The following is a 72,089-nucleotide window of genomic DNA, read 5'->3' as shown; positions in this document are numbered from 1 at the left end:
AATCGTGGTTGAGAAATGATATAATGGATGCAGAAATTTTCTCACGGCACTGGAGTGTGTATCGTAGAGATAGGATAGGAAAGGTAGGAGGGGGGGTTTTCATTCTGGTGAAAGAAGAATTTGTAAGCTACGAAAAAGTTAAAGATGAGACACATGAAATTCTAGGTGTAAGGCTCATTTCTAAAGATAATAGGCAACTTGATATATTTGGAGTGTACAGATCGGGAAAGGGTAGCACTGATGCGGATTCGGAATTATTTGATAGGATAGTCAGCTATGTGGGAAACGACATGGAAAGAAATGTGATTGTAGCGGGAGATCTGAATTTGCCAGATGTAAATTGGGAAGGAAATGCGAACGACAGGAAGCACGACCAACAAATGGCAAATAAGTTAATATGGGAAGGACAGCTGATTCAGAAAGTGATGGAACCAACCAGAGGGAAAAATATCCTGGATGTGGTGCTGATAAAACCAGATGAGCTCTATAGGGAAACTGAAGTAATAGATGGTATTAGTGATCATGAAGCTGTTTTTGTGGTAGTTAAAAATAAATGCGATAGAAAGGAAGGTCTTAAAAGTAGGACTGTTAGGCAGTACCATATGGCTGATAAAGCAGGTATGAGGCAGTTTCTAAAAAGTAACTATGATCGGTGGAAAACGATAAATAAAAATGTAAACAGACTCTGGGATGGGTTTAAAGAAATTGTTGAGGAATGCGAAAACAGGTTTGTACCTTTAAGGGTGGTAAGGAATGGTAAAGACCCACCTTATTATAATAGAGAAATAAAGAGACTAAGAAGGAGGTGCAGACTGGAAAGAAATAGAGTTAGAAATGGCTGTGGAAGTAAGGAGAAATTGAAGAAACTTACTAGAAAATTGAATCTAGCAAAGAAGGCAGCTAAGAATAACATGATGGCAAGCATAATTGGCAGTCATACAAATTTTAGTGAAAAATGGAAGGGTATGTATAGGTATTTTAAGGCAGAAACAGGTTCCAAGAAGGACATTCCAGGAATAATTAATGAACAAGGGGAGTGTGTATGTGAAGATCTTCAAAAGGCAGAAGTATTCAGTCAGCAGTATGTAAAGATTGTTGGTTACAAGGATAATGTCGAGATAGAGGAAGAGACTAAGGCCAAAGAAGTAATAAAATTTACATATGATAACAATGACATTTACAATAAGATACAAAAGTTGAAAACTAGAAAAGCGGCTGGAATTGATCAGATTTCTGGGGATATACTAAAGACAATGGGTTGGGATATAGTACCACATCTGAAGTACTTATTTGATTATTGTTTGGTCAAAGGAGCTGTACCAGATGAATGGAGAGTTGCTATAGTAGCCCCTGTGTATAAAGGAAAGGGTGATAGACATAAAGCTGAAAATTACAGGCCAGTAAGTTTGACATGCATTGTAAGTAAGCTTTGGGAAGGCATTCTTTCTGATTATATTAGACATGTTTGTGAAATTAATAACTGGTTCGATAGAAGGCAATTCGGTTTTAGGAAAGGTTATTCCACCGAAGCTCAACTTGTAGGATTCCAGCAAGATATAGCAGATATCTTGGATTCTGGAGGTCAAATGGACTGTATCGCGATTGACATGTCTAAAGCATTTGATAGGGTGGATCATGGGAGACTACTGGCAAAAATGAGTGCAATTGGACTAGACAAAAGAGTGACTGAATGGGTTGCTATATTTCTAGAAAATAGATCTCAGAGAGTTAGAGTAGGTGAAGCTTTGTCTGACCCTGTAATAGTTGAGAGGGGAGTTCCTCAGGGCAGTGTTATCGGACCTTTATGTTTTCTTATATATATAAATGATATGAGTAAAGGAGTGGAATCGGAGGTAAGGCTTTTTGCGGATGATGTTATTCTCTATAGAGTGATAAATAAGTTACAAGATTGTGAGCAACTGCAACGTGACCTCGACAATGTTGTGAGATGGACAGCAGGCAATGGTATGTTGATAAACAGGGTTAAAAGTCAGGTTGTGAGTTTCACAAATAGGAAAAGTCCTCTCAGTTTTAATTACTGCGTTGATGGGGTGAAAGTTCCTTTTGGGGATCATTGTAAGTATCTAGGTGTTAATATAAGGAAAGATCTTCACTGGGGTAATCACATAAATGGGATTGTAAATAAAGGGTACCGATCTCTACACATGGTTATGAGGGTGTTTAGGGGTTGTAGTAAGGATGTAAAGGAGAGTGCATATAAGTCTCTGGTAAGACCCCAACTAGAGTATGGTTCCAGTGTATGGGACCCTCACCAGGATTACCTGATTCAAGAACTGGAAAAAATCCAAAGAAAAGCAGCTCGATTTGTTCTGGGTGATTTCCGACAAAAGAGTAGCGTTACAAAAATGTTGCAATGTTTGGGTTGGGAAGAATTGAGAGAAAGAAGAAGAGCTGCTCGACTAAGTGGTATGTTCCGAGCTGTCAGCGGAGAGATGGCGTGGAATGACATTAGTAGACGAATAGGTTTGAATGGCGTTTATAAAAGTAGGAAAGATCACGATATGAAGATACAGTTGGAATTCAAGAGGACAAACTGGGGAAAATATTCATTTATAGGAAGGGGAGTTAGGGATTGGAATAACTTACCAAGGGAGATGTTCAATAAATTTCCAATTTCTTTGAAATCATTTCGGAAAAGGCTAGGAAAGCAACAGATAGGGAATCTGCCACCTGGGCGACTGCCCTAAATGCAGATCAGTATTGATTGATGCTTTAGACAGGTCAATCGCGATACAGTCCATTTGACCTCCTGAATCCAAGATATCTGCTATATCTTGCTGGAATCCTACAAGCTGAGCTTCAGTGGAATAACCTTTCCTAAAACCAAACTGCCTTCTATCGAACCAGTTATTAATTTTGCTAACATGTCTAATATAATCTGAAAGAATGCCTTCCCAAAGGTTACACGCAACGCATGTCAAACTTACTGGCCTGTAATTTTCAGCTTTATGTCTATCACCCTTTCCTTTATACACAGGGGCTACTATAGCAATTCTCCATTCATTTGGTATAGCTCCTTCAAGCAAACAATAATCAAATAAGTACTTCCGATATGGTACTATATCCCAACCCATTGTCTTTAGTATATCCCCAGAAATCTTATCAATTTTAGTTGTTTTTCTAGTTTTCAACTTTTGTATCTTATTGTAAATGTCATTGTTATCATAGATAAATTTTAATACTTGTTTATCATTAGTCTCCTCCTCTATCTGTACATTATCCTTGTAACCAACAATCTTTACATACTGCTGACTGAATACTTCTGCCTTTTGAAGATCCTCACATACACACTTTCCTTGTTCATTAATTATTCCTGGAATGTCCTTCTTGGAAACTGTTTCTGCCTTAAAATACCTATACATACCCTTCCATTTTTTACTAAAATTTGTATGACTGCCAATTATGCTTGCCATCATGTTATCCTTAGCTGCCTTCTTTGCTAGATTCAATTTCCTAGTAAGTTCCTTCAATTTCTCCTTATTTCCACAGCCATTTCTAACTCTATTTCTTTCCAGTCTGCACCACCTCCTTAATCTCTTTATTTCTCTGTTATAATAAGGTGGGTCCTTACTATTCCTTTCCACCTTAAAGGTACAAACCTGTTTTCACATTCCTCAACGCGAGTTGGCCGTGCGCGTAGAGGCGCGCGGCTGTGAGCTTGCATCCGGGAGATAGTAGGTTCGAATCCCACTATCGGCAGCCCTGAAGATGGTTTTCCGTGGTTTCCCATTTTCACACCAGGCAAATGCTGGGGCTGTACCTTAATTAAGGCCACGGCCACTTCCTTCCAACTCCTAGGCCTTTCCTATCCCATCGTCGCCATAAGACCTATCTGTGTCGGTGTGACGTAAAGCCCCTAGCAAAAAAAAAAAAAAAAAAAACCATTCCTCCACAATTGCTTCAAACCCATCCCAGAGTCTGTTTACATTTTTATTTACCAGTATTCACCGCTCATAGTTACTTTTTAAAAACTGCCTCATGCCTGCTTTATCAGCCATATGGTACTGCCTAATAGTGCTACTTTTAAGACCTTCCTTTCTATCACATTTATTTTGAACTACGACAAAAACAGCTTCATGGTCACTAATACCATCTATTACTTCGGTTTCTCTATAGACCTCATCTGGTTTTACGAGCACCACATCCAGGATATTTTTCCCTCTAGTTGGTTCCATCACTTTCTGAATCAGCTATCCTTCCCATATTAACTTATTTGCCATTTGTTGGTCATGCTTCCTGTCGTTCGCTTTTCCTTCCCAATTGACACCTGGTAAATTCAGATCTCCCGCTACAATCACATTCCTTTCCATGTCATTTCCCACATAGCTGATTATCTTTATCAAATAATTCTGAGTCCGTGTCAGCGCTACCCTTTCCCGGTCTGTACACTCCAAAGATATCAAGTTGCCTATTATCTTTAGAAATGAGCCTTACACCTAAAATTTCATGTTTTTCATCTTTAACTTTTTCGTAGCTTACAAATTTTTCTTTCACCAGAATGAATACTCCCCCACCCACCATTCCTATCCTATCGCTACGATACACACTCCAGTTCCGTGAGAAAATTTCTGCATCCATTATATCATTTCTCAGCCATGATTCAACTCCTATTACAATATCTGGTAAGTATATATCTATTAAATTACTTAATTCTATTCCTTCCTTTACAGTACTTCTACAGTTCAACACTAACACTTTTATGTCATCCCTACTTGATTTCCAGTTCCCTGTTCCCTTATCAGCGCTCCCTAGGCCACCGCGTTTCCCTGAATGTACCTTCCTATAACCCTTCCAAACAAATTTCCTAACTTATGTGTACCACTGCGGTTTAAATGAAGGCCATTTGAGCGCAGATCCCTATCTCCTACCCACCCATTAGGATCTAGAAATTTCACTCCTCCATAGTCTCATTTAAATCCCCAATGATCTTCCAGTCATTATCTCTCCTACACAGTATTCCACTGATAACAATCTCCGCTTCCTTAAACTTCACCCGTGCTGCATTTACCAGATCCCACACATCTCTAACTACGAGGCGTGTTTTTTAAGTAAGTTCCGTTTGAAAATAAGTACACAACGAAAGGTTATTGAAAAAAAAAAAGTAAATTTATTTTTAGAAAGTACATACTTCACTCTATTTTTTGACATAGTTGCCAAGTTTGTTCAAACCCTTATCATACCTTGTAACCATTTTTAAAATACCCTCTTCATAGAAACTTGCCGCCTGCTCCGATAACCAAGAGTTCACTGCCGTTTTCACGTCGTCGTCATCATTGTAATGGTTGCCACTGAGGTGATGTTTGAGGTGGAGGAACAGATGGTAATCACTCGGCGCAAGATCAGGACTGTAGGGTGGGTGGTCTAAAACTTCCCAGCCCAGCCAAAATTGTCCAATAAATCGCGGGTCTGACCTGCAGTGTGAGGTCTTGCATTGTCATGGAGAAGGACAATTCCCTTTGTCAGCATGCCGCGTCTTTTGTTTTGAATCGCTCTGCATAGCTTTCTCAGAGTTTGGCAGTATGCTTCTGCATTGATAGTGGTTCCTCGTTGCATGAAGTCAACCAACAAAACACCATGCCTATCCCAAAACACCGACGCCATGATTTTGCGCTGGGACAGTCTGTTTGGTCTTCACCTTTACAGGCGAGTGTGTGTGTCTCCATTTCATGCTCTGTTGCTTCGATTCGGGCGTGATATTCAAAACTCATTTTTCGTCTCCAGTTACGATCTGACTCAAGAAGCCGTCACCTTCTTCATCGTAACGCGTCAAGAACTTCATCGCACACTCAAACTTTTGTTTTTTTGGTCCTTTGTTAGGAGTTTCGGGACCAAACGGGAGCACAGTTTCCTAAACTTTAGGTGTTCAGAAACAATGTTGTAAAGCACTGATCTCGACACGTCAGGAAATTCGTTTGAGAGACCTGTTATTGTGAAACGCCTGTTCTCCCGAATCTTCGCATCAACTGAAGCCACCAAATCGTCTGTAATCAAAGAAGGGCGACCGGAGCGGTCCTCATCATGGACGTTGTCATGGCCATCTTTGAATTGTCGTACCCAATTATGCACTTTGCTTTCACTCAAAACAGTATCACCGTACACTTCGCAAATCTGTCGATGAATTTCTGCAGCAGACAGGTTCCTTGCTGACAAAAACCGTATCACTGACCGAACCTCACACGCGGCGGGCGAGTTGATAGTCTTAAAGATTTTGAAAGCACAGAACAGAACCGTACAGGGTAGCTACAGAGCTGAAACTGAGCACAGTTGTTCCCGAGGCATGCCGGTACATGACGCACGCGCTCGTTGGGATATGCGCGCGAACTACTAGTGGCTACAACAAAATGGACCTTACTTAAAAAACACACTTCGTATGTTGGTACTTATATCAGCTTGCCTTACGTTGTTAGTACCAACGTGAAACACTTTGTGGATTTGTTTGTTTTATTTCACTAAACATGTTGTTAGAGGAGCAAGCTGTATCTAATAACCTTCTCTGGCTACTGCTTGGGTGATTTTGAAGAGAGTACTTTGTTTTTCATTTAATTTCCTTTCTTCTAGGATACCAACAGCAAGCATCCTATCTGTTCTTAAGAGCCTACTGATCCTGAAACTAGAAATATACTTTGTATGTATTGGACAACATTCATTATTCAATATGACAGCATACTGATGACCACTCAAGAGAGTCAACAGACAACCACTCCCTCCTGCCTTGTTCAGGTACCCATTCCCACACTGAATAAGTTTCTCTATACCTTCTACAGAGAATAACACTGGCTGCTGGGTGAACCACTCTTCCACAACATCATGAACTGCTTGATCGAGGGCCCTCTTCTATGGACAAGATGTGATAGACGCATGGGGAGGGATGTGGGTTATAAGCAGAGGCATGATTTTTCGTATTAAATTATGTATGATTTTGCAAATAAAGGAAAATTTGTTTTGCAAAATATGCCTTGTCCCATCATTTTCAGAAATTATTCATAAAAAGCTTTGTGTGATTTGAGAATTACTTATGTGAAAGGTAGATATAAAGTATAAACTTTACTGATGATCATTCATTATTCCTTTGATGTAATTCTCATTAAGATTAAATGATAAATTATGTGATAACAAATACACCCTCATATGCATTCTTTACTTTGTGAATGAAATACAAATATAACATAATACGTTAAATTGAAGCTCTCTTTCATTAGTCGTCTCTGGTCATTGACAATGAAATTGAATTGGTCTGAGCTAAAAGGCATTATGACAGTTTTTGCAGCTTTTCAGGAGAAGGTACTACAAGATGATATATTTCTGGCAATGGAGAATTGTCTGCCATTTCACAATTATCATAAAATGGATATGTTATAATGATGATGTAATTTCTTTTAGCTCCGAAATTGATGTTTAATAAAAAAATAAATGAATAAAGGTATAATTGAGTATTTATTAGGTATATATAAATGATGTGAGTAAAGAAGTGGAATTAGAGATAAGGCTTTTTGTGGATGGTGTTAATCTAGATAGAGTAATAAATAAGTTACAAGATGGTGAGAAACTGCAAAATGACCTCGATAATGTTGTGAGATGGACAGCAGGAAATGGTATGATGATAAACGGGGTTAAAAGTCAGGTTGTGAGTTTCACAAATAGAAGTCCTCTCAGTTTTAATTACTGCATTGAAGGGGTGAAAGTTCCTTTTGGGGATCTTTGTAAGTAGCTGGATGTTAATATAAGGAAAGATCTTCATTGGGGTAATCACATACATGGGATTGTAAATAGAAGTTACAGATCTCTGCACATAGTTAAGAGGATATTTAGGGGTTGTAATAAGGATGTAAAGGAGAGGGCACATAAGTCTCTGGTAAGACCCCAACTAGAGTATGGTTCCAGTGTATGGGATCCTCACCAGGATTACTTGATTCAAGAACTGGAAAAAATTCAAAGAAAAGCAGCTCGATTTGTTCTGGGTGATTTCCGACTAAAGAGTAACATTACAAAATAGTTGCAAAGTTTGGGCTGGGAAGACTTGGGAGAAAGGAGATGAGCTGCTTGACTAAGTGGTACGTTCTAAGCTGTCAGTGCTGAGATGGCATGGAATGACATTAGTAGACGAATAAGTTTGAGTGGTGTCTTTAAAAGTAGGAGAGATCACAATATGAAGATAAAGTTGGAATTCAAGGGGAGAAACTGGGGCAAATATTCATTTGTAGGAAGGGGAGTTAGGGATTGGAATAACATACCAAGGGAGATGTTCAGTAACTTTACAATTTCTTTGCAATCATTTAAGGATAGGCTAGGAAAACAACAGATAGGGAATCTGCCACCTGGGCGACTGCCCTAAATGCAGATCACTAGGGACTGATTGATAATAATAATAATAATAATATTGGTTTTATGTTTTACAAACTGCATTTTTATGGATTTCGGAGATGCATAGGTGCTAACATTTTGTCCCGCAGGATTTATTTTATGTGCCACTAAATTTACTGACATATGCTGACATGAGGCTCTCATATTTGAGCACCTTCAAATACAATTGAGCTCAGCCAGGATCAAACCTGGGCTCAGAAGGCCGGCGCTCTACTGCCCGAACTACTCATCCCAGCAATTTCAATACCGGTATAAAGATCTCTGTGGATTCACCTTAATTACTGCCACTCAATGCTGTAGGCCATTTTAAAAGTTCATCATAAAAGCTGGTTCCATGTACTTAACTAGTTCCGTAATAGTCTGAAGTTTTTAGAATGTGTTGGTATGCTTCCATCATATGCTTTCAATCAATCAATCAATCAATCAATCAATCAATCAATCAATCAATCAATCAATCAATCAATCAATCAATCTTGGAATATACACATCATTACTACACAAGACGGAAGGCTGGTTCAGCCGTAGCTCCTCCAAGGACACAGTAGGAGTGGATTTTGACAACAACAAGATTATGGGGAGGCTCTTTTATTAACAGCAAAACAGCAATCAGCTTCAAGGTTCCTGAACTAACCAAATTCAAGAGATATTTTGTAAATTTGAAACAAATAGCAGCCACCTCAGAGGGAGTAAATGAAGAGAATACCTAGCAATATTCAGAACAGGGACAAAGGGAAGTTATTTTTTCAAAAACGTTTTATTAGAAGACAAGCGGAATATTTTAGCGATAAAAGTGCTGGAAATATTTTTTACAACATCTGCTCAAATGAATAGAAATAGTTTTTTTTTTTATATAGGCTAACTATAAGTAGATCCATTTCCCTCTCATTTCATTACCCCATTCGACCATCCACATTGTTTTCCGATGAAAGCCTGTTCTGCCTTGGTGCCAGTGATGGCCGTGTGTTGGTTAGAGGAGGCCAGGTGAGTGCCTGCATTCCACCTGTCTGCGGCGTCGACACACATGAACTACACCGGGATTTCTGGTCTGGGGAGCAATTACCTATGAAAGCAAGAGCACTCTCACGGTTACCCCATGCATCCTGACTGCAGGATGCGTACATCCTTCTGGTGATTCGACCTGCTGTGCTGATATTCATGAACAGCATTACCGGGGGGTGATTTCCAACAGGATAATGCATGGCCCCATGCCACTGTTGTAACCCAACGTGCTCTACAGAGTGTCAACACGTTGCCTTGGCCTCCTTGATCCCCGATCTGTCCCCAGTCGAACACGTATGGGACATTATTGAACGACAACTCCGGCATCATCTTCAACCGGCCTTAACCGTCCCTGTATTGACCAACCAAGTGCAACAGGCGTGCAACTCGATCCCATAAGCTGACATCCGTCATCCGGCACCTGTATGACACAATACATGCACGTTTGCATGCCTGCATTCAACAGTCAGGTGATTACACCCGTTATTAATGGACCAGCATGGCACATTTGCAATGGCTTTTCTCGCACGGATTGTGCTCAGGCGGCTAGGACTATGCAATCCATCAGTGATCCCTAACCCATTAGAGGAGAGATCCTCACATGGACTATATGTAAGTAAGGGTACCATCCTGCTTCACAGAATTTTTCATCGAGTGTGCTCATAATGTTTTAAGCAAGCCTCGGACCTATGGGAGTAATGGAGTCTCACTCTCATTTGATGGGCGAGGGACTGCTTGGAAACAACTTGGTGAACGAAATGGTATTTGATTGGGAGCTATCGTTGTTAATGGGGCTTATGGAAGAAAGAAAGTAGAACAGGCTGAGTCAGCAAAGAGAATGCATCTGGATGTGCTAGGAGTAAATGATATTTGGGTAAGGGGAGATAACAAGGAAAAGACAGGATATTATAAAGTGTACTTGATGGGTGTTAAAAAGGAAAGGACGGAGTGTGGGGTAGGACTGTTCATCAAGAATACACCTGCACGCAACATAGTTTCTGTTAGGCACGTAAATGAGCAAATGATGTGGGGATATTTGGCGGTTGGAGGAATTAGGATGGGAATTGTCTCAGTGTATTCACCATGTGAGGGTGCAGATGAGGATGAAGCTAAGAAGGTTTATGAAGCATTGAGTGACATCGTGGTCAGGGTCTGCAGTGCTAATGGGCTATTTCATGGGAGGGTAGGAGCACCCGATCCATAACAGATTATATAATAATCAACTTTGAATTCATTGTGAGGGTATTTGGGGGATTTTTGATGATTCAGACCACTATCTGATATGTAGTGAACTAAGTATCTCTATGCCCAGGATGGAGAAAGTGAAGTCTGTCTGTAGATGGATAAGGGTAGAAAATATCCAGAATGTGGAAATTAGGCAGAATTGTATATATATGATTAGTGAAAAGTTCCACAGTGAACAGTAAGTAGGTTCAGGATATAGAAAGTGAATAGGTGGCATACAGGAATGCTGTAGTAGAAACAGCAAGGTAATATCTAGGAACAACTGTGTGTAAGGATGGGAAAAAGTGAACATCTTGGTGGAATGATAAAGTGAGAGCAGATTGTAAACATAAATGGAAGTTGTATCAGAAATGGCTCCAGACAAGGACTAATGTGGACATGGCATTGTATGTAGAGGGAAGAAACAGAGCGAAACAAATCGTTGTTGAATCCAAGAAGAAGTCATGGGAAGATTTTGGCAATAACTTAGAAAGGCTAGGTCAAGCAGCAGGGAAAGGAAATAGGAAATTAATATTGTTTGGGATAAATCAGGTGAACTCATGAGAGATCCCAGGGAATTGCTGGAGAGGTGGAAGAAATATTTTGAAAATCTTCTCAACATAAAAGGGTATCTTCTTTGTGATGTCGCAAACAACCGAGCTCACGGGGTGGAGGAAAATTATGTTGGTGAAATTACACTTCATGAAGTGGAAAGGATGATAAATAAAGTCCATTGTGATAAAGCGGCAGGAATAGATGAAATTAGACCAGAAATTGTAAAGTATAATGGGAAGGCAGCGATAAAGTAGCTTTATAGAGTAATAAAACTAGCATGGAGTATTAGTAAGGTACCTTCAGATTGGACAAAAGCAGTAATTGCATCTATCTACAAGCAAAGGAAACAGGAAGGATTGCAACAAATATAAAGATATCTCATTAATCAGTATACCAGGCAAAGTGTTCATGGGCATCTTGGAAGGGATGGTGCAATCAGTGGTTGAGAGGAAATTGGATGAAAACCAGTGTGGTTTCAGACCACAGAGGGGCTGTCAGGATCAGAGTTTCAGTATTCTACGAGAGGATTAGACAGTTTTGTTTATTGTTTCGTAGATATTAAAATCAATCAAAGGCATTTATGTTACAAGTTGCTTTATGTCGCACCAACACAGATAGGTCTTATGGCGACGATGGGATAGGAAGGGGCCAGGAGTGGGAAGGAAGCATCCGTGGCCTTAATTAAGGTACAGCCCCAGCATTTGCCTGGTGTGAAAATGGGAAAACATGGAAAATCATCTTCAGGGCTGCCGACAGTGGGATTCGAACCCACTATCTCCCGATTACTGGATACTGGCCGCACTTAAGCGACTGCAGCTATCGAGCTCGGTGCATTTTATGTTGACAGTTGGGCTGCAGTGAGAATTCACAGTAGAATGAGTTCTTGGTTCAAGGTCCTTACAGGGGTCAGACAAGGCTGTATTGTTCATAGCTTACCTGGATCATTGCTGAAAGGTATAAAGTGCCAGGGAGGGATTCAGTTAGGTGAAAATGTAGTAAGCAGTCTAGCCTATGCTGACAACCTGGTCTTAATGGCAGATTGTGCCGAAAGCCTGCAGTCTAATATCTTGGAACTTGAAAATAGGTGCAATGATTATGGTATGAAAATTAGCCTTTCTAAGATTAAATTGATGCCAGTAGGTAAGAAATCCAAGATAATTAAATGTTAGATTGAAAATACAAAGCTGGAACAGGTAGATAATTTCAAGTATTTAGGATGTGTATTCTCCCAGGATGGTAATATAGTAAGTGAGATTGATTCAAGGTGCAGTAAAGCTAATGCAGTGAGCTCGCATTTGCGATCAACAGTATTCTGTAAGAAGGAAGTCAACTCCTGGACTAAACCATATTTACATCGGTCTGTTTTCAGACCAACTTTGCTTTATGGGAGTAAAAATATCTGGGTGGATTCAGGATATCCTATTCATAAGCTAGAAGTAACAGACATGACTGTAGCGAGAATGTTTGCTGGTACAAACAGGAAGGAAAAACGGTAAGAGGGTTCTAGGAATAAGGAAGTAAAGGCTAAGTTAGTAATGAACTTGATGGATGAAATTGTACGCATAAAACAGCTTCAGTGGTGGGGTGAAGTGAGGCAAATTGAGGAGGATAGGTTACCTAGGAGAATAATGGACTCTGTTCTTAAGGGTAAGAGGGGTAGAGGGAGACCAAGACGACGATGGTTAGACTCGGTTTCCAATGATTTAAAGATAAGAGATATAGAACTAAACGAGGCCACAGGACTAGACTGTTTAACATTTTAAAGACAGGGAATTTTTGTGCTATTTTTCTCATAGGCAAAATATTTTTATAGTTTGACTGAATTACATTAATTGGATGAAATAAATCTTTCAGAGTCCAAATAACATGTCAGCTTCATTTGGGGACATCTGCTTGTCAATTCTACACACATCTAGGGCATCAACATTTTGCAAGAAAAGTGTCCCATCATTTTTTAATGAATCACTAAACCCTTCAGTAATCTTAATTAAAACTTGGTTATATGTACTGTAAATATTGGAAGCTGTAGTATTTAAGACTATTCAAGCTAATTATAACTCAACTATGTACTCATATGTGTATTTTATTTACCACTAGTGAGATACCCATGCTTTGCTACGGTTTGAAACTGAAAATTATTATTCAAAGTTTTACATTTGGAGAGTCCACTGTCAGCTAAGCCAGTAAAATTCGCCCTCAGTTCGTTTGTAAGACGGTTTTTGGGCAATGATTATTTATTTTCTGATCTAACACTCATTTGAACACCATACGGAAGAATTTGAATGTTTTAAACCCTATCTTATTTAAAATCTGGGATGTAAAAGCAACCAACCTGTGAAATTTTGAATTTGTACATCAAACAGTAATGAAGGAATGAATACCTTTTTAAGGGATGATTTATTAACATCTTGGATATAGAAGACCAACCTTCATAAAAAAAAAATAAAAAAAAATTAGTGCCTGAAACAGTTTTGAAAGAATGGATATTGTGATTTTGAGAGTCAACCACCATCTAAACCCCTTAGGGGAGAACTATTTTGAAGTATACGATATTTTACACCTAGGATATAAAAGAACACCTTTCTCGTAAAATTACAAGTTTATACGTCAAACGCTTTTGGAGGGATGAATAATTTCATTTACGGAGGTTACCGCATTTAACACCTTAGGGTTGGAACGTTACGAAATATTTCCTATCTCACCCCCAGGATTTGGAATTGGAATTTTGTCTTTGTACGTTAAACCGTTTCGGAGGAAGAAATGAAGATATTTGCTTTTGGACCTTAACCCCCATTAAACTCTCTGAGCGGTTAAATTTGTTTCAAACCTTCTGTTATTTATCACCTGGGATATCATCTGAAATTTTAATTTCATAATTCAAACAGTTTTATATAAATGCATATTTTTGTCACCATTTCCCCCCCCCCCAGTCAAAACCCCCTTAGGGGTGTGTTGTTTTAAGTCCACTTCTTATTTGTATCCTCATAAAAATAATTCAACTCCTTTTACACCCCCTTAAGTTGATTCCAGCCTCCTCCCCCACCACAAAATACATGTGTATTTATTTTTAAAGGAGATTCCAAATACCAATCTTTTCGTCTATAACATCATTTTCTAGATATAAGTCTGTCTGTCTGTCTGTCTGTCTGTCTGTCTGTCTGTCTGTCTGTCTGTCTGTCTGTCTGTCTGTCTGTCTGTCTGTCTGTCTGTCTGGTCATCAGCCCAGAGGCTGGTTGGATCCTCAAATAGCACCCCCAATGGTTATGCGGTTATAAGGAAACCGCAAAAACCAATGAGACCACCAAAATGAGGCATACTAGGCAAGATGAGGAGTGAGGTAGTTTGCCATTGCTTTCCCCAAGATATAAGTATCCTCAAAAAAATAATTCAACTTATTTTTCAATTCATTTATTCCCCCTCCCTAATTGGATTTTCCAAATACAAATTTTCATGTCTGTATCATCCTCAGTTTTTGAGATATATGTATCATCATAAAAAGAATTCAACCCCTTTTAAAGTCCTTTATACAGCCCCCATCCCGTAAGCGTTTTTTTCTGAAACAAGAAATATGTGTTACTTTATTTTTAAAAGAGATTAAAATACCAATTTTCATGTCGGTAAGATGTGTTAAGTTTTTTTTAGATATACTGTAGATATGCTCATTTAAAAATTTACCCCCTTTAACACTTCCCCTTAAATGAATTTTCAGAAAACAAATCGTGCGTTCCTTTATTTTTAAAGGAGATTCCAAATACCAATTTTCACGTCTGTAATATCTTCAGTTTTGGAGATACCAGTATCCTAGTAAAAATAATTCAACTCAGTTTTCAGTCATTTTTTTCCCATCTCCCCTTAAGCAGTTTTTTTTTTCTGAAAAAATACATCTCTCTTTATTTTTAAAGAAGATTCCAAGTACAAATTTTCATGTCTGTAACATCTTCAGTTTTTTTTTTTTTTTGGAGATATAGGTATCCTCTTAAAAATATATTCAACCCCTTTTTCAGTCCTATTTACAACCCCCCTTAAAGGAATTTTCCGAAAGCAAAAATATATGTTTATTTATTTTTAAAGGAGATTCCAAATGCCAATTTCTACATCTGTAATATCTTCAGTTTTGGGATACCAGTATACCCCTTTACAGTCTTTTTTCCCCATCTACCTTCCAAAAAAAATATATCTCTCTTTATTTTTAAAGGAGATTCTAAATACCAATTTTCACGACTGTAATATCTTCAGTTTTGGAGATACCAGCATCCTAATAAAAATAATTCAACCCTTTTTCAGTCATGTGTTTTTCCCAAAAACAGAAAATACATGCTACTTTATTTTTAAAAGAGATTAAATATACCAATTTTCAAGTCTCTAAAAGTTAAGTTTTTGAGATATAGGCCTAACATTGTTTAAAACTTCAAGAAGATTTACATCATCTGGAAAAGTACTGTATCCAAAATGGGTTGAAACTTAATCATGAGAAATGTAAATTTTTTTTTTTGCTAGGGGCTTTACGTCGCACCGACACAGATAGGTCTTATGGCGATGATGGGATAGGAAAGGCCTAGGAGTTGGAAGGAAGCGGCCGTGGCCTTAATTAAGGTACAGCCCCAGCATTTGCCTGGTGTGAAAATGGGAAACCACAGAAAACCATCTTCGGGGCTGCCGATAGTGGGATTCGAACCTACTATCTCCCGGATGCAAGCTCACAGCCGCGTGCCTCTACGCGCATGGCCAACTCGCCCGATGAGAAATGTAAAATAGTATTGTTTTTTAAAAACAAGAAGAAAATATCATTCCAGTACAAATTTAGTAATAACAACATTCTAACTCCTGGTTCACAAGTTAATGACCTTGGTGTTTTATTCAGTTATAACCTATCGTTTAATGAACATATTGAAAATATTTGTAAGAAAGCATTTCAAAGATTGGGTTGCATTACTAGATATTCTAGATAATTTTCAAACTTAGCTACCTATCGATTGCTGTATGTGTCTATTGTACGCCCTATACTAGAATACTGTACACCTGTTTGGAACCCTTCTCATCAGACCTCTATCCATAGATTAGATTCAGTACAACATAAATTTCTTCGCCTATATTCATTTAGAGCAGGATTCTCATATGATAATGTTGATTATACATCCCTACAACAGTCCTTAAATCTGCATAGTCTGTCACAACGCCGTGAATTATTGGATACACTCTTCATTTTTAAATTGCTTCATGTCTTGGTGAATTGTCCACAACTCCTTGCAAAAATTAACATACATGTACCAGACAGACACACAAGGTTCAAGAATACATTGTCTACAAATTGGCATAGAACTAACTACGCATTCAGTGGGCCAAATGAATCTCTAAACAAAGTGGATATTGATATATTTAACTGCTCATTGTCAAAATTTAGAAATCACTTACATAATCTCCAGAATTGACTATTACTTTCCTGTGATTACTTGTAATATAACCTGTGTATATATCTGTACATATTTTTCTACTTATACTCCATTGAACTTTCGTTTTGTTCATTCTTCTCTACTGTTATGTAAAATGGTATTACCATTAATAAAATATTATTATTATTATTATTATATTATTATTATTATTATTATTATTATTATTATTATTATTATTATTATTATTATTATTATTATTATTACATAGATATGCTCATTATCGAATTCATCCCCTTTAACACTTTCCCTAAGTGGATTTTCAGATAACAAATTATGTGTGTTCCTTTACTTTTACAGGAGATTCCAAATACCAATTTTCACGTCTGAAACTAATGTTACGTTTTTGAGATATACCTTAGATATACATATTTTAAATATTCACCCCCTTTTTTCACTCCTTTTCCCCCCTCCTAAGAAGATATTCCAAAAACAAAAGAAATAATGTTCTTCAGTTTTTGAGATATAAGTATCCTCACAAAAGGTATACAACCCCTATTTCACATTTTTCACCCTCCCACCCCACCCTAGGAGGATTTTCCGAAAACAATAAAATACGTGTTTCCTTATTTTCAAAGAATATTCCAAATACCAATTTTCACGTCTTTAAACTGTTAAGTTTTTGAGATATAGATACACTCATTTTAAAAATTCACCCCCTTAGCGACCACCTACATTGTAATATAGGTAAATGTATCCTCAAAATTTCATTTCCTTATGTCCAGTAGTTTTAGTTCAACGATGATGAATCAGTCAGTTGGTCAGTCAGGACATATTATTTTATATATAGAGATGTTTAAATGTATACGTATTTAAAATCCCTGTCATGTTTTGCAAATATTTTGCACTGTGCCCAGAATGAGATCACCAGGCCGAGTGGCTCACACAGTTGAGGTGCTGGCCTTCTGATCCCAACTTGGCAGGTTCAATCCCGGCTCAGTCCAGTGGTATTTGAAGGTGCTCAAATATGTCACCCTCGTGTCAGTAGATTTACTGGCACGTAAAAGAACTCCTGTGGGACTAAATTCTGGCACTCTGGAGTCTCCAAAAACCATAAAAGTTGTTAGAGGGGCAGATATTACAAAAAGGAAATCATGTCCATAAAATCTACAGCACAAGCTGCACTTCTCTACTTAGACTTTGCCCAGGCATTTGATTGAGTTTCACATTTAAATACTTGTGGTCAGTACTTCATACACTGCAAAGTCTGTATCAAGAAGCTACTTCCAAAATACATGTAAAGATGAATAAGTCTACATGACAAGGATGCCTGCTGTCAACTATTTTATTTGCCCTCAGCATCGAACCTTTTATAACTTGTGACTCATCTTCCAGGAATACACCTAGGACAGTAAAACATCAGTGCACAAGTGTATGCAGATGATGTCATAGTTATATTAATCTTACATCTCATATACACATACTGAAAAACATCGTACATACTTATGAACTACACTCTGCTGCCCAGATAAATATAAAAAAATCAGCACTGTTGACATTTATAATACCAATATAATGGTCCGTTATTGGACATTATAAATTTTCCAGCTAACTCATTCTTGGTTGCCTGCGTTTCGCCCTCGTGTGCTAAGTTAGGCTCGTCAGTTGGGACTTAGCACACCACCCAAGACGCAAGGCTAGTGCATAGTGCATAAGTCCCAACTGACGAGCCTAACTTAGCACACGAGGGCGAAACGCAGGCAACCAAGAATGAGTTAACGGACCATTATATTGGTATTATAAATTTACTCATTCAGGACAAATATTTTAGGTTCCCTATGGGAATCAACATCTACATCTGTTGACATTTGCCGCTTGGTCACATGTAATAACACAGATACAGTACTCCCTCTCGACAGGACCAAAATACTAGACATTACCTTTTGTAACATTTTACAAGCCATGGTCATGGATAATTGAGGCAGACAGCTATGAATTCATGCATATAAAGACCAAAATTTTAATGCAGTACAGAAGGTATGGGTTATTAACACCTTCATACACAGTAAATTGCAGTAACTCACTCAAATTCTTTATCATGGGATCTTACTAGTGGAAAGGACAACCTAGAAGGCAACTATACTGAAAAGCCAAGGCAGACTAGGTCTTGTCTTCACTGAATCCAAATGCACTGCCTTATTAGAACATAATTAATATGCAAGACATTACCAAACATTAATTATGCAAAATCAGACTTAAATTTTATCCTAAGTTTTATTAGCACTTTCCCACAAGCCAGTCAACAATGGGTCTTTTAAGATGGGATTATCACCTTCATAGACAGTCTTCCTCAATACAGAAGAAGAAGAAGAAGAAGAAGAAGAAGAAGAAGAAGAAGAAGAAGAAGAAGAAGAAGAAGAAGAAGAAGGAGAAGAAGAAGAAGAAAAGCTGCTCTCGCAATGAGGCCCAGTTATTTCCAAAATGTACAGCAAGTTAATCTGCAACATCTTTTTCTTAGCTGCTTTGGTCAGCACTCCGGTATTACCTTTCGTTGGCTGAAGAGAACTGAAAATCGTGATGATGATGATGATGATGATGCTTGTTGTTTGAAGAGACATAACATCTAAGTCATCAGTCCCTGATGGTATGAAATAAGATGAAATGTAATGACAATTTAAAAGTCCAAAATTCATCCACTGATCAGAATTCAAAACACAATGATGAAGAATAAATGGATGAATATGAATCAGTGGATCAGTGGATCTGACCTGCAATGCCTCACCTTCTCAGAAACTATATTACTGACCAAGGGGCTGCTTCCAAAGTACAATCCTGAATCGATGATTCTTGTTGTCTAAAACTGTTCAAAATTCAGGTCAACGGTCCCTCATCATGGTAGATATCACTAGTAAAGTTGAACCATGTTGTTCCAAATGTAATGGTACTACTCACAAGTATTGTATGTTGCACTGGTGACGCAGACCTAGGGTGTTTCTCACATAATGGCACCATTCGTAGGCAGCACAAACACAGGGTGCACCTCATAGGTGTACTAATCACAGGGACTCGTACCATCCCGTGGTGTTCCTCACATAGTGGATACAAATCACAGGCAACACAGACCAACAGTGTCGCTCATGCAGTAGTTCTAATCATAGGCAACGCCTAGACCCATGGTGTTTCTCACATAATGGTACAAATCACAGACAACGTAAGCCCATGATGTTCCACATATAGTGGTACTAATCACAAGTACTTTAAATCTACAGTGAACCGCTCTCTGCTGCTACTGATCACAAACCTATTGTGTACTTAACAGAGTGGTACTACTCGCAAGTAAAGGCGAACTATGGTGTTCCCCACATGATGGTACTAATCACAAGTAGTTTCACTGTTCTGATTCAAGCATCCCTTTGTTGACCCTTTTAGTCACCTCTCACAACACGTAGGGGATACCGTGGGTGTATTCTTTGTCTGCGTCCTCCACCTACAGGGGTGAACTGAAAATCATGCCGCACTTCAATTCAGATCTGGCGATGGTCAACATCAAGACAATAATGAGAGAATTATACACATACATCATGGCCTAATACACGATCACCTTCTATACAGATTAAGTACCCCTTATGGCAATGGCAATCAAAAGGGGAGTAGCAGCCTTTTGGTAGTTACAAGGGTGGCAGTCTAGATGATTGACTGATACGGCCTTGTAATAATACTCAACATGGCTTAGCTGTGTTGATACTGCTACATGGCTGAAGGCAACGGGAAACTACAGCCGTAACTACCTCCTGAGGACATGCAGCTCTCTCTGTATGAATGGTGTACTGATGATGGCTTCCTCCCGGGTAAAATATTCCGGAGGTAAACTAGCCCCCCCATTCGGATCTCCGGGTGGGGACTACACGAGAGGGGGTGATCATCAGGAAGATGGATACTGACATTCTGCGAGTCGGAGTGTGGAATGTTAGAAGTTTGAATCGTTGTGGTAGGTTAGAGAATCTGAACAGGGAGATGAATAGGTTAAAGTTAGATGTAGTTGGTATAAGTGAAGTACGTTGGCAGGAAGAACAAGAATTTTGGTCAGGCGACTACCGAAATATCAACACAAAATCAAACAGGGGAAATGCAGGAGTTGGTTTAATAATGAATAAGAAAATAGGGCAGCGGGTAAGCTACTACGACCAGCATAGTGAAAGAATTATTTTCGTCAAGATAGACACCAAACCAATGCCCACCACAATAGTGCAGGTCTATATGCCTACTACTTCAGCGGATGATGAAGGAATCGAAAGAATATATGAGGAGATAGAAGATTTAATACAATATGTAAAAGGTGACGAGAATTTAATTGTGATGGGAGACTGGAATGCAGTGGTAGGCCAAGGAAGAGAAGGTAGTACAGTAGGAGAATTTGGATTGGGACAAAGGAACGAAAGTGGAAGTCAGCTGGTTGAATTCTGCACTGATCATAATTTAGTCCTTGCCAATACTTGGTTCAAACACCACAAACGATGGCTGTATACGTGGACGAGACCTGGAGACACTGGAAAGTATCAAATAGACTTCATTATGATTAGGCTGAGATTCAGAAACCAGGTGTTGGATTGCAAAACTTCCCCAGGAGCAGACATGGACTCTGACCACAACTTGTTGGTCATGAAATGCCATCTGAAGCTGAAGAAATTGAAGAAAGGAAAGAATGCAAAAAGATGGGATCTAGACAAGTTGAAAGAAAAGAGTGTGAGGGATTGTTTCAAGGAACATGTTGCACGAGGACTAAATGAAAAGGCTGAAGGAAACACTATAGAGGAAGAGTGGAGAGTCATGAAAAATGAATTCAGTAGGGCTGCTGAAGAAATGTTAGGAAGGAAGAAAAGATCAACTAAGAATCAGTGGATAACTCAGGAGATACTAGACCTGATGAATGACGAAAATACAAGAATGCTAGAAATGAAGAGGGCAGAAAAGAATACAGGCAATTAAAGAATCAAGTGGATAGAAAGTGTAAGGTAGCTAAGGAAGAATGGCTGAAGGAGAAGTGCAAGGATGTCGAAGGCTGTATGGTCCTGGTAAAGGTAGATGCTGCATACAGGAAAATGAAGGAAACCTTTGGAGAAAGGAAATCTAGGTGTATGAATATTAAGAGCTCAGATGGAAAGCCACTTCTAGGGAAAGAAGACAAAGCAGAAAGATGGCAGGAGCATATCCAATAGTTGTATCAAGGTAAAGATGTAGATAATTTGGTTCTGGAACATCAAGAGGCTGTTGATGCTGATGAAATGGGAGACCCAATTTTGAGGTCAGAGTTGGACAGAGCTGTGAGTGACCTAAATAGGAACAAGGCACCTGGAATTGATGATATTCCCTCTGAATTACTGACTGCCTTAGGAGAAACCAGCATGGCAAGGTTATTTCATTTAGTGTGCAAGATGTATGAGACAGGAGAAGTCCCATCCGATTTTTGGAAGAATGTTGTTATACCTATTCCCAAGAAAGCCGGTGCTGACAGGTGTGAAAACTACCGAACCATTAGTTTAGTATCTCATGCCTGCAAAATTTTAACACATATTATTTACAGAAGAATGGAAATACAAGTTGAAGCTGAGTTGGGAGAAGATCAATTTGGCTTCAGAAGAAATGTAGGAACACGTGAAGCAATCCTGACTTTACGTCTGATCTTAGAGGATCGAATCAAGAAGGACAAGCCCACGTACATGGCATTTGTAGATCTAGAAAAAGCATTCGATAATGTTGATTGGACCAAGCTATTTATGATTCTGAAGATGATAGGGATCAGATACCGAGAACGAAGAATTATCTACAATCTGTATAAAAATCAGTCTGCAGTGATAAGAATCGAGGGCTTTGAAAAAGAAGCAGCAATCCAGAAAGGAGTGAGGCAAGGCTGCAGTTTGTCCCCTCTCCTTTTCAATGTTTACATAGATCAGGCAGTAAAGGAAATCAAAGAGAAATTTGGAAAGGGAATCACAGTCCAAGGAGAGGAAATCAAAACCTTGAGATTTGCCGATGATATTGTTATTTTATGTGAGACTGCAGAAGATCTCAAAAAGTTGCTGAATGGTATGGATGAAGTCTTGGGTAAGGAGTACCAGATGAAAATAAATAAGTCCAAAACAAAAGTAATGGAGTGCAGTCGAACGAAGGCAGGTGATGTAGGAAACATTAGATTAGGAAATGAAGTCTTAAAGGAAGTAGATGAATACAGTAGAGTCTCGATTATCCGACTTAAACGGGACCTGGAGTACGTCGGATCACCGAACATGTCGGATAATACAGAATAACTTTGAAAATGAACTAAAACAAACAGAAAGGCTATACTGAACCATACTGTTCATGGGACAATTGTATTGATTTTAGTATTGAATATTGGGATTACACAAGGCCACCCACGAAGCCATTGTCTTACAGTATATTTCATAAAGGAGTCCAGAAGAAGCGTTCTTGTGTGAAGTGAGCTAGAGCGTCATTATGAGAAATCTCCAGAACCTCATTAAAGGGAGTTATGTCCCAAGCCAAGCCTCTTGATGAAGATTGGGGACGCTTCCTAGATCCCGGCAAAACTTATATTAGGAGGGAAGAAAGAATTAAATTAATATCTTTGGTTACGGAAGAGTTGCATTGAATTTTATACAAGAATTGCAACCTGCATAATTTCTGCTTAATTTTGATATGCATTAGGGCTGCATTCATGAATGCATTCATTAAATGGAGTACTTGGCGGAAGTTGCGCGGGAGAACGGCAAGTCGCGGGCGCGCGTATCTTGCACGCGACCAAGCGGCGTGATGACGCTATACTGGATTATAAGAATAAGGCCGCCTGGCATATCAGTCTCATTCTTTGACCGGAAGGCCGCTTGAACGAGTCGTCATACTGCGTGTTGGTACTGAGAACAACGCTTTGTCTTCGAGCTGCACATACTACTAGTACGACTGTACCTGCGAGGAAGTAAGTAATCAACTTGAATATTCAGCTGAATTTAAGATTTTACCTGTGAGGATATGCTATGGGGAGATGAGGTACTGCTTGTAAGAGACTGATGAACTAGTAGCTTCATATTTCTGTGAGGTCAGGGTATTACTGACGAAATGCTAGAATTAATATTGGCTCAGGGTAGTAATTCAGAAACGACATGTTGTCCGAGTGAAAGGGTGAAATAACAGTGACTGAGAGTAGTGAAGAAATTATTGTGTACCAGGTTTAAAACTCTGAACGAGACTTGGTCAATGTGACGTGTGAGACACGATAGTAGTGGAAACAGGCATCGAGTTTGGACAGTCTGTAATGAATGAATTTGTTTTCAGTTACCCCAGCATCAAGTCAGAACGAGTTTTTGACATCATCATTGCGAGGGAGCCACAACCGGAGCTGAAGCCAACACGACAACGGGCATCGATCCAGGAACGTTGGGAGCACCTGATCAGCGCGACGTCGAATGGGACATATTCCAACCTAGGGAGCTGTACGAAGGAGCCACACAAGAAAGAATGTCTCCAAGTGGTCAACAGTATCTGATGCAAGCTCCGCAGTCTATCATGATGTGGTAAATTCAGTGGTCCACAGGGAGGGCCGCTTCGTCATGTCATCGATAACATAAGGTCAGAGCTTTCCAATTCTGTTTCAAGCATGTCATTTAAATTTAGATAGGAATATGGAGGCCGTCAGTCAACAGATTAGTTATGGTAGGAAATTTTCTTGGTAATAATGAGCTAGGCCTCAAGCTCGAACCCCGTACATTAGGGTAGATGATATTTTGTAGATTCCTTGTTAGCGTGTTTATATTTCATTTTGATTGTATTATTTTTAGGTACGTGTGATTTTTATGGGTCTGATCGAACTCCTTTGGTCATAGTAGGTTAGTCTAACAGACAGGCACTTTTTATTATATCGCATTTAGGCATTTGTTTCTGCAGACGTAGATACGTATAGTTGAGACTAGGATGGAACCCGTAATTCACCCAGCTTCACTGATAGAGCGAGCGAGTCCGATTATTTGAGAGATATGAGCCCATGAGAGGCAGAAGTAAGATTTGCGATTGATATGAGAGAGCCCAGCACAGTTGCGAGTATATTGGATGTATTGGAGATGCCTAGTATGGCCATGTGACTATCGCTTAATGATTAGTGTTTTGTAGCACCAAGGTTGAGCCCATGAGAGGCGGAAGTAAGATTTGCGATACTGCTGGTGATATTGAGACGAGGGCAGATAGCCCAGGTGTATTTAAAAGAGGGCTTTTAGCAGCAGATTACGTGAGGTGTTTTTCTTTTGAAAGGCGAGATTTTTTAGCCTGCAGACCAGATGAGCTCGTAAATTATGTGGACTGTCGCTGGTGAAGTGGTTGGAGGGAGAGGGTCGTTAAGCCTGACGTCACAGTCTTGAAAATTGGTGATATTGTCGTCTGCAGCTTGTCAAGTGTGCCAAGGGGAAGAAACGACCTTCATGTTTTGAAAGCAGGAAGAGATCTTTTTTATGTTCTACTTGTTCTACGTTAATTTTTAACACCGGGTTTGATATTGACACCCGTGGATATGTGGGTTGTGTCCTTTTTATATAGTTTGCATATGATTCTTTTACGCCTTACTCGTCATGGGACTAGGGTTCGTGACCGAGTCAGGTCATTGTACATTCTGTGTTGAGATTTGTTAGCACCGGGGTTTGATGGTACTAGGCATAGTAAATTTTATGGGAATCACTGTTTGATGTGTATTTCAGCAGATATACGTTTTTCTAGAGTTCGTTACTTACACTATTGTAACATGCTTGTTACAGCACAGCTGTTTTCGTGGAGGCAGTGAACTGGTTGTCATCGGCTCAGCATTATCTTGACCCAAGCATTTTAAAAGCTATTATATTTGTAATTAATTCAATTTTATGTAATAAATCCCTATTTGTTATACTTTGAATGCAGCGATGTTTTCTGTTAGATATTTTATTTTATTTTAATTTAGCGAATTCTTACCTGAGTAGGCACATGTCCTAGTGTTTTATCTTTATGTTGCCCCGTTATCCCCATGTTATCCCTGAGAAGAGCGCTCTTATCCGGCTGAGTGAAGAGGAATGTGTTCAGGTAAGACTATGTGCACCAGCTCACGTCTGTGAGAGTTCTTTCACTACTGTACTCTGGGTTCGAGACCGGCTTTCGCCTGGCCGGAACTTTAGAGTCCAGTAGGGCACAATACTGTATTACGTACTATGTTTTACGGGACTCTATTTATTGACTTATTAATTCAATTGTACAGTAGAAGCAGTACTCTTTCCATACTTTGCTTGTAGCTAGGTTCAGACGTCTTGGCTTGGGCTGCAAGAGTTTTGATGTCAGCATCTTGAAATTCAGCCCGGTCTCATCACATTTAAAAATCTGATCACCGGTTAATCCTTCAGCAAGAATTATTTCTTGAAATTGTCTTTTAAATTTCACAACTTCATCGGATTTAGCTGACAGTTTTTCTCCACAGATATTAAGCTGCTCAATGCCGTGCCGTTTTTCCACCGATCAAGCCACCCAGCACTGGCAGTAAAATTAGGGTCCCTTTATTAAACTCCTTCTGGATATACACCGCCATTTCTCGCAGAATGGGGCCAGATATTGACAAGCCCTTTTCCTGGTTTTTAGTGAACCAAAGAAATAGTTCTTCACTTACTTTTTCGTACTCACATTTTTCATTGTTTTTTTCTAATTTTCAGTGCATCACTTGTTGCTCTGGTAGAGCACCACTTTTCAATTTATTTCCTCGTATGTTTCCAGTCTCCCACTGCAACACGTCCAACACCATAATCTGAAGGATTTTTTTTTTTTTTTGGGAGATTTTCCCCTTTGTCCAGTCTTTTTAACCCACTCTACTTGTCTTCCACAGAAACAATCACTATCCTACGTTTACTCGCCATACTCACAGAGGATATGAAAACTATAACATCCGCACCCAACCAATACTACATTGAACAATCCTACTGCATGACTGCCAGTGCTTGTCCCACAGTCGCACCCTCCACACCCCGTGTCCCAGAATTGCATCCACCTAAAGTTCAAATTAAGCCTACCAGTGTCGGATAACACGGAGTGTCGGATAAGCGAAGGTCGGTTGAGCGAGACTCTACTGTATTGTTACTTGGGTAGTAAAATAACTAACGATGGCAGAAGTAAGGAGGACATCAAATGCAGACTAGTACAAGCAAGGAAGAGCTTTCTTAAGAAAAGAAATTTGCTCACTTCAAACATTGATATCAGAATCAGAAAGATGTTTTTGAAGACTTTCGTATGGAGCATGGCATTGTATGGAAGTGAAACATGGACAATAACTAGCTCAGAAAGAAAGAGAATAGAAGCTTTTGAAATGTGGTGTTACAGAAGAATGTTGAAGGTGAGATGGATAGATCGAATCATGAATGAAGAGATACTGAATCGAATTGGTGAGAGGAGATCGATTTGGCTAAATTTGATGAAAAGAAGAGATAGAATGATAGGACACATCTTAAGACACCCAGGATTTGTTCAGTTGGTTTTTGAAGGAAGTGTAGGTGGTAAGAACGGTAGGGGTAGACCAAGGTATGAATATGACAAGCAGATTAGAGCAGATGTAGGATGCAATAGTTACGTAGAAATGAAAAGGTTAGCAAGGATAGGGTGGCATGGGGAGCTGCATCAAACCAGTCTATGGACTGATGACTCAAACACACATGGCAATGGAACTTGGTATGGCATAACATGAACAAGCGGCTACCTTGGCAGTGGAAGGAAACCCTACATTTCTTATTTAATGAAATACACCCCACACAGGATTAACTATATTGCCATAGGCAACACCCAATATTTGCAAATACTGTCCACAATCTGACACCCTCCATCACCATATCAGATTCTGCACAGGAGCCACAGGTGTATAGATATTGACTTTCTGTTAGAGATCACACTGTAGTCAACATTGGATACTGATGTTGTAATATTCTTTCACCCCTCCAGCACCATGAACAACTTGAGAGTGTGGATGGCAGCGAGTGTGAACATATTTCATCAGAAGAACGAGTCCAACCAGACAACAGTCACTGGATTCCTCTCTGATAATAATGATAATAATAATAATAATAATAATAATAATAATAATAATAATAATAATAATTTCGTGTAGCTATTTCTAGCCGGGTGCAGGCAGCCCTTGTAAGGCAGACCCTCCGATGAGGGTGGGCGGCATCTGCCATGTGAAGGTAACTGCGTGTTATTGTGGTGGAGGATAGTGTTATATGTGGTGTGTGAATTGCAGGGTTGTTGGGGACAGTACAAACACCCAGCCCCCGAGCCACTGGAATTAACCAATTAAGGTTAAAATCCCCGAACCTGCCGGGAATCGAACCCGGGACCCTCTGAACCGAAGGCCAGTACGCTGACCATTCAGCCAACGAGTCTGACAATAATAATGATGATGATGATGATGATGATGATGATGATGATGATGATGATGATGATGATGATGTTTAAAGGGGCCTAACATCTAGGTCATCGGCCCCTAATGGTACGAAATGAGACGAAATGTAATGACAATTTAAAAGTCCACTATCATCCACTGACCAGAATTCAAAACGTGATAATGAATTAATATAAGAATTTAAAACAATCAGTGGATCCAACCCGCAATATCCCACCTTCCCAGAAACTATCATAAACAATAGTATTACTGACCAAAGGACTGCTTCCCAAGCATAAACCTGAATCGATGATGCTTCTTGTCTAAAAGGGGTCAAAAATCCAGGTCAATGGCCCCCCATAAGAGGTGCTTATCGCTAGTAAAGTAGGACCATGGTATTTTTCATGTTGCAGTATCAATAAAAAGTAGCCTAGACTCACGGTATTCCACTTATTATGGTACTACTCACAAGTATTGTACATCACACAGGTAACGCAAAACTCTGGTGTTTCTCACATAATGGCGCCACTCACAGGCAACGCAAACCCATAGTGTTCTTCATCAAGGTGTACTAATCACGGACGCCGGTATTCCCATGGTGTTCCTCATATAGTGGGTACTATTCATAGGCAACACAGACCCACAGTGTCGCTCATATTGTGCTACTAACCACAGGCAACGCCCAGACCCGTGGTGTCTCACGTAATGGTACTAATCACGGGCAACGTAAGCCTGTGGTGTTCTGCATTTAGCGGTACTAATCACAGGTACTGGAAACCCATAGTGAAGCACTCTCTGCTGCTACTAACCGCAAAGCTATTGAATACCTAACATAGTGGTGCTCCTCCCAAGTAAAGGCAACCCATGGTGTTCCCCGTGTGATGGTATTGATCACAAGTAGTTTCATGGTCCTGATTCGATCATCCCTTGGTCGCCCCTTACGACAGGCAGGGGATACTATGGGTGTATTCTTTGGGTGGGATTCCTCTCTTAATTCAGGCATGAATGATGGTCCTTGATAGAAAGTATAATCCAAGGCTTTCAATATGTGTTTTAATCTGTTCTGAAAACTAGCTCCAGGTTTTTCAGTAAAAGTGCATTAATGTTACTAAGGAGTTCCTTTACAGCGAGTGTGTGCAAGTGATAGGGAAGATAATTGACAATGTAAAACTATACTGACCAACCAGTAACACATATAGTAAATTCAATCTAAGATCCATACTGTTATAATCTGTATTCATTAAAGTGTCTCACAATATGAAATCTTTTCTACTGTGGATAATCAGATTGGAATACATATAAAAGGCCTGTCAAAGTAGTGTTCAGTGCTGGTTAAACAAATATGATTTGATCTTGATGTATTCTTTATCCTGTATGTATGTATGTATGTATGTATGTATGTATAAGTTGATAATGTACAGTATTCCAAAAGTTGCTTATTTACAGTTTATTGTCCAGCAGGTCTGGAAGGTAACGTGTCTTTTCTTAACTCCATCACTGTAACCAGCAGTATCTATCCAGCACTGAGATCTGAATACATTAAGAGGACATGCAGTATAATACACTTGCAACCTGCCCAGGTTTCATAATCTGTGAAGGGTATTTGTATCTTAAGATTGAGTAAATAAACAATTTATTTTGTTACATGCATCTTCATTTTAGACTGTCATGCCTTTCAGCATTAAGTCTGCAAGCCTCTGAATATTCTAGACGCCACCACAATCCTCTGTAACCAGCTCTGAGGCCTCTATTAGTTCTATACCTCTTATCTTTAAATCGTTAGAAAGCTAATCTAATCAACGTTGGCTTGGTCTCCCTTATTTCTCTTACTCTCCATGACAGAGTCCATTGTTCTCCTAGGCAACCCACCCTCTTCTATTTGCCTCACATGACCCCACCACTCAAGCCAGTTTATGCATACAGCTTCATCAAATAGAGTTCATTCGAAACTTAATACCATCCTGCTATTGTTCCCACTCGTTTGTACCAGCGATCATTCTCTTTATTTACATGTCTGTTATTTCTAACTTATATGATATCGTGAGTCCACCAAGCTTTCACTCCCGTAAGGCAAAGTTGATCTGAAAACAGACCGGTGAAAACATAGCTTTCGTCCAGGAGCCGACTTGTTTCTTACAGAATACTGTCGATCACAACTGCAAGCTCACTGCATTAGTTTTGCTGCACCTTGATTCAATCTCACTATTTCACCATCCTGGGAGAATACGCATCCTAAATACTTGAAATTATCTCCATGTTCCAGCTTTGTATTCCCAACCTGACATTCAATTTTCTTAGATTTCTTACCTATTGGCATCACTTTAATCCTGGAAATGTTTAATTTTGGTAAGGGGAAAAAGAGCAAACATATAAACTTTGTTTTTGTGTTTTGTTCAGGTATATTTTCCTGGAATGGTAAATAATATTTACATACCTAATAAATGTTAAGGAACAAAATGTTAGCAAAAATACTGACACAACTCAGTGATATAAAAGAAAAGGTACCACATTTTGCAGGCCACCAGCAGGAATGACAATTCTTTGGGTGGTCTATTCAAGGCTGCTGCGACAAATATATTCCTGCTGGACCCACATTTAGAACACAGAGCAACAGACAAGATTAAAAAGTAAAAAATTTACAACATTATGAAACAGTGTTCTTTCTAAAGTGAAGTTTGTTAACATAGGACATCAGCATCATGGGCACAAACAATGGGTGTGTTCACATACTCCAAGATAAACAGAAAAGTGTTCCCTCCCAGTCTTTATTTGTTTCATATACCGTACTGTTTTAGAATAAAACTGATATATAGGCAATTTTGCACGGTTTCTTTAATTTCATTATAACAGTAATTGTTATTAATCTTTAGTTTTAAATAATTTCATATTCAGTTTACTGAATATAATTACATTTCTTCCAGTACAATAAATATATAATAATTATGCTTCTTTGCTGCAGGCATACTGTTTCTGCAGGTTTGACAATATTAACAGATTATTTGCTAATCTTCACTTTCATAATTACTATCATAATCTACATTTTTACAAGATATAGGCCTAGTGGTCAGAAATGGGGCCTAATGAAGGTTGATTACAATAAACTGAATTTTTGGTTTTTTGGTTTTTCTCAATTCCTTCCCCCCCCCCCCCCCCCCCTTCTATTGCTGGCAAAATCTACTTACAGAATATCTTATTTTCTTGAGAATTTTTTAGCTTATTAATTTAATGGAGTAGTTATGTACATCCATGTTCTCACCATGTTTCTATAACAAGAATTATGGTATTTTTCTCTTGAAAACATTAAAATACACATTACTTGTACAAACATAGATTTGATTTATTAACATAAATAACTTCTCACCCAGTATTAGTATGAATACTCCCAATGACTACTGTATTATAAGTCTTTAGTAAACATTGATGCTAATGGCTATACACAAAGAGCACTATTTCATTCAGACTTCCATTTTGATTGCCACTTCGTGGCATGCAGTTTAAGTACTGCTTCAATGACAATAACTAAAATACATATAATATTCTACTGTATTTTAGTACCTAGGTCCTACTCTTAAATTACAGCATTATAAATATTTTCACTAGTATACATTTAAAAATTACTTCATAGCAAGTAATTCACAAAAATAAAATAATTATCACTTCACGAGATATCATTCACTGTTCATCACAATGTTTGCCTTGTGATTAGCAAGAGTTCTAGGGTCAATTTACAACTCGTTTACAATAGTAAATAAAAATATACACTGCTCAGGCCACTTACACCCGTAGTTTTCTTGAATATACATCACAAATATCTTTACTCCATTAATGTCATCAGCTATAAATGGCAATATAAACTTAACATTTAAACATACTAACACTAAAATAAAAATATGAAAATGTTTTCTGTTGCATTCCTTTTATGTATTATTCTGCTTCAGCCGTTTCTGGATTAAGCTTCTGGGCAATGAGTGGTATCGTTTTCTTTATCTTAGCAAGTTCCGAACTGTAGCTCCACATGATCATCTCAACATGTTCTTTGGTAGGCAATCCACGAAATTCCATGTCGGTTTCAAATAAGGGCAAGTGCTCTTTCTTAATTCGTTCCGACAGTTCACGAAGATGGTTGTTCCTCTGTACATCCCAAGTAACACTTTTCTCATCCTCCTTGTCCACTTTTACCATTCGAAGCCTCTTTAAGTCGCCTTCAACATCCTTATATGCTTGAAAGAAATTAGAACCTGGAGCATCCATTTTGATTCCATATCGTTCTGCGAGAGGATGAAATGCTTCCATAATTTCTAGTGGTAAATAACTGAAATTTTCCCTTGAACGGCTGTGAGCACGATAATCATTCAGCCAATTCTCAAATACTTCAATGGCTTCAGTTAAATTGCGCACTTTCTCAGCATCCTTAGTACGTTTCAAGATCACTTTTGCACGATGGTACATGGAATTGATTATCTGAAACTGGTAGGAAATATCACGTCCATCCAGTAACTTGAGTGTTTCCAAAGCTTTGTCTTTATCTTTGAAGCCTGCTCCTTGGAAAGTTAATTCAGTACTTTCAGTGCCGAACAGTTGTCCACCAGATCCCCAACCTGAATTCTTCTTCTCGCCCTCAGCTGGCTTCTTTTCAGCCTCAACAGGTTTATTTTCTCCATCAACTGGTTTGTTCTCCGTGTCCGAATTCTTTTTCTCAACATCATATGGAGCTGGTCTTTCTGGTTTCTCAGTTTTCACTTTAGGCATTTTGTCTGCAAAAGAGAGAAGAAACAAATTAAAACCAAGTATTGGTTTTTACATCTAACAAAATATAGCTAGGGTGACAACTGGTGCGTAACATCAGGGTAGATTTCTAGACTGGTATGTCTGTTAAATTATCAGCTCAGAGGCTGGTTGCATTCTCAGATAGCATCAACGTAGATTGTACGTTTATGAGAATACTGCGAAAACCGATGGTGGTGCCACGAGATGTACTAGACAACATGAGGAGCAAGTCAGTTTGCCATTGCATTACTCAGTGAGCTAGATATTGCTATTACAGCACGACTGACCCTGTGAGTGGTACCTTTTATATCATCCTGACGCACTAATTGTGCTCTGAATGCCATCACCGAGAGCCACCCATTCACCAGCAGCTTCTATACTGTCACAGCTATAAATGAGACCAAGAATTTGGTGGAAGCTACATTTTACTCTGGCCTGTGTCAAGAGACATATTGAAAAATACTGCACCTATCAAGAAATAGCTACAGGGGAACCGGTATTAAGAAATGAAATAATGGCAGTCAGTTGTGGTTTATATTTAAGCTAGCAGAGGTCTATTTTCGGTGACCATATTGACGGTGTGCAAGCAATACCTCGTATCCCACAAAGCTCCTCTGATCTATTATCCTCCCAAAGACTCGTCATGCCCCCCAACCACATATGGATATGCAGTCCATCAGATCAACATTCGTTGTGTTCATTTTCCTGTGCTATTGTGTAAAGAAAAATTAACACTAATTGCATTATACTGCAGGAGTGCATAAATAGTTCATGAACATATACATTCCTACAATATGGTACAGTAAGGTTCATTTTCCTTTACATATTGGCATAGGAAAATGAATGCAACAAACATTGTTCTGGTGGACTGCATATCGATGTGTGGCTGGGAAGCATGACCGCTCTTAAGAAATATAATGGATAGGAAGAGCACTGTGGGATACGAGGTACTGCTCGTACACTGTAGATGTAACAAGAATGGTAGAGGTTGAGGAAGGCAGTTGCCTGGACTGTACATTAATTAAGGTCATGGCAGCTGCCTGGTGTGGAAATGAGAAGTCATAGAAAATCATCTTTATGGTTGCAGTCTGTAGCTTTCTCTTGAAATTACACTCTAACTTTTGACTATAAAATACTTAGAGTTAGGGCTACGAAGTTTTTACGATCCATTCTTGACTAATTCCTCTCCTGGAGTGATCAGGTTCAGGCGATATGTAATAAAATTATACCAGCTACTGAATCTAGCAAAGAAGGCAGCTAAGGATAACATGATGGCAAGCATAATTGGCAGTCATACAAATTTTAGTGAAAAATGGAAGGGTATGTATAGGTATTTTAAGGCAGAAACAGGTTCCAAGAAGGACATTCCAGGAATAATTAATGAACAAGGGGAGTGTGTATGTGAGGATCTTCAAAAGGCAGAAGTATTCAGTCAGCAGTCTGTAAAGATTGTTGGTTACAAGGATAATGTCGAGATAGAGGAAGAGATTAAGGCCAAAGAAGTAATAAAATTTACGTATGATAACAATGACATTTACATCATCATCATCATCATTTCCCTTTATCCAGCTGTAGCCGGGTAGGGGCAAATATGGTTCCTCTCCACTTTCTTCGGTCTTTCCACCACTCCTCCTCCAACACTGTGTCCCAGTCCAGGTTTCTTTCTATAATGCTGCGTTGGATGGTATCCTTCCATCTCAATCGTGGTCGTCCACGGCCTCTCCTTCCTTGGATTTGCATTTCCATCACCTTTTTTGGCATTCTTTCGTCGCTCATTCGCTTTATGTGCCCAAACCATCTTAGTCGGCTCTTCTCTATTCTATCATTCATTTTTTCCACTCCAATTTCTTCCCGGATTTTCTCGTTCCTTATTTTGTCTCGTCTACTCTTCTGTATCATACTCCTCAAGAATTTCATTTCGGCTGCCTGTATTCGACTCTCATCCTTCTTTGTCATTGTCCAAGTTTCTGCTCCGTAAGTTGTTATGGGTACGTAATACATCTTGTACATAGTATCCTTTGCTTCCATTGGCACATCTTTGTCCCATAACATATTTCTTACACTATGATAGAAACAACTTCCAGCTTGAATCCTTTTACTAATCTCAGCATCCAGTCGAGCATTCTCCATTAATTCACTCCCCAGGTATTTAAACGTTTCCACTACTTCCAGGGGCTTGTCTGCAAGTCTAATCTGACCTTTCCCTTCTTTCTCCCCTCTCGTCATAACAAGAGTTTTACTCTTTTCTACACTTATTTTCAATCCACATTCTTCAATCTTCCCATTCACCACATTCAACTGTTCTTGAACCTTCCTGTCGTCTTCTCCCCAAATCACAATATCATCTGCAAATAACATCATGTTCATTTCTCTTCCTCTATATGCTGCTTTTGCTGTTCTCATGATGTCATCCATTACTATTGTAAACAGGATTGGTGATAGAACACTTCCCTGTCTCAGCCCACTAGTTATTTTGAACCAACTTGTCCTGCCAACTTGTGTTTGCACGCAACTACAACATTCCTTATACAATGCCATGATCATTTTTATTAATCCCTGTCCAATTCCTTTTTGCACCAGACTGTCCCAAACTTTCGTCCTAGATACAAAAGTTGAAAACTAGAAAAGCGGCTGGAATTGATCAGATTTCTGGGGATATACTAAAGACAATGGGTTGGGATATAGTACCATATCTGAAGTACTTATTTGATTATTGTTTGGCCGAAGGAGCTATACCAGATGAATGGAGAGTTGCTATAGTAGCCCCTGGGTATAAAGGAAAGGGTGATAGACATAAAGCTGAAAATTACAGGCCAGTAAGTTTGACATGCATTGTAAGTAAGCTTTGGGAAGGCATTCTTTCTGATTATATTAGACATGTTTGTGAAATTAATAACTGGTTCGATAGAAGGCAATTCGGTTTTAGGAAAGGTTATTCCACTGAAGCTCAACTTGTAGGATTCCAGCAAGATATAGCAGATATCTTGGATTCTGGAGGTCAAATGGACTGTATCGCGATTGACATGTCTAAAGCATTTGATAGGGTGGATCATGGGAGACTACTGGCAAAAATGAGTGCAATTGGACTAGACAAAAGAGTGACTGAACGGGTTGCTATATTTCTAGAAAATAGATCTCAGAGAGTTAGAGTAGGTGAAGCTTTGTCTGACCCTGTAATAGTTGAGAGGGGAGTTCCTCAGGGCAGTGTTATCGGACCTTTATGTTTTCTTATATATATAAATGATATGAGTAAAGGAGTGGAATCGGAGGTAAGGCTTTTTGCGGATGATGTTATTCTCTATAGAGTGATAAATAAGTTACAAGATTGTGAGCAACTGCAACATGACCTCGAAAATATTGTGAGATGGACAGCAGGCAATGGTATGTTGATAAACGGGGTTAAAAGTCAGGTTGTGAGTTTCACAAATAGGAAAAGTCCTCTCAGTTTTAATTACTGCATTGATGGGGTGAAAGTTCCTTTTGGGGATCATTGTAAGTATCTAGGTGTTAATATAAGGAAAGATCTTCACTGGGGTAATCACATAAATGGGATTGTAAATAAAGGGTACCAATCTCTGCACATGGTTATGAGGGTGTTTAGGGGTTGTAGTAAGGATGTAAAGGAGAGTGCATATAAGTCTCTGGTAAGACCCCAACTAGAGTATGGTTCCAGTGTATGGGACCCTCACCAGGATTACCTGATTCAAGAACTGGAAAAAATCCAAAGGAAAGCAGCTCGATTTGTTCTGGGTGATTTCCGACAAAAGAGTAGCGTTACAAAAATGTTGCAATGTTTGGGTTGGGAAGAATTGAGAGAAAGAAGAAGAGCTGCTCGACTAAGTGGTATGTTGATATAGATGTTGATTCCCATAGGGAATCTGAAATATTTGTCCTGAATGAGCAAATTTATAATACCAATATAAATGGTCCGTTATTGGACATTATAAATTTTCCAGCTAGCTCATTCTTGGTTGCCAGCGTTTCGCCCTCGTGTGCTAGGGTGGGCTCATCAGTTGGTACCTAGCACACCTACCAATACGCTGGCTAGTGCATACCGTGGAGGCCATTGCTTAGGCTAACTGGAGCCACCGGCAGTGCCAATGCACTAAGAGACTTTGTCTCATCACTAAAAATTGATGCCTGCTTGGCCATCAGATGATATAGATGTTGATTCCCATAGGGAATCTGAAATATTTGTCCTGAATGAGCAAATTTATAATACCAATATAAATGGTCCGTTATTGGACATTATAAATTTTCCAGCTAGCTCATTCTTGGTTGCCAGCGTTTCGCCCTCGTGTGCTAGGGTGGGCTCATCAGTTGGTACCTAGCACACCTACCAATACGCTGGCTAGTGCATACCGTGGAGGCCATTGCTTAGGCTAACTGGAGCCACCAGCAGTGCCAATGCACTAAGAGACTTTGTCTCATCACTAAAAATTGATGCCTGCTTGGCCCTCAGATGATATAGATGTTGATTCCCATAGGGAATCTGAAATATTTGTCCTGAATGAGCAAATTTATAATACCAATATAAATGGTCCGTTATTGGACATTATAAATTTTCCAGCTAGCTCATTCTTGGTTGCCAGCGTTTCGCCCTCGTGTGCTAGGGTGGGCTCATCAGTTGGTACCTAGCACACCTACCAATACGCTGGCTAGTGCATACCGTGGAGGCCATTGCTTAGGCTAACTGGAGCCACCGGCAGTGCCAATGCACTAAGAGACTTTGTCTCATCACTAAAAATTGATGCCTGCTTGGCCATCAGATGATATAGATGTTGATTCCCATAGTGATGAGACAAAGTCTCTTAGTGCATTGGCACTGCCGGTGGCTCCAGTTAGCCTAAGCAATGGCCTCCACGGTATGCACTAGCCAGCGTATTGGTAGGTGTGCTAGGTACCAACTGATGAGCCCACCCTAGCACACGAGGGCGAAACGCTGGCAACCAAGAATGAGCTAGCTGGAAAATTTATAATGTCCAATAACGGACCATTTATATTGGTATTATAAATTTGCTCATTCAGGACAAATTATTTCAGATTCCCTATGGGAATCAACATCTGTATCATCTGATGGCCAAGCAGGCATCAATTTTTAGTGATGAGACAAAGTCTCTTAGTGCATTGGCATTGCTGGTGGCTCCAGTTAGCCTAAGCAATGGCCTCCACGGTATGCACTAGCCAGCGTATTGGTAGGTGTGCTAGGTACCAACTGATGAGCCCACCCTAGCACACGAGGGCGAAATGCTGGCAACCAAGAATGAGCTAGCTGGAAAATTTATAATGTCCAATAATAATAATTATAATTTCGTGTGGCTATTTCTAGCCGGGTGCAGCCCTTGTAAGGCAGACCCCCCGATGAGGGTGGGCGGCATCTGCCATGTGTAGGTAACTGCGTGTTATTGTGGTGGAGGTAGTGTTATGTGTGGTGTGTGAGTTGCAGGAATGTTGGGGACAGCACAAACGCCCAGCCCCCGAGCCATTGGAATTAACCAATGATGGTTAAAATCCCCGACCCGGCCGGGAATCGAACCCGGGACCCTCTGAACCGAAGGTCAGTACGCTGACTATTCAGCCAACGAGTCATAATGTCCAATAACGGACCATTTATATTGGTATTATAAATTTGCTCATTCAGGACAAATATTTCAGATTCCCTATGGGAATCAACATCTATATCATCTGATGGCCAAGCAGGCATCAATTTTTAGTGATGAGACAAAGTCTCTTAGTGCATTGGCACTGCCGGTGGCTCCAGTTAGCCTAAGCAATGGCCTCCACGGTATGCACTAGCCAGCGTATTGGTAGGTGTGCTAGGTACCAACTGATGAGCCCACCCTAGCACACGAGGGCGAAACGCTGGCAACCAAGAATGAGCTAGCTGGAAAATTTATAATGTCCAATAACGGACCATTTATATTGGTATTATAAATTTGCTCATTCAGGACAAATATTTCAGATTCCCTATGGGAATCAACATCTATATCATCTGATGGCCAAGCAGGCATCAATTTTTAGTGATGAGACAAAGTCTCTTAGTGCATTGGCACTGCTGGTGGCTCCAGTTAGCCTAAGCAATGGCCTCCACGGTATGCACTAGCCAGCGTATTGGTAGGTGTGCTAGGTACCAACTGATGAGCCCACCCTAGCACACGAGGGCGAAACGCTGGCAACCAAGAATGAGCTAGCTGGAAAATTTATAATGTCCAATAACGGACCATTTATATTGGTATTATAAGTGGTATGTTCCGAGCTGTCAGCGGAGAGATGGCGTGGAATGACATTAGTAGACGAATAGGTTTGAATGGCGTCTATAAAAGTAGGAAAGATCACAATATGAAGATAAAGTTGGAATTCAAGAGGACAAACTGGGGCAAATATTCATTTATAGGAAGGGGAGTTAGGGATTGGAATAACTTACCAAGGGAGATGTTCAATAAATTTCCAATTTCTTTGAAATCATTTCGGAAAAGGCTAGGAAAGCAACAGATAGGGAATCTGCCACCTGGGCGACTGCCCTAAATGCAGATCAGTATTGACTGATTGATTGACGTTTGATAGATTTAAAGAGTGGCTAACACGTCATTACAGAATACTTATCACTAGGGGGCGGATGTTGTTAAATGTCATCTATTTTCCTTTTGTATTAGAATGTTGCTCAGTAGCATAGGAATTCATTCTGTGATACAACGAACAATAATAACAAGTTTTCATTTTGCATTTTTTGTCCATTTGGGGTAATCTGTCATTATTTCAACTTTCAAAAAGGTTTTAAGTCAATATATAGCATTTTGAGGAATTTTAAGATAGTTATAATTTTTTTAAAATTTATGTATGTATTCCTTATTGTCAGAGAAGCCTCCGTGGCTCAAGCAGCAGCGCGTTGGCCTCTCACCACTGGGTTCCGTGGTTCAAATCCCTGTCACTCCATGTGAGATTTGTGCTGGACAAAGTGGAGGCAGGACAGGTTTTTCTCCAGGTACTACAGTTTTCCCTGTCATCTTTCATTCCAGCAACACACTCCAATATTATTTCATTTCATCTGTCAGTCAGTAATCTTTGTCCCAGAGGAGTGCGACAGGCTTCGGCAGTTGGCACAATTCTTATCCTCGCCGCAAGATGGGGGCTTCATTCATTCCATCCTTGACCTGGTCATCGTCATCTTTGTCTTCGTCTTGTTCTTCTTCTGCGTCTTCTTCTTTGTCAGACTGATAAATGTCCACAATTGACAACGTACAAAACTATACATTTTTCTAACATATTTTGCTAAATATCTTTCATGACCAGAGCCTCCATGGCTCAGGTGGCAGTGCATCGGCCTATCACCACTGGAATCCATGGTTCAAATCCCAGTCACTCCATCCGAGATTTGTGCTGGACAAAGCAGAGGCAGGACAGGTTTTACTCTGGTTTTCCTCGACATCTTTCATTCCAGCAACACTCTCCAATATTATTTCATTTCATCTGTCAGTCATTAATCATTGCCCAAGAGTGGCACGACAGGCTTCGGCAACCGGCACAATTCCAACCCTTGCCGCTAGATGGAGGCTTCATTTATTCCATTCCTTACTCAGTCAAACGACTGGAAACAGGCTGTACATTTTCATTTTAATCTTTCATGGCCATGCAAACTGACCAGGAGTTGCTGTTGACCAAGAAAGGATGAGGAAAGGCTTAAAACCTGAGATTCTTCTGCTTGTAAGATATATTCAGGAACACTATACAGAACTTTGATAATTAGGAGAAAGTATTTCCTAATGTATCTCAAGCACAAGGAATGCACCAGCCTTCTTCACAAGTAGTTCTGAATGAATTTGGAAAAGTCGTGTTTACGACAGATGGGCAAGTTTTATTTTGTAAATTGTGCAGTATTAAAGTGGATGCAGAAAGAAATTTTGTTGTACATCACATTAAATAAAAAAAAGACAACAACTGAAAGCTGTAATGAGTGCAAAGAACAACAAATGTTCTCAGGTTCTTCAGGGGCAAAGTGCTAGCACTACATCCAACAAATCATTATGTCCATATTTACATACACTTCCAAAGAAATAAGGAGATAATTAGAGCTGTGCATTGAACAGAACAGGAATTTATTACGTGTTAAACCATTGTTACACAGCCATCAGAATTCAATTGGGTCAAATATTTTAGTCATTTTTTTTTTTACTTACTTAATAGCATTTTTCCATAAATTCAAGGACATTCTACTGATCATTTTCAGTGATTTTTAGATCATCAACATCTATCACATTTATCACGCTCTTATCCAAATCCATATACTATGATCTATAAATCGAGAAATAATTTGAATCACTCCAATACTTTGTGTGTGACAAAATTCTGACATTCATTCATACAATACTAGAGGTAATAATAAAATTCACATTGATTTAATTAACTCCAACTCAATATGGCAGCAAATCCATATGGTACTACTCTGCACATATGTATAACTCACTTCCTGAACATATTCAACAGGACGCATCATTTCCTATTTTTAAGCACACACTTTTAAAACATTTACACAAGATGCTATGAATATATTTGTTCTTTTGTCTGGCTCCATGGCTAAATGGTTAGCGTGCTGGCCTTTGGTCACAGGGGTCCCGGGTTCGGTTCCCGGCAGGGTCGGGAATTTTAATCATAATTGGTTAATTCCGCTGATACTGGGGCCGAGTGTATGTGTTGTCTTCATCATCATTTCATCCTCATCACGACGCGCAGGTCGCCTACGGGAGTCAAATCAAAAGACCTGCATCTGGCAAGCCGAACTTGTCCTCGGACACTCCCAGCACTAAAAGCCATACCCCATTTCATTTCATTTTTCATTTGTTCTTTTAACTCTGCAACTTGTATATGGTGAATGTTTGCCCCTCTCTAACGACTATAACACACTTTCTGATTTATTCTCCTGTAAAACATCAGTATAGTTAAGATGCTTTGTTATCTCTTTTCCTTACAATTTGCTTTATGTCACACCGACACAGATAGGTCTTATGGAGACGATGGGATAGGGAAGGCCTAGGGGTGGAAAAGAAGTGGCCATGGCCTTAATTTAGGTGCAGCCCCAGCATTTTCTTGGTATGAAAATGGAAAACCACAGAAAACCGTCTTCAGGGCTGCCAATAGTGGGGTTTAAACCCACTATCTCCGAGATGCAAGCTCACAGCTGTGCGCCCCTAACCACACGGCCAACTCACCTAGTCGTTATCTCTTAATCCTGCTACTTTTATAACTGGTATGTATTGCACCTATATATACACCATGGCTCATGCGCCCCCTTTAGAGAAAAAATAAATAAGCAAATAAATAAATAATTAATAACAACTAACAACTTTTTTGCTAGGGGCTTAATGTCACACCTACTCAGATTAGGATTTTTTCGATGATGGGATAGGTAAGGGCTAGGACTGCAAATGAAGCACCCTTGGCCCTTATTATGGTACAGCTTGGTGAGAAAATGAGAAACCATGGAAGACCACTTTCAGAGCTGCCATTCGAACTCGCCATCTTTTGAAAACAAGCTTGCAGCTATGTGGTCCATACCACAAACTATTATTATACATACATACATCCATCATCATTATAGACCGTTATACCTTTCAGCGTTCAGTTTGCAAGCCTCTGAATTATTATTATTATTATTATTATTATTATTATTATTATTATTATTATTATTATTATTGGAGAATAAATGCTAAGCCTTTTGTTACATACATACCCATATGGACAGGATGGAATGAAGAGTTTCATGCACCAAACTCCCTACCAAATCACACCATCTGTTCTCATCACATTTGCTCATTTCTATCAGTTGAGCTTGCTCCAAATACAATTGGGATCAGATCTATATTTATACTCAGTGAGCAGTAGACAGTATGGAACACAGAATAAGAAACTTCATATTCTGTGCCAGAACATAGAATTGGCATAAGTGACCACGTCATTAAATTGGAAACATATCACAATGCAAGTGCACATGCTACGATGTATTTACAGAGTCGCTCTCAAACTGTGCTACAATTTTAAGTTATCCCTATTGAAGTTTATCCAGATTAAAAACCAGCTGCTCAAACAATACTTCAGAATGTAGAGTTTGTACAAAATCACAAACTGACAGCAAAGAGACTGAAGAATTTATAAGGTTTGAGCAATGTGCATAAACCCAAGATAAGCAGAATTACAGGGTTCTTTGTCAATGAAAACATTTTTTTTTTTTAACCTGTTTTTGCTAGCTGTTTCACGTTGCAGTAACACTCAAATGTTTTCATTGATGCAAAGATGAGAATGGGCTAGGACTGAGAAGTTTGTGACCACAGCTTTAATTAAGCCCCAGTATTTGCTGATATGAAAATGGGGAAGCCATGGAAAACATTCTTCAGGGCTGCCAATACTGGTATTTGAAGCCACAATCTCCTGAATACAAGCTCACAGTTATGAAACCCAAACCATGTTGTCATCTTGCTTCTACAGTGACAAAAATGGAAGAATAATCTTATTTGGTTCTTACGATGTCCAGAGAAACGCAGGAAGGAGGTGCCAATGATTTCCCCTCTTTTTTCCTTTTTCTTGGCTTTGCTCTTATAGGAACCACCAGTCTTCTTGAACCCACACTAGCTGGAAGTTACACGCTTTACCACACTCGCTCCAACCTCTTGGCAATGCTTGCCTGTGCTGTATATTAAGTAAGAAAGCGAGGAGAAAAGACAACTAACATCTCCCCTGACAGCCTTCACGCAGTGAGGAACACTACTACCCTGTCAAATATATATTCCACCAGGTGAGTTGGCCATGCGGTTAGGGGCGCGTGGCTGTGAGCTTGCATCCAGGAGATAGTGGGTTCGAATCCCACTGTCAGCAGCCCTGAAGATGGTTTTCTGTGGTTTCCCATTTTCACACCAGGCAAATGCTGGGGCTGTACCTTAATTAAGGCCACGACCGCTTCCTTCCAATTTCTAGGTCTTTCCTATCCCATTGTTGCCATAAGACCTATCTGTGTCGGTGCGACATAAAGCCACTAGCAAAAATATATATATATTATATATATACATTCCACAGGTATACTGAAATAATCAGTGTTCCCTTATTTGTGACATCAAGCACAGAACCAACAGAACAAAATGAGCGACAGAGTTGTTCACATAAAAATGAACTATTATAGTGTCTTTGGAGAGAACAGTTCTTCACCAACATCAAAGAAGCTAGGAGAGAGATACTACTAGAATGGGGAAAAATCAAGGGGACTGATAAATTTAAGTATCTCAGCAAATGGATTGAACCCATCTTATCAGAAAGAGCATCATTATCCACGAGAATCAACAAGTTGGAACTGGCCAATTGACTGACAAAGAACACTTATAACAAAAAATGCCTATCACACAATCAAACTGAAGCACTACACGTCAGTCATTCGACCAGAAGCTCTGTATGCTATGGAGTGTCTTTCATTGAACCGAAGAGGTCTGATGGAGAAACAGAAGTTGGAGAGAGGAGAATTCTCAGGAAGATCTTAGGTCTGATAAAGGAAGATGAAGAATTCCGTAGACTGCACAATTCTGAGCTTGACTATGAACACAAAGAGAGGCTCTCTGATTGTGCTAGGAAAAGGAGAGTAGCCTTCTATGGTCATATAGTAAGAATGCCAAATTTCCAACTTCTTCTGATGCAAACCATCTGCATACAGGCCATGAAGACCCTTGGAAAAAATGGATGGTAAAAGGCTTCCACTATCCGTAACCTCACTCCCTAACTGGGATAGAGGGGTTAGCTTTATGTTCAGCCACTTTTGTCCCCAGGAATTAAATTGCTACTCATTTTTGGTGCAAGCTGAGTGAATCTCAGGGTGAGATGCCTCCCCACAAGTGGAAATCTAAATTTTTTGACTTCCTGATGGGGAACCAAACCCATGTCATCCTGAGCAAATCAAGCATACATTTACCAAGCTGGCTAGGCAGCCTCTCCATTTGTTTGGAAGCATAAAATAAGGAGCTTACATCAATAAACCACATAATGCACTGCAAGTCTATCAACGGCTGTACCTATTGTCACAGCCCAGACTATAAGAATGTCATTATGGGAAGCAAGATGTTATAAAAGGTCCAAGTACTGACAGTACTACTACTGAATGACATTCAACTCTATTCATTCCAGGCAGATAAGCGGTTGTCATATTTTAAGTGCAGATCTTTCTCAATCTAAGCTGTAAACAACAGTTGCAGATACATTCATGAATATCATAAAGGCTGGTTATGGCATACCTTTCACATAGCTTATGTGATTATCAAAGCCAGCAATGTGGATGTCTGCATACAGATGAAGATATCCTAGATTGGAAAACAGATATCCCTGACACTAAAATGACATTAGTAAATTAATAAGCCCAAATGTAATTTTTAAAAGTAGGAACCCAAAAAGGAAAAATTGGGGCAAATATTATTTTATAGGAGGAAGAATTAGAGATTGGAATAATTTACTAAGGGAGATGTTGAATACATTTCTAACTTCTTTGAAAATATTTCTGAAACATCATAAATTTCCTCAAAAATCTGTCAAAATAATTTTGTGTAAATTTGTTGTCACTGAATTGAAATCATTTATTAGACTTAAAACAAGGAATAGCCTCTTTTATTCTATATTCCAATATTTCCCCCATTCCCCCCCCCCCCCCCCCACTAAGGTAAGGTATACTTTCTTGGTCTTTTTCCCCAATTTTCTGGGGTTGTCACTAATATAGATTAAGGCCGGTTTTAAGGCCAGCTGCCCTTCCTGATGTCAATGAAAGTCTTGCCTTCTGGGTTAGAGTATATATAATAATGTACACCATTTTTATAAATGGAGTATTACAAAAAAACTACAAAGTAATCCACTGCTACCAAAGAAAGGTGGATGTGAAAGATATGAGCAAACTATTCTCACATTAAGACAGAAGAGACAAATCCTGTTTGAAGGTGCTGAAATACGTCAGCCTTATGTCGGTACGTTTACTGACACACAATCCATTTCGGCAGCCGGCACAATTTCTATCCTCGCCGCTAGATGGGGGTTTCATTCATTCCATTTCTGACGCAGTCGAATGACTGGAAGCAGGGTGTGGATTTTCAAAAGAATTCCTGCGGGACAAAATTCAGGCACCTCGACATCTCCGAAAACCTTTAAAAGTAGATAATGGGATGTAAAACAATATTATTATTATTATTATTATTATTATTATTATTATTAACAAATCCTGTTCGAGGTACCTGTTAGAGAAGGTGGGTTTACCAACACAATTTATACTATGGTTTTTAAAGGACATTCATGACATCGGAAATTCTTTGAAATTACTCACACAATATTGAACCTTAGATGACAGAAATCTTACTGGCCGAAGTTTTCAGCTGAACTATTACCAGGCGTAACGACGATATCACTTGATCATTGTCCCCGTTTCGTTTCGCGAAAGCATAAATTTTCTAATTCGACTTCAGCTTCACTGCTTCATTTCCAGCAGTAAACAATATATTTATCACCGATGGTTCAATGGTCAGTGTCTTGGCTTTCGGGTCCTACAGCTCTTACGTTCTATTTCTGTCTGGGTCATAGGATTTTAATCGCGAGCTGTAAATTCCCTACCGAGCGAGTTGGCCGTACGGTGAGGGCCGCGCAGCTGTGAGCTTACATTCGGGAGAGAGTGGGTTCGAATCCCACCGTCAGCAGTCCTGAAGGTTTTCCGTGGTTTGCCATTTTGACACCCTTAATTAAGGCGACGGCCACTACGTTCCTGTCCAACCATCGCCGAAAATCTTCGGTGTGATAGTACGACGTTAAACAAGTATTTAAAAACTGTAAATTCTCTTGGTCCGAGGACACAGTATTTGTGCTGTCCGCAAAATTCACACACGACGCTATCCTCCACGCACAGTTTCTTATAAACAACAGACTCCTTCCACACTCGTCCGAGTGGCTGCACCAGGCTAGTAATAGCCACATAAAATTATTTATTACAGATCAGTGATCCACCTGTTGCCATTTCCTGATGGATTCAGTGCTTTAGCATCCGTCTCGTGGCATAGGCCACAGCAAAGTGTAGCTTCCACGGAAGTCCCAGTCTCGCAAGGCTGTTGACAGACCAGTGCGTCTGAGTGTTATGAAGTGTTGCTGCAATAGCTCGTTCTGGCCCAGTGAGGAAAGCAATGGCTAACTACCTCACACTTCATCTATCCTCTGGGCTGAATAACCCGACAGACAGACTGATTATTATTATTATTATTATTATTATTATTATTATTATTATTATTATTGACACACTAATTGCCGTACTGATATGTAGGCCTAACTTAGTCTTAGAATTGTCTGTCCGTAGTATTATGTCCTTTTAGAATTTATATGTCTTACTTTTATGTTTACATTTTTAAATTTTGTTGTTTATAGTGGTTAAGTGTAAGAGAGGGCCGTGAGCCCTAACTTCGCCACAAATGTAAGTCAGGAATAAATAAATAAAAATAAATAAATCAGCGAGATACCGGTATTCCTTTTCCCTAAGTCCTCAAAATCTTCCTCCATATCTCCGTTCTTTGAAGTGTCGACTTAGTATTGATTGAGTGTAAACTATTTTGATATTAGCTAAAGAGTTAATACGAAAAACAAACCTGAAATACTTCGGTAGAAATCATATACAGTACCGATATTTAACCTTGCACAGTTGGCTCACCAACAGATGTCGGGTACAGTGAGATTTCTAGTCATTCTTTAAAAATAACTGTGGAATATTCCAGTCAACCAGTGAATTTGTAAGATACAAAGAAAACCCCGTGATTTTAAATTTGCCCATCATTGCAAATGACTCAAAACTTGTAGGGAGCAAACAAGGAATTTATTAAAACATGTTTGTGCGGTTTAATGATTATGTTTTTAAAGCAGCATGTTTAGAAGCTATAATAGGTAGCGCTACAAACTGTTCCTTAATTTCGCACCATCAGTTACGTGTAGGGCTACTTAAAATATTCAGTAGCACTACTGTGGTATTTGTATGGACATGCGTAATTGTAATGAACTGGGCCGTAGCCTATGGAGAAATGCACAGGTTCGCCATTTTCCAGGAGTGGGGAACCATTTCAAGCTGGACTGATTATGGGATTAGAACAGACCTCCTTCCCAAGATCATGATGAGACCACGCTGTTAATGAGCTATCTTAATGGGTTCCATTCTTTCCTAAAATTGGTGAAAGTGATTAAGAAATCTGAGCGAAGTGATAGATTAGCTCTTAACAATCTCACCTTAATTTGGTCGAAATTCGCTAGTTTTATTGGGATCAAGAAAAAAATGAACTCTTGGCAACACTATAATGCACTCCGCCTCATTCTACTCGTTCAGCTATCGTGCAGATTGGACAAATATACTGTACTTGTACAGATTACTGATATCGCAATAATTCGTGACAATAAGAAAATGAAGCTAACAGAGGCGTAGTTTAGTGATCACGTTTGAGGTCCTGGAGCTGTGCGCTAAGCTGTCGCCGATTTAATGTCATGCATGGGGCGTGGGTGATAGTGATCCCTTCAACTTGTTTTCCTTTTCAGTTCATCTCTTATTTATGCACTAAATCAACATTATCATTCAACTAAAGAACAACAGCGTTTTGCAACAGCAGCAGCAACAACAACAACAAATGGATCTCAAACTGGAGCCGACTAAATGACCAAAATATTATAATTGTTTAAGGGAGAGGAAGTATGAAAATTACACTACTACGTCATATTCGATTGTATAGAAGCAATAATTTCCGTGCCGACTTGATGGTAAGAACATGGAAGATAAATCAGGTGATTCGAATGTAATTTTTGATATAGAAGAAAATTTAATTTAAAAAATAACGTTTAATGTCTCTTCTTGTTTCAGCGTTTATGCCTTAACTTTTCACATTATGAATCATATATATTAGACCGAATTATCCCCCCCTCCCCACATTTTCAAACGTAAGATCCATCTTTTGAACTCCCATCGGTAGACCAATTTAGCACACATTTTTTAAGAAATGCCGTACTGATAAGCTGCATTGTCTCTTTCATACATAGTTAAATTCTAATTTATTATGAATTCAGTCACCAGAAACCGAGCCATAACATATTATATTCAGTTACTGGTAAATAAAGAAATGTTCAGCAAATACAACATTTCTGAACTCTCTTTAACTCTGTGATACTTTTCAGTATTCAATTAATGAACCGACTTTTCTCATTTTGTAGGTAAAAAAAGTGAAAAGTTAAAGGTAAATATTAAGATTTGATGAATGACGTACACATAGTTACGAACCACCGCAATCACTCCAGCCTAATGTCGAAGAAAACAAGGATATCTGGATCATAACCGCAGGACCTCCAGTTTCAGGTGGAATTCTAACCAGAGGAATGTGACTTTTTATTTTAAAAATACCATGTGCAGTGCCTTGGCGATACCCTTACTAGTATCTGGTGTCGAGGCACGGAAAATGCCGCCTATTGATTTAAGGCGCAATGACTATGGAACTAATTGGAATAGAAGAGAGAGAGGAAACTGGGGGATCTAGAAGAAAACCTGAACTGTCTTGCTTTGAATGAGTACAAACTTCTCATCGATATACGTAAACTTCAACCTGGGAAAAAAATATTGTAGAAAGTAGACGTTGATCCACTGAGGGTGTGATGGACTACATCATTATAAGTTACACGTTCTTAAGAATTACTTGCAGACAACCCAGTAGCGTAGCCAGATTCGGCCGTTGTGTGTGTTTGGGGGGGAGGGGGAGGTAGTTAAAAATTGAAGGTAGAACACAATGAAGGTACGTGAATGACTTGTCATTATAAGGACACAGATACAAGTAAATTACAGATCTGTTGGTTCCACAGTTATGTCTCTGAATGTTTGTTCAGTTTATTGTCAGTTTCTGCAATTTTTATAAATTCCATGGGGGGTGGTTAACCCCCCCGCCATTGGCTGCTCCCCTGAGACAACCGACAAATTTCATATTAGATGTACTGTGCCTCTTAGCACTGCGTGTTTCATGTGCGATGAGAGTACTAGGAAGAAAAAATTGAATAGTGAGGTCATCCTATAGAGCCCCTTTTCCTCGAATTTTGTCCTACGAAGTTAAATTCACTCGTGTATATATACCATAATAACTCACGAAATCCGCCAATATTCACTTACATAAATATACCAAGTTGATGACCGCACATGTCTCTAATATAATCCAAGAGTGATTTAAAGTTTCATGACTCTAACGTTTAATTCCTGATGAACAATATGGGGCTCTATTGACATTTCTCTGCACGGCACTTATCACCTTTCACTTATCCATTACCAAACTTGAATGTGCGGGGTTATTCAGATTATTCCAAGACGCCCTATTTAAAGATCAGTGCCTACCTGAAAGTGCGATAAGAGGATCAAAGGTCGAACATGTGAAAACTCTGATCGAACAATAGAGTTTATTCACAAAGGAGGTAGATACTAGAGATGAGGAAAACCTTCACTACGAAACAGCTCCACTGTAGTACGAATGCGACTCATTTTGGCAGTCTTGAAAGCTTCATTTGTTTTTCGATCGAAAGTAATTACCTGCACACAATTAAAATTGAGGGAACCCTAATTAGGACGTACAAACAAGTCCTCAATCCGGTTTAAGACGTACCAGTTACTTAACATCTTAATTTCGTAGCTTATTACCTTCTTTAAACAACTTAAGCCTCTGAATTAAATAAGTCTTCACAATCCTGTGTTTGCAACTAGCCTCGTTTCGGTCTACATCGCTTTTCTTTAAATCAATAAAAACCGAGTTTATCATCTTTGTGTCTCTCTGTTTTCTTACCCTTCATCACCACACCCATTATTATCCTAGGTAACCTACCCGCCTCCATTCTTCTCGCATGGACTTACCACCGAAACCGGTTCATACGCACAGCTTCACCCATCGAGATCGTGTATCTTAACTTTCATCACCTCATTTCAAGTATCCTCCCGACATTATTTCCACCCCTTTGTAGTAGCAATCAGTTATTCTACACGTGTACTGATAAACCTTTTTTCAGGTAGGTTTCCTCATTACTTTCTACTCATCCATAAATAATTACGGAATATAATCTTGTTGTGGGTAGAGTTAAGTCTTTCTTTCTTAATCCGTTTACCCTCCAGGGTTGGTTTTCCCTCGGGCTCAGCGAGGGATCCCACCTCTACCGTCTCAAGAGCAATGTCCTGGAGCGTGAGACTTTGGGTCGGGGGATACAACCGGGAAGGAGGACCAGTACCTCGCCAAGCCGGCCTCACCTGCTATGTTGAACAGGGGCCTTGTGGGGGGATCGGAAGGAATAGACGAAGAAGAGGGAAGGAAGCGGCTGTGGCCTTAAGTTAGGTACCATTCCGGCATTTGCCTGGAGCAGACGTGGGAAACCACATAAAAACACTTCGAGAATGGCTACTCAGTTCACCTCATGAGGTTGAGTGGACCCCGTTCCAGCCCTCGTACCACTTTTTAAATTTCGTGGCAGAGCCGCGAATCGAACCCGGGCCTCCGCGGGTGGCAGCTAATCACACTAACTACTACACCACAGAAGGGTAGAGTTAAGTAAGAAGTTTATTTATGTTTTGGTTTTATAGTAGTTTTACTCACTCTAAAGCTCAAAAGACAGTAGATGAATGTGGTTTTTTTTTTTTACGCCTTTCGTGAATGCCTTGAACAGAATTTCTCTCAAGAAAAGAATGTTACAGACAGCAGGACCAACGTGCAAAACCTTCCAACAGCGCAGTAAGCTTATTTTCAAAGCGGGTATACGTATATTGCTTGAAGAAAGAAGGTAGGAAAGTGGTGGTCCTTTCTATGAAGATAATGACCATATATCCTTGCAAGGGCACGTCACCAATTTTGAATTCCATACTGATAAAACTTTCTTCAGCTTATTTCGCGAATTCTGGAATCGCTGGAGACATCCTAGCTCTTATTTCAGGACTTCGCCGTATACACTTCTTGACGCTAAGTGAGTTTTCAGGTGAATATTCCGAGCAAAGATCCATTGGGACTAATCTCGGTCGTCCGGTGGAAAACCAAGAGTTCAATTACAGTGCTTCTCACGCCCCTTTTGAATTACATACCAGGACGGTAAGAGAAATCGTTAACGGAAATTCCGATCGAAAGACATAGAATCCTCTACGAAAATGTGTAACTGTTCCTACTGAGATGTTCAATTTGTGTTATTAACTACATAAAGAAGGGAACAAACACGTTTATAATAATAATACTGAGCAATGACTGGAGGTATTGTCCCTAGGCTATATTTAAAAAAACCGATTTATCGCCTAAAAATGTTTTAACTAATTCTAGAGCATCCGCTTCAGCGAGGAGACGAAGTTGTACAAAATTAATATCCCTAGTCTCTGATATATATATGTATCAAATAGTCTTATTATTCTTCTTCCACTTTGTGGGGTCGCGGGTGCAAACTCTGTCGAACATGTGGATTTGGCCCTGTTTTACGACTGGGTGTCCTTCCTGATGCCAACCCAATATGGAGTGATGTAATCACTATTGCGTGCTTCTGTGGTGATTGGCCGTGTAGTGTTTTGTCTGGGTATGAAGAAGAGTGTACTGAGATAAACAAAAACATCCAGTCACCGACACAGAAGAATTAATGAGACGCGATTAAAATCCCGACCCGGCCGGGAATCGAATCCGGGAGCCTCTAAATAGAAGGCCTAAATGCTCACCATTCTCAGTCAATGAGTCGGATTATTATTATTATTATTATTATTATTATTATTATTATTATTATTATTACACACTTCTCACACACTCCATGAAAAAAATAATCTTACTTCATAGACGAGCGATTACGTCACGCTCTAGGATAGGAGTCCGTGTTGTAGGGGTAGCGTGCCTGCCTCTCACCCAGAGGCCCCGGGTTCGATTCCCGGCCAGGTCAGGGATTTTTAACGGCAGAGAGGATTCGTCGTGCTGACCACACGGCACCTCGTAATCTGCAGGCCTTCGGGATGAGCAGCGGTCGCTTGGTAGGCCAAGGCCCTTCAAGCGCTGTAGTGCCATGGGGTTTGGGGGGGGGGGGCGGGTCTAGGATAGGAGTGATAAACTACATTGGTCGAAGATTCGGATTTCGAATCCCGGCACTTACAGTGACTAAGTTACCCTGAATGATTTCATTATTCACACCCGGAAAATAGTTGAGTCCTGGAGGGCCGATGCTAGATCTAAATAATTACAGTTATGTAACTGCAACGCACACCTCCCCCTGCCCCCCCCCCCCCACGCCTACTCAATGTTATCAAGTTCTCATTAACGTAGGGCTAATAAACTAAAGATACCCAAAATTAATAATGAAATGTTTTGAAATATTGCTAGTATTTACTTACAATTTGGCGCGTACATACATCCACAATCCCAATGAAAAAGAATGTCGATAAATGTGAGTTTTCAGCATTTGACTAAAGTGCGGGCATTTTAATGATTTTTTCCCCCTTAGATCTCTCTTCACTTTGGTCAGAAGTAAGTCACACAGGTGGACAGATCATAATATACTTGAGGCACTACTAGGTTCGGCAATCTTGAGTGGTCATACCTAATAGAATGTTTCCTAGAATTCCTCTAAAAAAAATCCCATGCGCGGTGCCTTTTACACAATATGTTTGCATATCTTATGCTGAAACATACGCCAGTAAACAGCTCTGGAGCCCAAAGGTTAACTCACGCAGGGTAGACGTAAATCATGAACTATAATGTGACGAAATTTGTCAACGGATACATTATTCATTGCTTCGAAACGCCTGTTTGAAAGGTGAACGATAATTGCGTGTAAACTACTCCCGGAAACAGCGTGCAGTTTATAGTGCTTTTATACGCTCACATATTCCGAAATACGACGTTCGTATTACCGACAACACAAAACGAAAAATTTAGTCCTGAGTGCGACCGGATATTTATTTTTAGACTTATGGGACTAATACCCAATTGGAAACTATATATATATATATATATTTTTTGGTACATGGCTTTTTGGTGCCGAGAGTATCCGAATACACGTTCGCCTTCGCCAGCTGCTTTTTCCGGTGCACCCTATGGGTTGAGCTGCGTCTACCGCTGTGTGGAGGTTGTATGTGTAATTGTACTAGCTAGGAATGGGAAGGACGCGGCCGTGGTCTTGAAAAATATACCATCCCGGCATTTCTTTGGAGCTGAAATGGGAAACCATGGAAAACCGTTTCGAGGTTGGCCAAACGAGGATTCGATCCCGCCTCTCTCCCGAGTTACCACAGTGATGAGCACAGAGCTATCGGCTACCCCTGGCCGTACCGCCGAGTACTTAGCTAACCTGTTCGGTTGGAAACACTAATAATGGTGTCTCCCAAATAGTTTAGTGGTGGTATTATAGAATAGTGATTATGAAGGCGGGAAGCTTAAATGGTTATTTACCCCTGGCTCGGGGACTGGGTGTTTTTACTATCCCCAGCATTTCTGCAACTCATACACCACACACAATACTATCCTCCATTACTAAAACACGCAGTTCCTACACACGGCAGATGCCGACCACCCTCGTTGGAGGATCTGCATTACAAGGGCTGCACCGGGTGAGCCAAACATATCCTCGGACACTCACGGCACTAAAAGCCGAGTATGATTGACTAATACTTCAAGGACAAATGCGTTTCATGTCGACAGTTTCTTCTTTTAATATCACGGTCCACCGAAATGAAGCTGCCATACTTAAATATCCCTAACTATCACTGATACCAGCCAGTATCGAATCCGGAACCTTAGGTTCTCAAGGCTAACAAAAGCACCACTAAGCACGGAAAATCCTCTCAGTTTTAATTACTGCGTTGATGGGGTGAACGTTCCTTATGGGAATCGCTGTAAGTACCTTACCAGGCCTACTTTATTCGATCACTGGAATAAAATCCAAAGAAATGCAGCTCGATTTGTTCTGGGTGATTTCCGACAAAAGAGTCTTCTCTCTCTTCTTTTGGTACCGCTTTTTCCCCACACCTGTGGGGTAGCGGGTGCGAACTGCATAGCACATGTGGATTTGACACTGTTTTACGGCCGGATGCCCTTCCTGACGCGAACCCTATATGGAGGGATGTAATAACTATTGCGTGTTTCTGTGGTGGTTGGTGGTATGGTATGTTGTCTGAATATGATGAGGAAAGTGTTAGGACGGACACATAGACCCAGTCCCCGATCCAAAAGAATTAATCAGAAGCGATTAAAATCCCCGACCCGGCCGGGAATTGAACCCGGCACCCTCTGAACCGAAGGCCAGTACGCTGATCATTCAACCAACGAGTCGGACATTTCCGACAAACGTGTAGCGTTACGAAAGTGTTGCAAAGTTTGGGCTTGGGAAGACTTGGGAGAAAGGAGACGAGCTGCTCGACTAAGTGGTTTGTTCCGAGCTGTTGGTGGAGAGATGCCGTGGAATGACATTTGAGTGGTATTTTTAAAAGAAGGAAAGATCACAATATGAAGATAAAATTGGAATCGAAGAGGACAAATTGGGGCAAATATTCATTTATAAGAAGACGAGTTAGGAAGTGGAATAATTTACCCAAGGAGATGTTCAATAAATTTCAAAATTCTTTGCAGTTATTTAAGAAAAGACTAGGTAAACAACCGATGGGGAATCTGCCACGTGGGCGACTGACCTAATGCAGGTCAGTGGTGAATGAAAATGAAAATCCACAGTCTGTTTCCAGTCGTTTGACCGGGTCATGAATGGAATGAATGAAGTATCCATCTAGCGGCGAGGATAGGAAATGTGCCGGCCGCCGAGGCCTGTCGCACTCCTCTGGGACAATGATAAATGAATGAGAGATGAAATGAAATGTTAATGTAGAATGTCGATGGAATGAAAGATGAAAGGGAAAACCGGAGTAACACTCACTTGTTTTAAATGGAAGGAAAGTGTCCATTCAGAAATAGGAACCTTAAGCCCAGAATGTATTGTTAGGTTTTGTAGTAATTTCAATTTTATACAGTGTAACAATTCCTCCCCCCCCCCCCCTCTTTTTTGACATGAATAGGTCTTATGGCTGGGGGTCATTCGAAATGTATTGTAACGCGGCAAAATGTGTGACGGAAGTGACGTCACATTTGTCGTTACCGGAGGCCTTGTTCGCCAAAGATGCTGCGTGAAATGATGCAAATAAATCCTTCGTTGTCAATATGAGTTGAAGGTCCGGCTCGGCTAAATCGTTAGCGTGCTGGCCTTTTGTCCAAGGTGTTCCGGGTTACATTCCTGGTCCGGTTGGAGATTTAAAATGTAATTAGTTCATTCCTATGGCTCGCGGGCTGAGAGTTTGTGTCGTCTTCAACATTAGAATTCATCTTAAGTAGGGCCCCATCCTCATAGACACGCAGGTCGCCTATACGGCGTCAACGCCGCTCTCTGGAGGCCACACGCCATTATTATTATTATTATTATTATTATTATTATTATTATTATTATTATTATTATTATTATTATTATTATTATTTACTGAAAGACATAATCATGATCATTAGCTTTTCGCAAAGGGAAAAGGTTTATTTTTTAAATTATTTTCATACCTTTGTTCAACATAACATCGATGATAGTTATTCACAAGACGTAACCAATTCGTTAACCAATGAGGTGAATTTATGAGGAGACCGAAGCAAACAATTTCTATTCTCGGAGGTTTTATTCTCCACAGAGAAAACCGTAACGACGTATAAATATAACTATTATATATATACCGGTATTTGTTTATAACGGATTTTCTCTTTCCACTGTTTTGAAAATTATGATTTTTCTGTTCTCGAGAAAGTGCACAAGGCGTCTCTGAAGATATTTCTTTACGAAACTTAGCTTTTTTAATGTTTAATTTTCGGTCTAATTGGCCTAGCCTCGATATCTTGCCGTCGCGTGAATGTAGTTTTATTTATTGGGTTCGATAGCCTTTTTAAAATAATATACAAGATGAATCCAGCTGTTGAGGAATATTACAGATATTTAAAAGATAAACAACACACAAGTCAGTTGTTCAACTCGAACCGGGAACAGACGCAACACACTAGTGACTGTTGCATAGCCCCACATTGTTGGCTCTGAGCTATGTTTCTTGGCAAAAGGCGTATACTATAGTTCTATTTACAGTATTAACGCACATTTACGAGAATTTAAAGTAAGTTATTCAGTTACATAAACATTATACAGAAAACGGAAAAGGTATTTGTAAGATCTAGTAGGAACGGCAGTGAATTTTCCATAAAGTAAACCTTGAAAAATAAACAGACTGGAGAGTTATAAAAGAGCGGAAAATATAATCGAATCTGTCATATTATTATTATTATCAATAATAGCTTCAACTGTTGTAGATTTAAAGAGACGCTAGTTTGCCGGAATTTTGTCCCTCAGGAGTTCATTAACGTACCGCAAGCCAACGATAAGGAGTTGTCGCACTTCAACACCGTAAATGCCACAGACTTCAGCCAGGTTTTAACACTCTATCTCGGGAAGAGAAAGAGAGAAAAGCGGCTAACTCAGCGCCAAAATTAATCCTTTCGAAGAAATTGTCAGTCACTCTAAATGCACAGAATGAGAGTAAGCTTTGATTTTCTAGAATAAAAATAAAAACCTAAAACTGAAGAAGAATAATTCCAGTGGTTCATATAACTTGAAAGAGTTCGTTCGAGATGTCAAATGAAAACTAATTCAATTGTTAATAGCACTTACCGGGAATGAACAGCTCTTGTACACAATATAAAAAAATACTGAACGCGTAAATAAAGTAAAAAAAAAAGAAATAAAAATTGAGCAAATTATCTTTAACATAGGCCACCGAAGCCGGTATTAAAGAGATATGCAGAACCCACCTGTTTAAAGGTGAAGTACGGCTGAGGAAGTGTGGCTGGACACTGCGGAGCTGCCTTGTTGCTCGTGGATAAAACAAGTCGCGAATGCTGAGGGACTCGAGCAGTTTCAGAGTTTTGAAACCGTACTCACAGTCAAACACACGCGGAAAGCGGGCCAATAGAGGCGCAAGGTTATCTCGCTACCGCTCCCACTCATCGACCGCGCGACAAGGATAGACTGTACCATTCTACCATGAGTGGAAGTGAGAAGGCTCTACAAACAAACTGACTTTCTACATACTTGCTCAGAGTGTGTCAGGGCCTAAAATAAAGTAACTGATGTCATATGACGTCATAGTGCTAAACAAACCAACTCCACGCATGCGCTGCGCTTAAAGCCATTTGTTTTCTTTCTCACATACAACCATATTATCTGTGATATCATTCAACATGCTGAAGCTTGCCCCGCCAGACATAGCACTTACGTTACAACCGGACTGCGATTGCGCTGTAAAGAAAAAATAAAAACCTCTTTAAAAATACGACAGTTAAACACAAACATTCCATACGAATTTTAGGAGGGAAATGGAGCTTGCGTATCATTTTGTTTCCTAGCTTGGTTTTACGTGAACTCAATTTACAATGCAGAGAAACATGACCCATTTCTTCGCGTTGATATGACCGTAAGTCACGCACGAGTGGTTTCGACTTTCAAATTAGATCATTTACCGTTAGGACCAATTCCAGTATTGCCCAAGAAAGAAAACTTTTCTTGAGAGAGAAAGGGAGAGGATAATAATAATAATAATAATAATAATAATAATAATAATAATAATAATAATAATAATAATAATAATAATATATTACTGAGCGAGCTGACTACGCGTGTAGCCGTAAAATTTAATTTGGGAGATGGTGGTTTCATGTAAGGATTTACCCAGAGACAGAGAGAGTGGGGGTGGGGGGAGGGAGTTTGGACATGGGAGGTTCAACCACCCACCGCCCGAAATAAAAAAAGGAACTTGATAAATTTGTATAAGCACATATTTTCCAAAATGACCCATCAAATCAAAACTATGATTAAATCAAGCATTTGTAAAGTAAAACAAAACAATATTGAATTTAACGTATAAAAACTGTGCTGTCATTAAATGTTTCAATTTACCTGCGTGATTGATTACGGTTGCGAAGCTGTGAACTTACATTCGGGAGGTGGTGGGAGATGGTTCCCGTGGTGTGCCCATATTCACACCAAGCAACTGCTGGCCATGGCTACCACCTTTCCTATCCTTGCGTCACCAAAACCTTCGGTGTGTTAGACCGACGGTAACACACAAGCAAAAAAAAAAAAAAAAAAAAAAAAATCTCTATGAATATGAAAATGAATATGGTGAGATATGAAAACCTACAACCTGTTTTCCAGTCACTGACCGGGTCAGGGATGTAATGAATGAATCATATATAGGCTATTATTACGATGCGGTCGCCACTCCCAAAGTGATATATTAATGAACTAGCAAGATACCCGTGCTTCGCTACGGTATTATACCGAAATTTATAATTGAGTGCTTATTGTTTTAGATACATAATCCGCCGAAGTTCGCGATGTGACTCGTTTTCTGCGAGAATCCGCCAAAATACGGGATCTGACTCGTTTTCTAGTAGATTACGAAAGTTTCCTCCCATTTTTCAATCTTTCTTCCCAGCAATCGATTTCGTACTTGCCGGGCTAGGTCCATGTATTCCACCCGGTCAGATGGGTCCCTAAATCTGTGCTATCTTTTCCTATAAGCATTTTTAATATGGATCAAATCCTTCAGGAGATCCGGCGTGGTGTCGTCTTGGGTGCCTTGGCGGTACTGAACCCGCGGCCGGTCACCATTCTTAGTCATTACCCGTCCAGCACCCGTTTCCAGAGCAGGCCGCACATTTGACGACGGTCCAGAATATTATTATTATTATTATTATTATTATTATTATTATTATTATTATTATTATTATTATAGATGTTCTGGACCCAACAGCAATATGCAAGACCGCTACTTGGCGGTAAATTACATCTGCTGTCATTGTCATTGTGGAGAATGTGACCAGCACCATTGTCGCGCGTAGGCAAGTGTGCGGGATTTCTGGCCATACGAATGACATACTTCCGTGCATTATTGACCTTATTATAGAGGTGAAAAACTGGACGGTCAATCGCATTCCTATCGTTTATTGCAAATGTGTTTAAATTTTTATTTATATGCCAGGAAAAGGTACTGTAATCTAAGAACGTTCTCCGAAGGGAAAGATGGCTCTTGAAAACGAACCCAGGAAAGATTAAAAATATTCGGTTTATGATCAGAATAAGTACATCGAAAATCTACAGCCTGTTTCCAGTCATTCGACAGGGTCATGAATGGAATGAATAAAGCCCCCATCTAGCGGTGACAATAGGAATTCTGCCGGCAGCCGAAACCTGTCGCACTCCTCTGACTCCTCTGGGGCAATGATTAATGGATGACAAATGAAATGAAATTATATTGGACAGTGTTGCTGGAATGAATGATGACAGGGAAAACCGGAGTATCCGGAGAAAAACCTGTCCCACCTCCGTTTTTTCCAGTACGAATGTCACATGGAGAGACCAGGATTTGAACCACGGAACCCAGCTGTGAGAGGCCGCCGCGCTGCCGCCTGAGCAACGGAGGCTCCTTATAAATACATTATGAACAGTAAAATCAATTGGTCTCAACTCCTTTTACATCCCACCGCAGTTAAGTTTATTCCCCCCCCCCCCCACCAAAAAAATTAAAGAAGGCGTGTTTCTTTATGTTTAAAGGAGATTCCAAACACCATTGTTTACGTCTATTACCTTCAGTTTTCAGAATTCATTTTTTTTCACTTTCACACTCCTCTCCCCCCCCCCCCGCCTCAAGTGAATTTTCCAGCAAAAAATACTTGTTCCTTTAATAGTAAATCATCTTCTAAATACCAATTATCACGACTGTAACTTCTTCAGTTTTTAATTTATGTGTCCTCATGAAAGGAATTCAACTCCTTTTCACTCACGCCTCCCAAGATGATACCCCCACAAAACGGGCTTTTCTTGTCTTTAAAGGAGATCCAAATACCAATTTTCACGCCTGTAGGCCCTAACAACTTTAGTTTTTATTAGATGTAAGTATTCTCAAACAATTAAATCAATTAATTTTTCAATTCTTTCATCACCCCCCGCCCCATTCATTGGATTTTCCGAGAATTCGTGCTTCTTTACTTTTAAAGCAGATTCTAAATATCAAATATCACGTCTGCAACATCTTCATTTTTGAGATAACAGTAGCCTAATTAAAAGAATTCAACACCATTTTCAGTCACTTTTATCCCCCCCCCCCCCACTCCACACAAGTGCTATATCCGAAAACTAAAAATACACGTTTCCTCATTTTTATAGAGATAAAAATACCATTTTTCACTTCTGTCACATGTTAAGTTTCTTGAGATATACTGTATAAATTCTCATTTTAAAATTGAACCCCCTTTTTAGTTCCCCTTAAGAGGAGTTTCCAAAAACAAATCGCCTATGTTTCTTTACATTTACAGGAGATTCCAAATATCACTTTTTACGTCTGTAACATTCTACGTTTCTCAGATATTCTGTAGATACTGTCTTTCAAAAATTTCACCCAAATATGTCAGTCCTGTTTAACCGCCATTAATTGGATTTTCCAAAAAAAAAACGTGTTTCTTTATTTTTAAAGGAGATCCCATATACAAATTTTCAGTTCTGTAATATCTTCAGTTTCTGAGATATATGTATCCTCATTAAAGGCATTCAACCCATTATTCAGCCTTTGACACCCCTCCTATTGTGATTTTCTGAAAACAAAAAATACATGTTTCTTTATTTTTAAAGGAGATTCAAAATACCAATTTTCACATCCGTAAAGTTTAAAGTTTTAGGATGTAGATATACTCATTTTAAAATTCACTCCCCTTTTCACCCCCCCCCCCCATGATTTGGATTTTCCAAAAATGAAAAATGCCTCTTTCTTTATTATTTTAAAGTAGATCCCAAATACCAATTTTCAGGTCTGTAATATCTTCAGGTTCTGAAATATAAATAGCCTCATTAAAGGCATTCAACATTTTTTCACCGTTTTCCACCCTTCCTATTGGGATTTTCAGAAAACAAAAATATACGTGTTTCTTTGTTTTTAAAGGAGATTCTCAATACTAATTTTTTACATCTATGAACTTTAAAAGTTTTGTGATATAGATACACTTATTTTAAAAATTTACCCCCTCTCACCCCCCATTAATTGGATTTTCCAAAAACAAAAGAATACGTGTTTCTTTATTTTTAAAGGGGATCCAAAACACCAATTTTCAGGTCTGTAATATATTCAGTTTCTGAGATATAAGTATCCTCATTAAATGCATTCAACCCATTTTTCACCCCTTTCCACCTTTCTTATTGGGATTTTCCGAAAACAAAAAAATACGTGTTTCTTTATTTTTAATGAATATTCCAAATACCTATTTTTACAGCTGTAAACTTTCAAAGTTTTGGGATATAGATACACTGATTTTAAAAATTCACCCCCTTTCACTCTCCCATTAATTGGATTTTCCAAAAACAAAAAATACGTGTTTCTTTATTTTTAAAAGAGATCAAAAGTACCAATTTTCAGGTCTGTAATATCTTCGGTTTCTGAGATATAAGTACCGGTATCCTGATTAAAGGCATTCAACCCCTTTTTCACCCTTTTTCACCCTTTTTCACCCCTCCTATTGGGATTTTCTGAAAACAAAAAAATATGTGTTTCCTTATTTTTAAAGAAGATTCTAAATACCAATTTTTACATTTGTAAACTTTTAAAGTTTAGAGATATAGATTCACTCATTTTAAAACTTCACCCCTCTTTTCACCCCCTTAGCGACGGAATATCCAAAAATCCTCTCTTAGCGAGCACCTACATCTTAATATGAATGTATCCTCAAAATTTCATTTCATTATGTCCAGTAGTTTTGGCTCGGCGATGATGAATCAGTCAGTCAGTCAGTCAGGACAAGCTATTTTATATATATAGATGATAGATGCTACGAAATGAGAATGGAGAGTGTTGCTGGAATGAAAGTTGACAGGGAAAACCGGAGTACCCGGAGAAAAACCTGTCCCGCCTCCGCTTTGTCCAGCACAAATCTCACATGGAATGACCGGGATTTGAACCACAGTATCCAGCGGTGAGAGGCCGACGCGCTGCCGTCTGAGCCGCGGAGGCTCCCTTTTTGGTGAGATAAATAGACTAATTTTAAAAATAAATTTTGCACCATCGTTCAATTATTTACACTCCAGATCAGCCCGGAAACAGTGACTGAAGACAACGGATTGCATTTAAACAGCTTAGATAAAGTACAGAAACATTTCATAAGTTAATACGGTGACGGTTGAATAATAATACAATAATTATTTGTTAATACTTGCTCATGTTATCACCAAACTCTCTATCATTGACAACTTTACCCACCGTAAACAATATTGTACATACACACGCATGATTTAAAGTGATTTGTTAGGATCTGAGGACGTTCTTGTAGAACCAAACATGTCATTCTCTGTACCTGCAAAAAATACACACTATATCATATTGAACGTGTGTGTTTGATAGAATGAAAAGCTTTTAAGTTACATTTAACTGAGGCGACACAGGAAAGGTCCGCCTCTGTGGTGTAGGGGTTAGTGTGATTAGCTGCTACCCTCGGAGGCCCGGGTTCGATTCCAGGCTCTGCCACGAAATTTGAAAAGTGGTACGGGGCTGGAATGGGGTCCACTCAGCCTCGGGAGGTCAACTGAGTAGAGGTGGGTTCGATTCCCACCTCAGCCATCCTGAAAGTGGTTTTCCGTGGTTTCCCACTTCTCCTCCAGGCAAATGCCGGGATGGTACCTAACTTAAGGCCACGGCCCTTCCTTCCCTCTTCCTTGTCTATCCCTTCCAATCTTCCCATCTCCTTGCAAGGCCCCTGTTCAGCATAGCAGGTGAGGCCGCCTGGGCGAGGTACTGGTCATTCTCCCCAGTTTCATCGCCCGACCCAATGTCTAACGCTCCAGGACACTGCCCTTGAGGAGGTAGAGGTAGGATCCCTAGCTGAGTCCGAGGGAAAAACCAATCCTGGAGGGTAAGCAGATTGAGAAAGAAAGAAAGACACAGGAAAATATGATCAATGCAAGTTATACATTTTATATTGGGATCCGTATCGACGTATAAGCTCATGAAAGAATTATTTCATAGGTGTCCACCTTTTCAACACACTTCGTGACTTATTATAAATCAAAATCCATTTTCTTCCTTTTTTAATCTGTTTACCCTCCAAGGTTGGCTTTTCCCTCGGACTCAGCGAGGGATACCTCCTCTACCGCCTCAAAGGGCAGTGCCCTGGAGCGTGAGACATTGGGTCGGGGATACAACTGGGGAGAATGATCAGTACCTCGCCCAGGCGGCCTCACCTGCTATGCTGGGATGGGAAGATTGGAAGAGATAGCCAAGGAAGAGGGAAGGAAGCGGCCGTCGCCTTAAGTTAGGTACCATCTCGGCATTTGTCTGGAGGAGAAGTGGGAAACCATGGAAAACACTTCCAGAATGGCTGAGGTGGGAATCGAACCCACCTCTACTCATTTGGCCTCCCGAGGCTGAGTGGACCCCGTTCCAGCCCTCGTACCACTTTTCAAATTTCGTGGCAGAGCCGGGAATCGAACCCGGACTTCCGGGGTTGGCAGCTAATCACGCTAATCACTACACCACAGAGGCTGACATAAACAATGCTATTGTTGATTAAGGTTGTGACTGTGGCAATTTAAGATCGTAAAATTGTTATGTCATGTTAGCTGGGAGATAATTCTTTCATGAACTCCAGATCAAGTTATCAATTTTTAAATGTTTTATTCGGTCTTTTATACGCGTCCTGTTATCGAGCGAGTTGGCTATGGAGTTTGTGTCACGTAGCTGTGAGCTTGCATTCAGGATATAGTGGGTTCGAACCGGCAGCCCTGAATATGGTTTTCCATGATTACCAATCTTTACACCAGGATGATGCTAGGGCTATACCTCAATTAAGACCACGTTCGCTTCCTTCCTAGTACTAACCCGTTCCCATCCCATCGCCGCCATAAGGAGCCACCGTGTCGGAGCGACGAAAACAAATCGCAAAAAAAAGTAATATCTACCGTCTTAATATCATAAATGTCCGAGTCGTTGGCTGAATGGTCAGCGTGTTGGCCTTTGATTCAGAAGGTCCTGGGTTCGACTCCCGGCCGGGTCGGGGATTTTAACTTAATTCCAGTGGCCCGGGGGCTGGGTGTTTGTACTGTCCCCAACAGACCTGCAACTCATACACCACACATAACACCGACCACAATAACACGCAGTTACCTACAGATGGCAGATGCCGCCCACCCTCATCGGAGGGTCTGCCTTACGAGGGCTGGACTCGGCTAGAGATAGCCACATGAAATTATTATATCATTAATAGAATTTGGATGTTCAGGAAATGTAATTTTTTTTCCGTCTTCCGTTTTGGCCATTTATTGGAATTAAGCACGAACTGGACGTTTCTGAGCATATTTAACCTTATTTTACAGGGCATATGCATGCATATTTTACTTTTTTATTGTTTGGTCATATTTCGTTCACATTAGCTGTTTAAGGTCATCTATTGTTCATATTTTATATGGAATGAACTTTGAATGTAATGTCTGGTGTTGCTTGTGTAAATGTGTATGTGGTAATGTAATGAAACTTGAAGTTCGGGCGTCAAAGCAGAATAGTTGACGCTTATTGTATCTCCTCTGAGTTTACAACACTACATACTTTTCTTTAGGGTAAAACTTGCAGTGCGGGTAATTACGTCCACTGGAATGTCACAGACAGGGAAATACCACAATGGCTTTCCTTAAGCACTTGTGGCTCCTGACCACTGCAGGCTACCTTTCTCCCCGCACCTTTCGTAACAATTTCGAGAAGGACAATTTTCAAGGAATGCTTCTCTACCAAAGAAAAAAAATCATCTTCTGTGAAGTCTGCTAATGTTTTAATGTCCAGCAGCATAGCGACTGTCCACCTCTGTGGTGTAGTGGGTAGTGTGATTAGGTGCCAGCCCAGGACGCCCGGCTCTGCCACGAAATTTGAAGTAATTGTGAGTTTCACAAATAGGAAAAGTCCTCTCAGTTTTAATTACTGTGTTGATAGGGTGAAAGTTCCTTTTGGGGATCATTGTAAGTACCTAGATGTTAATATAAGGAAAGATCTTCACTGGGGTAATGACATAAATATGATTGTAAATAAAGGGTACAGATCTCTCCACATGGTTATGAGGGTATTTAGGGGTTGTAGTAAGGATGTAAATGAGAGGGCATATAAGTAGTCTCTGGTAAGACCCCAACTAGAGTATGGTTCCAGTGTATGGGAGCCTCACCAGGATTACCTGATTCAAGAACTGGAAAAAGTCCAAAGGAAAGGAGTTCGATTTGTTCTGGGCGATTTCCGACAAAAGTGTAGCGTTACAAAAATGTTGGAAAGTTTGGGCTGGGAAGACTTGGAAGAAAGGAGGCGAGCTGCTCGACTAAGTGGTAAGTTCCGAGCTGTCAGTGGAGAGATGGCTTGAAATTACATTAGTAGACGAATACGTTTAAGTTTTTGTGATGTCTTTAATAGTAGGAAAGATCACAATATGAAGATAAAGTTGGAATTCAAGAGGACAAATTGAGACAAATAATAGTTTATTTGAAGGGGAGTTAGGGACTGGAATAACTTTTTTCCTAGTGGCTTTACGTCGCACCGACACAGATAGGTCTTATGGGGACGAGGGGATAGGAGAGGTCTAGGAGTTGGAAGGAAGTGGCCATGGCCTTAATTAAGGTACAGCCCCAGCATTTGTCTGGTGTGAAAATGGGAAACAACGGAAAACCATCTTCAGCGCTGCCGACAGTGGGATTCGAACCCATTATCTCCCGGATGCAAGCTCACAGCCGCGCGCCCCTAAAAGCACGGCCAACTCGCCAGGTGATTGGAATAACTTACCAAGGGATAATTTATTTCGTTCTCTTTACGGGTTGAACCGTGTTGTTGTTTTCTGTACATTATGTACAGTTTGCCGACGTTTAGAATACACTGAAATATTCTTTGTCAAGGCGACTGAAATACCCCTACTCGATCCGAGACTGATTTCCACCTCAGCCATCCTGGAAGTGGTTTTCCGTGGTTTCGCACTTCTGCAGGCAAATGTCCGTATGGTATCTAACTTAAGGCCACGGCCGCTTCCTTTCCTCTTCCTTGTTTATCCCTTGCAATCTTCCCATTCCCCACCAAGGCCCCAGTTCAGCATAGCCGGTGAGGCCGCCTGGGCGAGGTACTGGACACCCACCCCAGATGTATCCCCCAACCCAACGTTGAACGCTCCAGGACACTGCCCTTGAGGCGGTAGAGGTGGGATCCCTCGCTGAGTCCGAGGGCAAAACCAACCCTGGAGGGTAAGCAGATTAAGAACGAAAGAAAGAAAAGCATAGCGACTACGGATGGGCTTAGCAGTTATTTTGGGTTAACGATTACGACAGGAACGGTTACGCAAGAATACTCGTTAATAATAACGACTAAAATTAACTACTAGTAGGCCTACACTGATGGTCCGTTATTGAAGGCATATCTTCTTCTTCTGACGCTTTCCCCACACCTGTGCGGTCGGGGGTGCGAACTGCGTTGCACATGTCATTTGGCTCTGTTTTACGGCCGGATGCCTTTTCCGACGCCAACCCTATATGGAGGGATGTAATCACTATTGCGTGTTTATGTGGTGGTTGGTAGTGTGGTGTACTGACTGAATATGAAAAGGAGAGTGTTGGGACAGACACAAACACTCAATCCCTGAGCCAGAAGAATTATTATGTCGTATGGCTTTTAGTGCCGGGATATCCCAGGACGGGTTCGGCTCGCCAGGTGCAAGTCTTTCTATTTGACACCCGTAGGTGACCTGCGCGTCGTGATGAGCATGAAATGATGGTGAAGAAGAATTCATCAGAAGCGATTGAAATCCCCGACCCGGCCGGGAATCGAACCCGGGACCCTATTTACAGGCATCTTTATCCGACGTAATAGGAAAATATGGTGCCAACTCTGTGGTGTAGAAGTAGCGTGGCTGTATTTTACCCGGAGGCCATGGGTTAAGCTTCTTAATTTCCTATTCACTTTGCCGGCAGATAGTTCACACACGGAAAAATACTTAAAGCCGATCAGTTCAACAAATAATGGAAAATAAACAAAAAAATACTAAATATTACAAGAATAAATGCTTAGTCCGCCCCTGTGGTGTAGTGATTAGTGTGATTAGCTGCCACCCCCGGAGGTCCGGGTTCGATTCCCGGCTCTGCCACGAAATTTGAAAAGTGGTACGAGGGCTGGAACGGGGTCCACTCAGCCTCGGGAGGTGAACTGAGTAGAGGTGGGTTCGATTCCCACCTCAGCCATCCTGAAAGTGGTTTTCCGTGGTTTCCCACTTCTCCTCCAGGCAAAAGCCGGAATGGTACCTAACTTAATGCCACGGCTGCTTCCTTCCCTCTTCCTTGTCTATCCCTTCCAATCTTCCCATCCCCTCGCAAGGCCCCTGTTCAGCATAGCAGGTGAGTCCGCCTGGGCGAGGTACTGGTCATCCTCCCCAGTTGTATCCCCCCAACCCAGAGTCTGAAGCTCCAGGACTGCCCTTGGAGGGGTAGAGGTGGGATCCCTCGCTGAGTCCGAGGGAAAAGCCAGACCTGGAGGGTAAGCAGATTAAGAAAGAAAGAAAGAAAGAAAGAAAGAAAGAAAGAAAGAAAGAAAGAAAGAATAAATGCTTAAATAGCTATACTGGAACACCATGGCAACTGCTTAACAGGAACATGAAGTTTGAACAATAACGAGAAAAGCAGCAAAAGGAATGTTTTATATGACTTATATGAGCACTTCATCCGCCACATACCGCATTTCACGAGCTCGCTATCTATTGTGGAAAAATATAGCCACAGAGAACTCGACTTTGCCCTCTACATAATTCCTGTAATGCAAAAAAATACGCGTTTACGACTCAATACTGGTTATTGGAGGTAGTTACTGGCAGCGAGTTCGGCCGCGTGTTAACCGTGTTCACACGAGTGCTGCGGAGTATTTTTAGGTTTTAGAATTTGCTTTACGTCGCACCGACACACATAGGTCTTAATGGCGACGATAGGATAGGAAAGGGTGAGGATTGGGAAGAAAGCGGCTGTGACCATAATTAAGGTACAGCCCAAACATTGGCCTGGAGTGAAAATGGGAAACCACGGAAAATAATCTTCACGGCTGCCGGTGGTGTGATTCGAACCCACCATCTCCCGAATGCGAGCTCATAGCTACTCGATGCTAACCACGCGGCCACTCGCCCGGTGGCTGAGTGTTTCAGTAACTGGGTATCTCCAGTGATCGTTCCATGCGGCAATCGTTACAAACGCGTACTGGTTAAAAATATCTGTTACGTTATTTACCACTGATAGGGACACTGCTGCCTCTGTGGTGTAGTGGTTAGTGTGATTATCTGCCACCCCCAGAGGTGCCGGTACGATTCCCGGCTCTACCACGAAATTTGAAAAGTGGTATGAGGGCTGGGACGGGGTCAACTCAGCCTCGGGAGGTCAACTGAGTAGAGGGGGGGGGGGGTCGATTCCCCACTTCTCCTCCAGGCAAATGCCCGGATGGTACCTAACTTAAGGCCACGGCCGCTTCCTTCCCTCTTCCTTGTCTATCCCTTCCCATCGTTCCATCTCCTGACAAGGCCCCTGTTCAGCATAGCAGGTGAGGACGCCTGGGCGAGGTACTGGTCATTCTCCCCAGTTGTATCCCCCGACCCAAAGTTTCACGCTCCAGGACACTGCCCTTGAGGCGATAGAGGTGGGATCCCTCGCTGAGTCCGAGGGAAAAACCGACTCTGGAGGGTAAACAGATTAAGAAGAAGAAGAACTTATGAAATTAGCCAAGGTACATATTTAAACCCTCTGTTCAGTAAAATAACGTGTACAATACAGCATTTTAAATTTAAGAAATGCAAAGGTTATTTAGTATTTTTTTGCTATTGGCTTTACCCCACACCGACACAGATAGGTCTTATGGCGACGATGGAACGGGCTAGGAATTGGAAGGAAGCGACCGTGGCCTTAAATAAGGTACAGCCCCTGCATTTGCCTGGTGTGAACATGGGAGACCACGGAAAACCATCTTCAGGGCTGCCGACAGTGGGGTTCGAACCCATGATCTCCCGAATAGTGGATAATTGCCGCACTTAAGCGACTGCAGCTATCGAGCTCGGTGGTTATTTAGTATACAAGATATAATGCACTACAGTATTAGGCCCTACAAAATACAGAATTACATGGCAATCAATGCACACCTCGACCACACTTGACACAATTACTGGTTTGAAGAAACTGCTGATCTTTTGCTGTCTTCCTTTGACAGTAGCGGCGATTGGGAATTAGAAGTGTGTGTGTGTGTGGGGGGGGGGGGGGTTGCAAAAATGTACAGGCAACAAAAAGTACCCGGATTTATGGGATATAGCAAAGGGCGGGGGGAGGGGGTACATCAAACCTGGGAGAAAGAAAATAAAGCTACAAAATGGTCGGTTTTTGAAGCTCTATGAGCGATTTTCGACAGAGTGGTAAAGGTTGACAGTTTACCAAAAGTGTGGTAATAATAGTTTTCTGAGATGTTGATTCAATACCGTACAATAAAACTTTTACCAAAGGAAAAATAATTACACATGTGTTACAATTAAGTAGAAGTAGGGTGTGATTATACAAATAAAAAGGAACTAATAGACACTAAAGAGACTCCCAGACTGACGAATGCATGTGGCATTCGAGGATAGGAATCGTACCTGTGTCCATGACCTTGGCACAAAACATTTACCCCTGCTACCCTTCCTCACAGCACATGCAAAGTCTCCACTACTTGCTATGGTGCTATACAAATCGGTTAGCACGACGAACGACATTTTGTGCGTATTTCCACTAATAATTTTGTTGATAATTAAAGAGAATAAAGGAAAGAATTAGCTGATAAGACAACAGGGCTTGGAAAAACTGCTTATTTTACATAATTCCTATAAATCCTAGTTTCAGCCGGCTAAAATGGAATAAAAGTTCAATGTTTTCTCCACAAACTGCGAGGCCGACTGCCCTCCCCCCGCACCTAATCGCCGCTACTGTCCTTTGACACTACTTTCTTTAATAATTAACTCACGCAGATGCTTCAAATGTTCTTCATCCTGATCATATTCATAAGTTTCAGAGCTTTCTGAAGCGATCACACTTTCAATGGTCTCCTCCTGCGTAGTTTACACCATTGCGTTCGTAACTCAGCTTTATACTGTAATTACATTTATGTATTATTATTATTATTATTATTATTATTATTATTACGGAGATTTCCGTGGTAGTTAGAGGTGAAAGAAGGTGCGGGGTGGTGAACAGGTCTCAAGCTACGAAAGTAAAATTAATTTAAAAATTTAACAAGGTTATATTTTCTTTTCAAAATAAAGAAATAACAAGTACGGCAGGTACAGAGTAGCAAGTCAACAAAATGTAGTTACAATATTTACTGGATTTGGGCTTCGCGCCCCGACTTCACACTAGGGCAATTAGCCCAACTTTACTCCAAAATAAGTTTTACCAGAGGGGCCGAAAACCCCCATTCATGTTCAAGAGCACTTGCCCCAAATTACACAGAAAGGCCTCCTCGAGGCATACAACACTTAATTTTCAAGAAAGAGCCACACGCTCTCAAACTTTAAGCCTCTCAAAGGCCACACCAAACTCCACCTTCAAGTTGTCCTCTCAGGACATAGACACAGGGGTAACATACCCAACCTACTGAGGTCTATTAAATGAAAAGGGGTAATTACATGACCTCTAAAATAACAATTAGAGAGGAGGCGATCTGCTCTCCTAATGCATTTGTTTTTTTTAAAACCTAATCTGGCTCTAGGCCGCTAATACAAGGGCTAATCCCATACTACAGAGGTGACTTAAGAAGGAAACAATTTACATTACGTTAAAGAAGAATAGGTAGAGAAAACAAAATAAGTTCACCTCAAAGCAATATGAGTGGGAGCTCGAGAGGGTTAAGCACTCTCTATCCCAATATGTAGTTTAAAAGATAGAATAGATACAAGTTTCTTTACATTTTAAGGAAGGTTACATAATGAAACAACTTCGGACCCGCCCCGAGAGTTAAACTGCTGAGCTAGCAAAGAAGGAAGTTATTAATCGGCCATTACCTTGTTGTTGACCGCTGCCGACGAAAGAGGCGCTTCCCGCCCCCTGCTATGTACTTTACACACTGAAAGATGGAACAGAAGTGGCCCGGAGACCCTAAAATCAGCAGTTTATATACTCTCGCGGAAAGTTCGAGGCGTTTGGGGAATGAGAACACCCTCCCACAAAAACTTTATTGGCTAACCAAGAAAACCCCTGCACAATAT

General features: G+C 40.2%; 1 protein-coding gene across 1 annotated transcript; it reads right to left on the bottom strand.

Moving 5' to 3' along the window:
* Window positions 1–30,341: 30,341 nt before the first annotated feature.
* On the bottom strand, window positions 30,342–57,767 carry Ude (Uracil-DNA degrading factor). The gene is made up of 2 exons (XM_067138902.2): window positions 57,594–57,767; window positions 30,342–32,720 (listed from the first exon to the last, which is right to left on the bottom strand). The coding sequence occupies exon 2, from the start codon at window positions 32,713–32,715 to the stop codon at window positions 31,891–31,893; it is 825 nt and encodes a 274-aa protein (XP_066995003.1). The 5' UTR covers window positions 32,716–32,720; window positions 57,594–57,767; the 3' UTR covers window positions 30,342–31,890.
* Window positions 57,768–72,089: the final 14,322 nt, after the last annotated feature.

The sequence above is a fragment of the Anabrus simplex genome, chromosome 2, assembly GCF_040414725.1.
Source record: "Anabrus simplex isolate iqAnaSimp1 chromosome 2, ASM4041472v1, whole genome shotgun sequence".
Taxonomy (NCBI): Eukaryota; Metazoa; Arthropoda; class Insecta; order Orthoptera; family Tettigoniidae; genus Anabrus; species Anabrus simplex.
The sequence above is the reverse complement of the archived record's forward strand: the minus strand, read 5'-3'. Positions and strand labels throughout refer to the sequence as shown.

Bases quoted from the DNA above. Each gene is read 5' to 3' on its own strand.
- Ude (XM_067138902.2), bottom strand. From the start codon at position 32,715: ATGCCTAAAGTGAAAACTGAGAAACCAGAAAGACCAGCTCCATATGAT.